Source organism: Tauraco erythrolophus, chromosome 22, assembly GCF_009769465.1.
Source record: "Tauraco erythrolophus isolate bTauEry1 chromosome 22, bTauEry1.pri, whole genome shotgun sequence".
In the NCBI taxonomy this organism is placed as follows: domain Eukaryota; kingdom Metazoa; phylum Chordata; class Aves; order Musophagiformes; family Musophagidae; genus Tauraco; species Tauraco erythrolophus.
Window position 1 is genome coordinate 1,973,380 of NC_141486.1, and position 69,487 is coordinate 2,042,866.

Here is a 69,487-nt window from a genome sequence, read left to right on the forward strand (position 1 = left end):
ATGCAGGAAGCTACTCCTGAGAATCCGTGTTGTTAGGATTAACCACGGGGCTCTCCAGTTGCAGTGCTTCCAGATAAAATCTGATAATTTCCCCAGTAAACCGATTTTTTCAGGTGCTGAGAACTTTCCAAAATAGCCGTGTTTCCACCGGAGCGTTCCAGGTTTGCTCGCTGCTCTGCAGGTATTTATTTAATAGGTTTGGCTGAAATTTCATCTGCCTTTTTTGTATCACAGAGGATAATCTCTGCTAAAAAAATAAAAATAAAAAGGTGGGTAGTGGTGTTTCTCTTTGAGAAGCTGCACAATAAGCTGATGAAACTGAAAGGCGATCCGAATCCACAACAGCAGAGCTTGCCAAACTGGATTAGATCACAGCCCACCTACTCGGGCACCCATTTTATCTGGGGCAGCAGCCGCTTGGCACGTTGCACAGGAACGCCTGAGAGCTGAATACAGACAAACGTGGAATAACCTGCCTCTGCAGGAGATAACTTTCCGGTCGTATTAATCCCTGGTTTTCTTATGCCTGACTGGATAGGAATTTATATCCAGTGTACTCTTTCTTTTACTCTGCTGATGGAGTCGCAGATGTTCTCATTATGTAGATCCACTTCCAATATTTTATTGAATTACTCCCACATTGCTCTGTGGCAGTATGTCCCGGAGGCTTAATGTGCATGGTATGCCGTGGAATTTCATTTCCTCAATTTTAATTTGTTGTTTTTTAATTTCAGTTCATTTTCAATATGGAAAAGATGTAAACGGGATCCTTTTTTTGGTCTAGACATCGTTATTTTACATATTTCTTTTCTTCCCCCTCATCTCTCCTGTTTCTCTTTTCTTTGCCTCAAACAATCCCAGGATTTTCCTACAGCTACCTGCCTTCTGTGTAATTGCTAAATCTTGTTACTTCTCTGTGGGCTCCTGTTTTCTGGTCTGTCTTGAGCAAATTTGATCAGAATCAGCCGTTCTGGCTTTCCGTAGCTGCGAAATGCTGCTAGAGCTTTTTCAGTGTTCTTGTCTTTTCCGTTGTTTATAAGCAAAACTTTTGGTTTGATCGCTTGAAATACATTGTGGTAAGCACAGATCTTCTCTGAAGTGTCGATAGTCATGCTAGGAATTTCGCTGGAACATTTAGTTGATTGAAATTTCATCTCTTTCATCTTCATCTAGAGATGAAGCTCATCATCTACATGAGAAGCTTACTTTTGTCTTGTGGAGTTGTACTAGTAAATAGCAAAGCCAGCAGAACATGGTTAGACCAGCTTGGAAATCCTTCCTGGAGTCTCCAGGCTTGATGCAGCAATTTCAGCTGATCTGTAAGGGTCACCACTCACCGCTCCCATCTTTGCCAGGCACTTCATGAATTAAACTTTGAAACCACTGTGCGTAGTAAACAGTTTGCTCAAGCAGGATGTAACAGCCGTGTTTATCCCGATTTTGCTGTCTCAGTTGTGTGCACGTTCTGCTCTGCCTCTGAAGAAACGATACCCACCGAGGACACAACCTACCGTGTCCTCTCTGCTTCAGGGCAGCAATGCTCTCCACTTGCTGCATTTTGGTATTTGGAGTTATTTTGTTCCGTGGAATGCAGTAAGTGATGGTAATTTTTGCTTCTTTCTGATATTGGAATATCTTCCTCTTGTTTGGTATTTTTTTGTAGGTGCACAGCATGGTTTTTCATGCTTATAAACTGTTTTTTTGGTAACGTTACAGCAGAGGCAGTAGTGCTCCTCGAGCGAAGGGCAAGGTCTGTGTTCCAGTAACAGGTGCACTGAATTTTTGTTTTATGAAGATGAAGAGACATTTTAGGGAACTCATAAAATGTAGCTTTTGGTAGTATCAGCATTTCTGCGGTGATTTGATGGAAACTAGATTACCAGCTAAATTAGTGGATGTTCCAGAATAGTGTTTCTGGTTTGATTTTTGCTGAACCATCTCTTAGATTTTGGCTTCCACCCTTGCAAAAACCAACAGCTTCTCAGCTTGGTGCTGGGTACGACGTGCTGCTCTACGCAACTTTGCTTCCCTCCTGGTTTTGCAAAGAGTCTGTCCCAGTAATCATGTTTTATCCTTTAAAAGATAAATCCTCTAGGACCATTTTGAAAAAAAAAAAAATTGTAGATAAGTAGCTGTTATTGTAAACTAGGTTTTCTAGAAGGTAGGCAATTTATAAGGAAAGCTAAAGATGGCTGAAAAAGCATAGCAAATATGCTATCTCACTGCACTCTCAGGGCAGTGAGAAATATTTTAGTATCTGTATAACAAAATAAGTTTCATCAATGGTTTATATTGTTGGGAATGGTTAACCAACTGATTGCTAATAACAATACTGAGAAGTGAAACATTTCCTGTGTTTGGGGAGAAGCTGGATGATGTGCTCTCCTTCATGAGGATATGGAAATACCTTCCGTTGCACTGGTAACGAGGGAGGGTGTTCAACACAAGATAACGTTTTAAAGTCTTTGAAACTTGAGCAAGGCTGGAACCTGTTTGTTTAAAACAAATTGGCAAAGCAGCTTTCTGAATCCTGGCTGCTGATGTGTAATAAATCTGGGAAGACCGAAGGGGTTCCAGAGGTTTGGGAAAACATCAATGTTGTGGCAATGTTTTAAAATAGAGTGGGAGCAGGTAACCAAGAGGCCATTGGGACTAACCTCCGTCCAGAGCGAGATCTGGCGAAGCTGGTGCATTAGTAAATGAATGTTGAATTAAAGAAGGAACATGCTCAGTGATCCATGTGCTCTGATGGAAAGCAGATAACGTCTGAAAAGTCTTCAGATTGTGGGTTTTAATGAGATTCCTGTACTGGTTGCCAAAAGTAACTGCATTGACATCATATACCTGGATTCCAATGGAGTTCCCTGCTGTTGACCAAACGCTCCAGCTCCCGGAGGCAGAAGAGGCTCTGCTTTGGGAGCAGGAGTGTGTTGGGTCCCCAGGGCAGAGTGGTGAAGGCAGGTGCCCCATGCCCTGGGCAGGGTCTGATCTCTGGCATGTCCTTCATGCTCTGTTAGGGTGCCTCACCACTGCTGCTAGCTGGTGGGCTCTGAGCTGAGAAACACCCTCCTGAGTGGTTCTGGTGGTACCTGGTCTTTATTTGCTGTTAATGTGACCAGTCCCTGCCCTCTCGCTGTGCTAAGGTGCAGTATCTCAGTTTCCATCTCGCCGGTCAGTCCTATGTTGAATAAGTTGATTTAGAAAGTGCCACCTGATACATCTCAAAAATAGTTACCAGTGGGAATATGATCCACAGAGGGCCGTGGAGTTGTGCTGCAGCCATGCTCTGGCATCAGTATGGGACAAACTCAGTTACTCCCTAGTTTGCCCATGAAGAAGCTGGTTGGAGTCATAGCAAAATCCAACCAGAGCCGTCCCGCTGCCTGGACGGAGCCTCATCTCACAAGTGGTGATGTGGGAGAAAATATTAAGTAACACTGAAATTTGGCTTCACTGGGGAGGCTGATGGAGCCAGGGTTGTTTAGATGGGACAAGAGAAGGTTTTGGGATACCTAAGAGCAGATTATCAAGGAGACAGAAACAGGGTCTTTACTGAAGTGCCTGGCAGGAGTGTTGACAGTGGTCATCGACTGAAATAACAGGAGGTTCTGCCTTGGCATAAGGAGGGGTGAAGTTTTCCCTCTGTGGACAGTCAAACAGTGGAAGAGGTTGTCCGGAGAGGTGGGAGAGCCTCCATCCTTGGAGATTTTTAAGACCCAGCTGGACAAAGTCCTGTGCAGGCTGCTCTGAAATTGATGCTAACCCTGCTTTGAGCAGGAGGTGGGATTAGATGCTCTCCTGAGGATCTCCTCCAGCCCAAATAATTCTGCGACTCAGTAACCTGATCTCCTTCTGAATGCAAGTTTGAGTACAGTTAAGTAAAAGGTTATGGTGGAGCCCCTTGAGAGCGGGGAGGGAGGAAGGTGGTTTAGATTGAGTGCTCTTAATACTCCATCTGTCATCTGTGTGGTTAACATGTCATATATATGGTTGCTATGTGAGAGTCTCGCAGTGGAAGATTGTAGGTCTTGAGAGGACTATTGCTAACTTGTAGTTGATATGTTTTAAGGATAGTTCAAAAAAAAAAGTAAGCAACCTCCTCAGGAAAAAAAAAAAAAGCTGGAGAGATGCCAGAGTAAGGAATAGTGTAAAATGTCACTGTGCCAGGTGCTTTCTGGTGCCCGTCCTGCGTGGGAAGGAAGCTCTGGTGAGGGACGGTGATCACTGCTGCTTGGGCAAGGAGAAAGGAGATAATCAGGGCTCTTCGTTTGTGCACATCGTTTGTTCCCCTGCCACCTCTGCCCTCCCTGCATCACCTGTCGTACACGAACAGCGAGACCGGAGCCTGGAGGCTGCTTTGAGGGGTCCTGTGCTTTGTAGGGCTTGCTGGAGTGCAGTGAGGCTCTCCCTGCCCCTGGGTTTCGGGTTCCTGGGGGATGGGGTGTGTTCATGTCCTGTCTAGAGTTGCGATGTGCCTGGCAGGTCTGCCTGGGTCATGGGGAGTTCCTCCAGGTTCCTCAGCTGAGACAGCACGGAGCCCCCTTGCCCCAGGGTGGGCGGGGAAGGGTAGCTGTGTTTTTGGATTAGCTCAGCTAAGCAGCCCTCCTTAGTACAATGAATCCCATTTCCTTATCTTTGGCTCTGCCTTTCTAATGGCTTCTAATTTGGGCCTGGTTACTTTGCTGGATTAAATTACGTTTGTTCATTTATCCCTAAGTCTGGTTTCGTGACGAAAGTGCTCTGTGCAGTTTCACAAACTGAGGACACCCCGCTCCTGTGGGACTGGCCAACAGGCAACGGGAAAATGCTGGAGGATTTGTGGGTCTCCAACTCCTTTGTAAAAAAACACCCGCGCCTCTCTGCGGGCTGTAGGTAAGGCACTCCTTCATGCTCGGGTCCAGGGCCCGGACCTTCTCCCAGTGTTAAATGGCTATGTCATGGATGACTGGAATACTGTTTTTCTCCTAAAATCTAGCTAAAGAGTGAGGTGTCACTTTTTTCATCATAGCCCTGTTAAATGTTTAGCTACAATGTGGAAAACGAGGTTCAAACCCTCCTCAGCCTCAGGGCAGTCCTGTCACCGACCCCTCAAGAGGGTGACCACAAAGAACATCCGGACCTCGATGTTCCTGTTGTTCTGCCACTGCCTCAGACCCAGCTCTGTGATGTCCCTGTCCCACCCTGTGTGCCACTCCCACATGTTGTGGTCCCTTTCTTAACCCCATATGTTCTTTTGTGTCTCTGGTGGTGACAGGTCTCCTAATACCACCTCAAAGATCATGCTGGAGCCTATTCCTGGCTCACTTTTCCCATTGCTGTGTCTTAGCTCTCATGCATCTTGATGAACCCAACCCTTTCACCTAAAATGTGGCTGCTTTCATCCATCCAAACGTGTTGCTGCTCTGCATGTTGCTTTGAGGTGTCACTGCAGCCTTCCATTACTTAAAGGGGGCCTACAGGAAAGCTGAAGAGGGACTTTTTACAAGGGCGTGTAGTGATAGGACAAGGGACAATGGATTTAAACTGAAAGAGGGGAGATTTAGATTAAATATAAGGGAGAAATCTTATATTTAAGAATTTAAGAAGATTTAAGAATCTTCCCTCTGAGGGTGGTGAGGCACTGGAACAGGTTGCCTAGAGAAGTTGTGGCTGCCCCATCCCTGGCAGTGTTCAAGGCCAGGTTGGATGAGGCTTTGAGCAACCCGGTGTAGTGGAAGGTGTCCCTGCCCATGGCAAGGGGGTTGGAACTAAATGATCTTTGAGGTCCCTTCCAACCTAAACCGTTCTATGATTCTACTGTTCCTGCCCTACTTCCCCTATTACATCTCTAACATGGCCATGGCTTTATGCTCTTTCTGGCCATCTCTGTTGGTGCCGACATTGAAGAACTCCTGTTGCAGCCTTGTGCTTCATGCCAGCGTCTTTCTGGGCCTGCCCAGCTCCCTGTTACACTCTATGTCGATTTTTGGTGTCACTGTTTGCAGTTGGTCCAGGTGCCACCCATGTGTCATGCAGAGACCTCTCCCCATGCTACCTGGTTGATTGAATCTAGGGATGGCCATAGAGACCACGCTCTGAGTTCATCTACGGGTAACCTTGTTGCCACCTTCTTGCAGGGCACCTGCCCACACGGCACGGCTGTCCTGATACTGGTCCCATGCATTCACCCCCCAGCAGCTTTGCTGGAGCAATTGGCCATCTTCTCAGGCCAGCAGCCCTGCTCTGCTTTTTCCAATCTGATGGCAGTTGGTTTCATTAGAAGGTGTTGCCTTTCCTCAAGATTGTTGTCCCTGCACACTCTTAGCATGGTGCTAGCTGAGTTGCAAAGATGGGATCTTTGTTAATGGTAAATAGGAATGTATAGGGAGGAGATGACTGGGGCTTAAAAGCCCTCTTAAAAGACCAAATTTGATACCAGCAGCAAGAAATATTTGAATTGTGAACTACGCAAAACGTTTTAAGAAGTGATCAGAATATTTTCTGTGTTTTCGTCAGTGAATTCTGTTTGGTCCAAATGAGCTGCGTGGGCTGTAAGTGTGTGCTCCAGAGGAAGACTGCTGGGTTTGGGGTGTCTCAGATTAATTCTGAGGCAAAGAGAAACGTTCCACCATCATTTTGGAGCCAGAAGAATGGAAATCACGCTTTGCAGCCTCCTATTTCTTCAGGCTTCAGATATTGTCCCAATTAGTAGCTTTGTTGTTTCCTCCTATAATTCCTTTAGGAATGCTAGGAGATACCACCCAGTCCTCCTGACTGTTCCTGAGCCTCCTCTGAGGATACTTTGATTTAGGATAGATCCTCTGTAATACTTAAGAGTGCATCATACACACAGCTGTGAGTCTTGATCGTGACTATGGAGTTTCTTGGCACAGTGCTGGGCATCTATAATGGGATTCCTGCAGCAAACTCTAAGGTCCCACTCCGAGGTAATGATCTGCAAAGGAACCAGTTGAAACAAATGCCTGTTTCAGTTGGGATCTAGAGAGGCTTGCGAACATGCCAGACCTCCATCAAGGATCTCCGGAGGGAGAACAGTCCCTGGAGGTGTTCCAAGTTCCACCTTCTTCATGCACATCACTAAAGAGGAGCTCCCTCCTGCGCCCATGGTGCCCAGCGCTTTGCTTGCAAGGCCCCATCCTGCGCTGGGGCCAGCGCTGGGTCACAGCGAGCTGTTGCTCTGCAGGGAGATGGAGTGGCTTTACACAGGGTATCTGCTGGGTATACTGGGAAAAACTGCCCTCTTTTGCAGTTCTCCTTGAGTTTTTCAGCAAGTAGATTTTTTTTCCACTCTCCCAATGATTGTAACAGGATTTTATTCTCCTGCAGCCAGCTGTTAGCAATTAGCAACTTGATCCATTCAGTCCCAAGAACAGAGTTTAACACTTTCTTGCCTCTGTGAGGATGTTGCTAATCCTGTTTTTGCTGGTTTGGGGCTTGTGCTGTAGCTTTGGCACTTTCTGTGTATGTGTAGGCAGGTCAGGAAGGAAGGCACGAGTACAGCAAGGGACTCTAATGCAGCTGAAAGAGCTGCAGAGAAAAATATCGAGTCCTCTACCCAGAAAAAAATCAGTAGGAAGATGATTTCCAAGCAGTTTGTATGGAGACTTGTACTTAGCAGTATATTCCAACATGTTCTAGCTCTCGGAAGTGTGCAGGTTGGGAATCCAATCTGCTACTAGCTGAGATTTGGACTCAGCAGAAATCAACATCAGTAGTTCTTCAAACAGCGATTTCCGGCAGCATGAGCTCCTGAGTGGGGCTGAGGCTCCTCTAAACTATGAGATGGGAGCGAAAAACACTCTTGGTGTCCTTGCTCAGGAGAACAGCAGCTGCTGGAGAGCACTAGAAGATGAGAAAGGACATTGTTTGCTCCCCGTGTGCAGCATCTCTCCTGGGAATCCCAAACATGCACTGTGGTGGTCCAGGACTGGGACCCAAGTGTGGTGGGAAGAGCAAACTCAGCACAGCCTGAACCCAGCTGCTGGGGTCCCTGCATGGGGCTGAACTGTTGGAAACAGTTCCTCACTGCCACATACAGAGGTGAGAATTTGTCTCACCAAACTGTAGCCACCTGGGAATAATGAGGCTAGTCCAGGCCAGCCATTTAGACTTCTTTTGTCATCGATGGAGGTAGAGACATCCTGAGAGGATTCATCCTGACCAATCTTTAGGCAAGGGTCAAATTCAAAGCCAGCTTTTGTAGGCACAGAGCTGCAGAGAGGTGAGCTCTAGAGCCTGCTCTGAAGGCTTCCTCTTCTCTCCTGGAGGCCAGGCTGGCCTCTACGGCCACATTGTCCACTTTTGGCTTGCAGTTCCCCAAGCCACGCTATTTTTGTGTGACGCGCTGAGCTCCAAGTACCCATCAAGTCCTGGGAAGCCCCCAGTTCATAAGGTGCCTGTGGGATGGACAACTGTCTGGGCTGCCCCAGCCCATAGCTTTCCTCCAGTGCTGGTTGCTGCTCCGTGGCAGGGGCTGATGTGGTCCTTGGGCACTTCGATGTGACTTTCCTTATCCACCCTCCACCCCATTCCTTCATCCCTCCTATTATCTTTTACATTCTGATCACCACATGCAAGCGGTTCAGCAATGTGACTGGCAATGCAGTAGGTGTGATCTAGAACATGGTATGAGCTTTGCATAAAGCAAGTGGGCACTTAAATGGTGGTGTTTGGTCTGTACCTGGTCACATGAGATGCTGCTGCTGTTTGTGTTACACAGCACGTTATTGTATTGCTGTGACATTGGCTGGTGTCACAACTTGCTCACGCATCATTTTGAGAGAAACTAGCACAACTACTTTATTGTCAAAAGCCAAAATCCTTATGTGAAGTTTCGGCTTAGTACCTTTCACTTGAGGTGGCAGCTGATCCCAGCCGGGCCGTGGGCTCAGTGCAGGTGGCATGGATGGGTGCTCCTTCGTCCGTGTGCTCCACTGCCAGCAGATGCCTGGGAATCTGCCTCCCGGCTGTTGATCCTTCTTTGATGAGCGTTTGGATCAAATGGGAAGCCAAGTCATCTGAACGCTTACAGTGATGTCTGGGGTTGCTCTCATTTCTTTTTCTTTGCTTCAACAGGAGGTTCTGGTCCTCACCGAGCCAAGTACGATGGCTGTTTCGGTGCTCTCTAGCCACGTGCAGAAGGAAAGGCCAGGGTGTTTCGGTGGGTGCCAGCCTGTGTCTTTACAGATGCCTGTTTGCCAGGCTCTGTTTCTAAGCACTGAAGGGGATGATGAGGGCATAGAAAGTATGTGTGCTCGTCCTCTGCCATCTGAGGGCTCCAGTACAGCTGGCAGCTTTCAAACCTCCTGCTGAGAAGTCACCTGGGAGGTATCTCCAAGCTGCTGTTCTTCTGCCAGGATCTCTTCAGCAACTCACAGCTCTGTTGAGTGGCTGGTCTGGCATGGAGACCCAGGGGAAGTTCTCTAGCCCCGGGTACATCCACCAGGTCTGTCTTCAAACTGCTGCAAAAACGTCTTTACAAAAATCTCCCTCTACATGACTGTGAGGAGTTTCTGCTCCATGATCCTTGCAGCCTGTCATGGGATGGTGGGAACTGATGTATTTGCATGTTTCCCCCACTTCCATTTCGGGGGGGAAGAGATGACCTTGGATGCACACACAGCTTGAGAGTGCTTTCTTGAAACCTCTTTTCTGATTGCCAGACCCTCCTGCTGAGACACGGGCTGCTTTTTCTCTCCAGTGCTTTGCTTTTGCACGCTCGCCACCCAGGATGCCACAAAATCACAGAACCTTGTGGTCACCCTCCTCCCAGCCTTGGCCGGGCTGCTCCCACGGAGCATGAGAGGTGGCTGAAGCAGGAGGGGTCCTGGCAATTTTAAGGTCTCGTTGGGGTTTGCTCGCATTGTCGCATGGCTGGGCACAGCACTGCCCGGCAGCATCCACCGATCATTAGTTTCCCCTCCTGCCTGAGCGTTTGGCTCTCTTCCCAAGAAGGCCCTTAGTTGTTTTTCAGGCTCAGAGCCGTCTTTTCTGATGGAATCCAGCAGGGACAATGGCCAGTAGCAAATCCTTAGGAAAGAGAATAAAAACAGGGCAAGCCTCAGTGATTCTAACCCTGATTTAGCTTCTGGGCGTCCAGCAATCTGCGGCTGGGGGATTTCCTGAGCCAAAGGTTTTACCTTCGGATTTAAGAAGCCGTGGTGTGTCTTTGTGAATATATCCAATTGTTTTGGTATCCATGGCAACTCACGACTGTGACTTGTATAGTTTAATTATGTTGGGTGGAAAAAAATACAGCCTTTTGTTACAAGTCTCTGAGCTAATGGCATCTCATGCTCTGTCGTTCTTGTATGCGTGTATGCACTGGCATAGTGATGGTCCCTATTTTATCTTCTCTTCCTTTACTAACAAATTCTAATGTTCCACTTTGCCTTTTTACTACCCTTATGAGGATTCCTGAGCAAACATCCTCTGGTCCTGGCAACTTTTCATTTATTGATTTGTTCTGTGTTCTTTTCACCTGACATGTCAATACGAGACAGAGCCTCTAACCTGCCTTCTGTAAAGCCATCTTCCAGGATGGGGACCTCCCGAGGCTCTGAGTGAATGTGGACACAAAGAATTCATACAGCTTTGCTGATAGGACCTTGTGTTCCTTTAGGTGTTATCATGGCTTTCCACTGAAATTGCCAGCGTTTAAGCCCTTTGCTATGTTCTTTGTTTCCAAACAGGAAATTAAGTGTGCTTGTGTGTGTGAGTGCACATGCTCTTTTGGCAGCAATGTGGACATGTAGGGAGAGCTTATTTTTGCCCTGTTTTTAGACATTTAGCTTAAGGTTGTATGGCAAGTTCCAGAGTGCCCACTTGGCTACTGGGAGTAGACAGCTGGTGGAGAGAGATGTGTGTTGGGTGGATAAGCCCCACTTGGGGAGCCTGGTTGGACTGTCCAGGTTCATTGTAGATGCAGCTTCAGTACTAGTTAATAAAATAAGGAAAGTGAAGAGTCAATAGAGGAGAGACCACTTTGCGTTGGACTTGTTTAAGAGCAGTTGAGAGTGTATCTATGTAGTAGTCATGGCAGCTGAGCTCCTAAAAGCTGAATTACATTAATAGCTTTAGAGGTGGTATAGGTAGACAGGCAATCGTTGGTTCTTCACTAAGCCTCTGATCAGGTGGTGGGTCAGAGTAGGGCTGAGGTCAAGATGCCCTTGATGACATGGAAGATTGCCCAGCCCATCATGAGGCAGTGACAGGGTAACAAGTCTGCAGCACAGAGAAGGAGGACTGTTGTTGGAGGAGGACTCTCATCTTCTCTCTCTTTGTCTTTCAGAAATGTAGATGGCAGCTGCTGTCTTTGAAGGACTTGCACCCATCTGACCCTGCGCAGCACCTCCGATTGCTACCATGATCTTCTGCATGCTACTGTTGGCATCACTGCCTGAGCCATCTGGCACCGAAGTCAACCCTGGTAGGGACCTGCCAGGCTGGGAGAGGACTCCAGTCTCCCACCTTTCCTATGGTTGTTTCTCGGTCTTTCTTTGCCCTTTCATGGTGAATGCATAAGATGTAATGAGTGCGTGTAAATATAATCACTAACATAGTTCCTGAATGTCTCCTCTGGGCTGAGTTGGCCAGTCTTACTCGACAGCTGTACTGGAGTGAAACATCTCTCCTGACAGTCTCAGGAGGGCTCAGGCACATGGATAATATTCCTTTCTCTGCCCACCCAGAGGGCCTGTGCTCTCAGCAGGCCTGTTTTGAGCTCTGATTATCTCTTCATCAATTTAATTATGTGACCTGCAGAACAAAATTGCCTCTAGACTGGCTCAGAGGTACTGTGCTCACTGTGGAAAGTAAATTACCAGTTAGCAAAGCATAAGCTACAGCTCTCCAGCCAGCGAGAGAGGGTCTGGAGAGAAAGGTGTGGAAGGAAAGGTAGAAAACCCTTCCTGGTAGGAGGTGGAGATAGGGATATGAGCCTGTGAGTCCCTGTGGAGAGCATGACCTCTTATCCTACAGCGTTTGGCAAGTTCCTAATCACGATGGAGATGAGTAAGATTATGGCCTGCAACATACATTGCAAAAATCCCCGAAATGAGGTGGTTTGAGCTGGAGACAGTCTGTGAAATAAATGAGTCCAATCCTTTTCCAGCTTGGCTGAAGGTGTGATGGGGCAGCAGTGCAGCCCTGAGGGCCTTTGTTTGCTCCGCTGGATCTGGCTCTGTTTGTCGGAGCCCTTTGGCTGTGTCTGGCTCTGACCCTGCTCTGGCCAGTGGACCTCTGCAGAGGTTTGAGGTTGTGCTGCAACCAGCCAGAAGTGAGGTGAAGCCTGTGGGGGAGCTCAGCGGGTGTCCTGTGCTCCCCGTTACACTGCCATGCCCTGCACTGTACAACTCCCACATGTCCAGCTTCGAACCGGGGTTGCCATCTGGATCTGATGGCTAAAACTAGTGGAAGAGGGGGAAGACAGCAGCTAGAGGGTCAGTCACATGTGGATCTCTTGATGGACGAGAAGCTCAATATGAGCCGGCAATGTGCTCTTGCGGCCCAGAAGGCCAACCGCGTCCCTGGCTGCATCAAGAGGAGCGTGGCCAGCAGGTCGAGGGAGGTGATTCTCCCCCTCTACTCTGCCCTTGTGAGACCTCACCTGGAGTACTGTGTCCAGTTCTGGAGTCCCCAACATAAGAAGGACATGGACCAGTTGGAGAGGGTCCAGAGGAGGGCCACGAAGATGATAAGAGGGCTGGAGCACCTTTCCTATGAGGACAGGCTGAAAGAGTTGGGGATGTTCAGCCTGGAGAAGAGGAGGCTCCGGGGTGACCTTATAGCGGTCTTCCAGTACCTCAAGGGGGCCTACAAGAAAGATGGGGAGAGGCTGTTCAGGAGGGCCTGTTGTGGTAGGACAAGGGGTAATGGTTTTAAAATAGAGGGAGGTAGATTCAGATTGGATATTAGAAAAAAATTTTTTACCGTGGGAGTTGTAGAACACTGGAACAGGTTGCCCAGAGAGGTGGTGGATGCTCCATCCCTGGAGACGTTCAAGGCCAGGTTGGACGAGGCCCTGAGCAACCTGATCTAGTTGGAGATATCCCTGTTCCTTGCAGGGGGGTTGGACTAGATGACCTTTGAAGGTCCCTTCCAGCCCTAACCATTCTATGATTCTATGAGTGGTAAGTACAGAAGCTAGCACACCTGCAGGGATGAGCACAGAGCTGTGGTCCCACCTTCCTGCAGTAATCTTTTCCAGCAAGAAATGAGCATGTAGCTTTGCTCACACTTCTCAGTTCTGCCTGTGACTTCCTCAAGCAGCTTTGTGTTCTCAGCTCCCACAGCTGCTCAGCTGCCTCTCTGTCCTGAGGGACTGTGTCCTGTTTTTCCCAGCCAGACTCCAGCACACCCATAGCCCAGCTGAAGCTCCTCGGTTGTGATGCTGGCAGGTGCCATTGATTATCTTGACCTCCTGATCTGCTCCAGGAGTGGTCCAGAGCACCTTCTGCATTGCCTTCTAAACCAAAGGGCCTGCTTTGTGGGTGATTGCAGAGCTGTGTAGGGAGGATCCTGTGTGGGAAGGATCCTGTGCAGACTTTTTGCCCAGCACTGATTGTTAGACCTCACTAATAGAGGTGACATTTTTCTGATCCTCCATGTATCCTGTCTGCATGGCAGGTGAGTGTGTCCCTGAGTGCATAGAAAAGGGTCAGGGATGTGTGAGCAGGAGTCCTGGTGGCACCTGAACAGAACCCAAGGATGGCTTTGCTTGACAGGATGTGCATTTTGGTGAAAGCCTCGCGCTGCCTGTTTTGGTGAGAGCCACAGGCACCTGCACAGTGTCCCTCGATGCCAGGGCCACTCTGGCTTCCATCTGCCAGCCCTGTGTTTGGGAACTAAGGAGTTGTTTTCAGGATTGCAGTAAGTCTCAGTCCCCTCGAGTCCTTCCCAGCTAGCTGACTCTGTCTGGCATTGCTGTAGGGTGTGCACTTGACCTTTAAGGTGTGAGCAGACAGGACTCCCACTGCAGGAACACAGAAACACTTTCTGCTTTCAGAGGATGACTCAACCCTTTTGGAAAATCTTCAGATACTTACCCATAGTTCAGCAATGTACCAGCTTTCCAGCCATAAATCAGGTCGTTCTGGTCTGTGGTGGGAGAGGTAAGAATGAAGACAGTGCTTTAGTTTACTAAACTTACTTTTCAATATCAGAGCAGGGTTAGAGCCCTCAGTTGGCTTTCAGCAGCCACAATCGTCATGCCTGATCCCAGCTAGACACCAGCTGCCTTCCAGGGAACTCTGTAAACAGACTCTTAAGAAACCTTAGACATAGGAATGGATGTTCTGGGTGAGACCAGGGGCCATGCAGCTTGGTGTCCTGACTCCAGCAGGGTCCCATCCGTGCCGGTTCTGGAAGAGTGTGTGGATGGGTAAGGACACAGCAGAGCTTTGCCCCAGGTGTGCTCTTGGCTCGCTGCAGTCTGCTGCTTAGGAGCTTTCTGAGCGTGTTTGCCTGCGGTAGCTGTGAGTTTAGCTGATTTTTGAACCCGTGGGAACCTTTGACAGTTGAAGTGTTTAATAGATTAAGGATGCACAGGTTGTTTTTTGGACTCTGCCACCTGATCTTTTGATGCCTCCTGATTCTGATATTTTGAGAGACAGTGAGTAATTGTTCAGAATATAAATGATCTTTGTCATACTTCAATTCAATGATCTTTTTTGTAATGATGAAGCTGCTAATTCCTTTTGCATCATCTGTGTTGCCTTCTCTACCTTTTGATGGGAGAAGGAAAACGTAAGAGCTCTATTCCCTATCCAGCTGGCATCTGACCATGAATACAGACTGTGGTGTAATGATGTTTTCATGTTTGTTGTGTACGTATTCCCATAATTTAGAATCATAGAATCATAGAATGGTTAGGGCTGGAAGGGACCTTCAGAGGTCATCTAGTCCAACCCCCCTGCAAGGAACAGGGATATCTCCAACTAGATCAGGTTGCTCAGGGCCTTGTCCAACCTGGCCTTGAACGTCTCCAGGGATGGAGCATCCACCACCTCTCTGGGCAACCTGTTCCAGTGTTCTACCACTCTCATAGTAAAAAATTTTTTCCTAATATCCAATCTGAACCTACCTCCCTCTATTTTAAAACCATTACCCCTTGTCCTATCATAACTGGCCCTCCTGAACAGCCTCTCCCCATCTTTCCTGTAGGCCCCCTTGAGGTACTGGAAGACCGCTATAAGGTCACCCCGGAGCCTCCTCTTCTCCAGGCTGAACAGCCCCAACTCTTTCAGCCTGTCCTCATAGGAAAGGTGCTCCAGCCCTCTTATCATCTTCGTGGCCCTCCTCTGGACCCTCTCCAACTGGTCCATGTCCTTCTTATGTTGGGGACTCCAGAACTGGACGCAGTACTCCAAGTGAGGTCTCACGAGGGCAGAGTAGAGGGGGAGAATCACCTCCCTCGACCTGCTGGCCACGCTCCTCTTGATGCAGCCCAGGACGCGGTTGGCCTTCTGGGCCGCAAGAGCACATTGCCGGCTCATATTGAGCTTCTCGTCCACCAGTACTCCCAAGTCCTTCTCCTCAGGGCTGCTCTCGATCCAATCACCACCCAGTCTGTATTTATGCCTGGGATTGCCACGACCCAGATGTAGGACCTTGCATTTGGCCTGGTTAAACTTCATGAGGTTGGTACGGGCCCACCTCTCCAGCCTGTCGAGGTCCCTCTGGATGGCATCCCTCCCTTCCAGCGTGTCGACGGCACCACACAGCTTGGTGTCATCGGCGAACTTGCTGAGGGTGCACTCCATGCCACTGTCCACGTCACCGACAAAGATGTTGAAGAGGGCCGGGCCCAACACGGACCCCTGAGGGACGCCACTTGTGACCGGTCTCCACTTGGACATTGAGCCGTTGACCACTACTCTCTGAGTGCGGCCATTGAGCCAATTCCTTATCCACCGAGTGGTCCATCCATCAAACCCATGACTCTCTAATTTAGAGAGAAGAATGTCGTGCGGGACAGTGTCAAAAGCTTTGCACAAGTCCAGGTAGATGACATCCATTGGTCGACCCTTGTCCACCGATGCTGTCACCCCATCGTAAAAGGCCACCAAGTTGGTCAGGCACGATCTGCCTTTGGTGAAGCCATGTTGGCTGTCACCCACCACCTCCTTGCTCTCCATGTGCCTTAGCATGGTTCCCAGGAGAATCTGCTCCATGACCTTGCCAGGCACAGAGGTGAGGCTGACCGGTCTGTAGTTGCCCGGGTCCTCCTTGTTCCCCTTTTTAAAAATGGGGGTTAAGTTCCCTCTCTTCCAGTCATCGGGGACCTCGCCAGACCGCCACGACTTCTCGAATACAATAGCCAGTGGCTTGGCAACTTCATCCGCCAGTTCCTTCAGGACCCGCGGATGGATCTCATCAGGTCCCATGGACTTGTGCACCCTCAAGTTCCTCAGATGTTCTCGAACCTGGTCTTCAAGTACAGTGGGCGGTGGTTCATCCTCACAGTCCCTGCTAAAATTGTTTCATTTGCTTTTTTCTATGTTAAATAATCTGGTATGATCAACAAACATTGTCACCTCATCACCCATCTCCTTTACAAGATTATTTAGGAATACCTAGAACATCACACTTTGTTGATCCTGTTTCTGGAAACAGCTGCAGCCAAGTTGCAAACATTTCCACGTTGAAATCTGTCAGGTAGTTATTCAGCCTGTGGTTATCTTGTATGGTGGTAGCAACAAGGTGGGTTTCATGCCCCTGTCTTGTAGCTTCTGAACCTGAGGAACATTTCTATCCAGGTTTGGTACGAGGGTAGCAGACCTGAGATACAGGAGTGAGGAGGACACCTGGGGCAGTGCCTGTGCAGAGGGAAGGGCAGGCAGAGCTGCTGATACGGCAGCAGGCAGCGAGGATGCCAATGCCAACCCACCTGCGTGTGCCACTCAGTGACTGCAGCATGTGCTGGTGATTGTCTGTGTTGCTGCAGGCAGGGCAGGAGCTGGGGCTGCTTTGAGCCCAGAGGACAAAGACCAAAAATCTATAGGAAAGTTCATTTCCTTTTTTTTCCTGGGGCTTGCCATTGACAATGTTTGGTCTTTTAATTGTTTCATGATTTGATCCCAGATAACTTTATTTTTAATCTGCTGGTGGTGTCAGTCTGACAAATATCTTGCTTTCCTGTTTTGAATACTGAGCCTTAATGAATACATTAAGACTTTGAGTTTTCTGAAACATCTCTAATATTCCAAGACATGTTTAAAAACTTGTGTCAGGGGAGAGGACTTGGCCAGCTTGGATTTGTAAGCAACATCTGCACTGTCTTTGGTATATTGAGCTTGTAGAGCTCCATGGCTTGAGCCAGTTGTGTCTCTACTCCCTGGAGGCACCAAGTCTGAGAGTCTTCTCAGGCCAGGGGAGAAATATTTGCTTCACTTGAGGCTAGAGGCAGGAACAGATGAGGAGGGTGAGGGGCTTGGGCAGATGTTTCCATAAAGTAGCCTAGTCATCTCTGTAACAGAAACTGTTTAACTTCTCACTTTTTACTGGACTGGTGAAATAATAATTGCTATTATTTGAATGCAAGTCAAGCATTCAGTTTATTACAGAAGAAGAAAAATCTTTAACAAGTTCTTCGTTTTTATATTTCATCATTATCGATAAATAATTTTTCACTGTAAAATAGGTCCATGCAACCATGAACACTAGTATGATTTTGGCTTTCATGTTCTTAAAATGTTTCGTGAAGTTTTTTGCCTTGCCAGGACTCTGCTGAATGATATTATCTGAGTGGTGTGTGTCATTACTTATTTCAGTTTATGGTAATTATTTCATCCTCTTTATTTGCATTCTCTATTTTATCATTACCACGTTTATTCTCTAGGCATTGATAGCTTTTTAATTAAACTTGTCTGGTGATTTGGAGAGAATTGGTACTGATTTGTAACTTGCTTTTGTTCCCTTTTTCAGCTATATGCCGTTACCCTTTGGGTATGCACGAAGGGACAATACGGGATGAAGACATCACTGCTTCCAGCCAGTGGTATGATTCCACAGGACCCCAGTATGCACGGTAGGTTAACATCTGGGAAAAAAAAAAAATCCTTTTTTCTTCTAGATATCTAGTATGTGATTGAGGAAGAAGTTCTGTCACCCTTAAAGCAACCTTTAGTTTGCTTAGCTTGTCCACTGCTTCCATATTAAGTCTAATGAGTGCGTAATGAAAGACCAAGAGGCAGTGGTCATGGTCACAAGCTGTAATACAGGAAATTCTGAATCAATATTAAAAAAAAATCCTTCTCCATGAGAATGAAGCAGTGGAGCTCTCAGACAGGTCCCCAGAGACATGGTGATGTCTCAGCGTTTGGAGGTTTTTCAGGATGTGGCTGTGTAAGTCCTTGAGCAATACACTACAGCTTTGAAGTTGGCCCTGCTGCGAGCCGGAGATTGGACTAGAGCCTTCCAGAAGTTGCTTCCAACTCTGGTCTTCCTATAGTTCTGTGAATAAATCTCTGATGGATTTATGACTTACAGGTCAGCTAGGGACAGTGCCCCTGGGATTCTTGTAGAATGCTTTAAACTAAATCGTAGGAAATCATTTACAAGGATGAAATTTTCAGCAGCATCATATTGAGGAAATGGGTTGTGTCCACTTTGACTCAAAAACCTGGAAACTGCGGAGTTAAGGAATTGTTAAAAAGCAGCTGGAGGGTTTTCTTCCAATGTCATGCTGTACTACAGTCTTTCTCATAAGCTTGGCTTTTCATTTCTGTCACTTACTTTAAAGCTACTAACTGAGGATGTGCAAAATACTTACATTTGTAAGTTTTCTTAGCGTTGTTTATAACGATGGTATGAAACATTCCTACAGTTCTGCTGCAAATCAGATAGGAATTTCAGGTTTAGATTGTTCTGGTGAATTTGGGCAGTCCAAAATCATAAAATTCTCCTAGTGCTTAATTATTTTTTTTTTCTTAGTCTGTGGTAGAGCAAAGATGCGAAGTGTCGTGTGTTTGTAATGGAGTTTGAACAAGCCTGTGAGTCTGAGAGCTGGGAGACTTGCTTTGTTCTCTGAGGTATGGCTTGTCTCCAGTTCTGCAAATACTTCAGGCATCACTTACCACCTGTTACCGTCATCTCTTTGCCAGGGCAGCTGGATGTCCACAGGGTGAAGACATAAAGGCACCTTGTAGCTGACTTCATGTTCTTAGAGGTCATGGTTGTCCTGTGCAGATGTCTGTCCCTGTCATTTCAGTCACCCTTCCTGCCTTTCTTACAGCTTCTTTTACTTGCCACTTCACTGTAAGAAAGTCTTGGACAAACAGCTGACCAGCCGGAGACAAAAATGTTCTCTAGCCTGTGCCTTGACCCTCGGTGTCTCCTTCTGGGTGCTGCCTTCCTTGGTACACGGGGGTTGGCACTCACCGATCCCATCAGTTAGGGATGGGATAACTGTTGGAAAGATGAGGGCGCTTCAAGGGCTTGCTGTTTGCTAAGAAATCCCTGTTGCTAAAAAGCCCACATGGTCTTTGTGTGGCTGGATATATTTTTTGTGTTTAAAACTCACCACCTTGCAGCTTGCACAGCTGAGCTAAGGGAAGCCTAGGTAAGGCCATGTCTCCTTCAGTGGCTCCACCTGCTGATGGCTGCAGTGCTCTGCTTGGCATGTGATCTCCAAGGATAAAGAAGCCTTAGTCTTTGCAGCCGGTGCCACAATGTTCAACTTTGAAGCAGAGACCTTCACATCATACACCTAGCAGTGTCCTGCACAAGCAGCTCTGCTAATGAGGGAAAGGTGGAAGATATTTTGGGATGAGCCAGAATAATTTGTAGATGGGCAGAGCTTTTCTTTCCAAAATGTATTTTTCAGATACATTTTTGTACTTGTTAGAGCTGTAGGAGGTGGTCAAGTAGAGGTTCAGGCCTTACTGTATGAGCTTTAGGAGAAGTGAGTATGTGCTTTACCAGCAAGGTGCTAAAAATGATGCAGTATGCCATTACCTACCGAGTAGCATAGTTGTTTCCAGTCAACATGAAAGTATGTGTTTGGGAAAGAAATTACTTCTAACAGTTAATGAAAGCTATCCAAAACCGTGGGAGTTGTTCTTAACAGGGAAAAACTGGCTACAGGGTGCTGATAAGTCTCAATCAACCATCACCCTAAGGGGAGAGGTATTTGGTAGCCAGCTGTCGGGTTTGAATTGCTGATTTGGTTTCTTCGTCCCAGTTCTCAAAGTTTCAAGGTGTTTCCTCAGTTACTGGGAAGGCGAGATCCTTGGACGTGACCTTTTTTTAATGTGTGTGGTTTTCCCCTCAGGTTACAAAGGGAAGAGGGGGATGGAGCCTGGTGCCCGGCTGGCCTGTTGCAACCAAAAGACGTACAGTTCCTTCAAATTGACCTGCACAAGCTCTTTTTCATCACCTTGATTGGGACTCAGGGACGGCATGCCCGTGCCACCGGCAAAGAATTTGCCCGTGCTTACCGAATCGACTACAGCCGCAATGGAGAGCGCTGGATCTCCTGGAAAGATCGTCAGGGCAGGAAGGTGAGTGTAATAGGAACTGAATCATGAAGCATGCAGAAGTCAAGTCATAGAGAACTAGACTGTAGAAGGCATGTCCTCTACGTACTGCCTAGTGCATTGTCCTTTATCCTGACTCTTCTCTGGCAGGCATTCAGTGTCCTGTGTGTGCTGTGGTGTTGGACTGTTATTCCCTGACCTGATCCCCCAAATCCAAGCCATTGCCATGACTGAAAACCGACTCTTCACTACCTTTCTGTCCATATACAGAACACAGAATGATAGAATGGTTAGGGTTGGAAGGGACCTCAAAGATCATCTAGTTCCGTCATGTGAATGTCCCTCTACCAGCCAGACATTTGCTTCTAAATTGGAAGCTGCAAAGCAGATGGCTGCTTGTGATTAACAAAAAAGGGAGGGAGTGGCAGGGAATGGAGATGAGTTTCTGGATGTCTGATAGTGGTGTTTAATGTAGGGAGCAATGAGAAGAGAGGAGTTTAGAGGGTAGGAAAACGTGCTGAGCAGACACACTCCAAGAGGCTTCCCCACTCACTACAGTTGTCTCCCGCTTTCTCCAGATTGGAGCGCGCAGCTCAGCGCTAGCTGTGCTCTGGTCGTGTTGATAAGCCTTTATTGAGCTCCCCCTGGGAAGGAACCCCCTCCTCTCATGTGCAGCTCAGCAGAGCTGATCCCCCTGCCTCAGGCTGCCTTGTGGAGTCTGAAGACCTAAGCCAGACTAGAAGAGGTACTGGGGGTGGTGGTGATTTCTAGCACTGGGGTGCTTTGGAAGTCACAGTGTTCAGTAACAGCTTCTAGCTTGTTAGTGAATTGTTGGCTCGCTCCGGCCTTTGATCAGCTGTTCGGCCGTTACCGTTGTCTTTCCCACCCCTCACGTTTTGGTGTGTGCTAGAAATGCCAGGTTTGCAGGATGAGGGGGAAGTTTAAGCTCCATGGGGGCTAACGATTCTTCATCAGTACTTTCTTAGGTGAAGTCTGTCCACATTTCAAGTTATGTCAGAATTCAACTGGTCACGCTGTCCACAAGCAGCTAAATACTTCTTGTCCCCCATGTCAGTCTGTGCAGAGCAGTGTTCTCAGGCACTCGTGACTGTGTTAGCATCAGGTGTTACGATTTAGGATGGGTTAATTTTTGCAAGATCTCCCTCTTGGGCCATAATAAGGTAATGAGCATGTGTTCAGCTGTGTATGATGCTGTAATTTGAGCCAAACTCTATTCTGCGTACGTGGAAGTTGACATATATTCTGTCAGTGTGTGTACTTGTTCCTCATTACGTGAGACCAGAAAGTTTTCCCTCCTGGTATCCCTGGAGAAGATGCTTCTGCTCCTCTGTTCCTGCTGTTCTGGACATGACATACACATTGGGGTGCAATTCCTGCCATTTCAGCTCCTCTGAAAAATGGCTTTCCATAAAACACATTTTACAAAATGCGTCACCAGTAAGGGGGTATATTCCATTAGTGAATTTGTATTTGACCAGACAGCAGTGCTTCTGAAATAATTTGGTAAAGGCATCCTGTAAAATCATTTGAGCCCTAGAAAGAAGTGCAGATGGAGGTTCAAGACCCTAATCTACTTATTCGTATGCATTAGGAAGGCCTCTTTGAGTCCTGCAGTTGATAGATGCTCAGTTACTGATATTTCGGAGTATGATTTTGTGAGCCCATCTTGGCATGTGTCTGTCCAAGGAGATCACACAAATCATTTCAATCGAAAAAAAAAAACCCAAAACCAGAACAAACCCCTTCACTGTGCTGCCAAGTTTCAGATCTCACAAGATGTTGAGTCGTCAGATACGTGGCACATGCTGCTCCTCACTAGGAAAGTCACCTTCAGCTTTAACTTGCTTGGTAAAGGCAAATGGTGAAGTTTCAGCCCTCTTGTCTCTGACACCAGTTAAGGACAGTGCTCTCCACTGGCACTAACATTGCATGGTGCAGCGCTGTTGAGTCCTGGTGCCTCGTCAGCTTCTGCTATCAACCACCTACAGTCGTTTGCCAGCAGCACCACTTCATTCTCGATGCTGGGAATGTTGTCATCAGTAGTAGCAGGGACTGGAAGCTGGTGGTGAGCTTGTTCTGCACACAGCTGATTCACTTTGGGTTTTTTAGCCCTGAGAAACTGTGCTCAGTAGCAGAAACCCCACGTTGTGGAGGTGCTACGCAGAGTGCATCTTCTCTTTTGCTTCTGTCAGAAGATGTCTGTACAGGACAGGCAGAAATGTCAGCTCTTCCAGTACAGAGCTGGTGCCAAGGCACCTGTTTCTGAGGGGGATGGCTGGAGCTTTCTTCCACTGTGTTCATCTAAGACTTTTTGGCTTGGCACACCTGCCACCTCAGAGATCTCTGACAAGCAGTCAACTCCAGAGGATCTGTCCAACTTCTGTGATGAAGACATGGGATATTCTGCTACATTCTGTCTCATCTTGGGTTTTGTGTCCTATCAGCAAGGTCTTGTGGAGTCAGCCTAGGTGGCTTCCAGGTCTCCTGTCTTTAGGCCATCTGACAGCTGCAAGGGTTAGTCACTGTCTAACTTGGTTAGACAACTCACTTGATTCCTGAAGAGAAAGATTACTTATGTGTCCCTACTTCACTGGAAGAAGCCATGAGTATTTTTTCTAGGAAGAGAGATATTAAGAGGCTGCAGATTAAAAGCCTGTTGAGTTGCTGAAGAGGACGGGGAAGTGAGCTTATTTTTTTGGCTTTCCTTCTGTTTTCTTTGGTCAGCTCCCGAGACTGTGCCGTTGTAGAGCTGTCCAACCTGGTGCAGGAAATTTTCACAGCTATCCTGGTGCAATCCAGTAGATCACCAGATGTGACTGGCTCTTCTTCAGGGAGATGCAGTCTTTGGAGTGACTTCCTGTTGTGTAAGGTCTTTCACTTCTCAATGGACTCTCCATCCACATTCACTCTCTGGAGATCTTCCCTTCTGCCATGAAGAGGAAGCCACCTTTCTGCTCTCTTGTTGATCTCGCTTTAAGAGAGATATTGAGCTCCTGGAGCGAGTCCAAAGAAGGGCAACTAAACTGGTCAAGGGGCTGGAAAATAAAACTTATGAGGAGCGGCTGAGGGAGTTGGGGCTGTTTAGCCTGGAGAAGAGGAGGCTGAGGGGAGACCTGATTACGGCCTACAAATACTTGAGAAAAGATGGTGGGGAGTTAGGGGAAGGGCTCTTTACATTAGTGATGGGAGATAGAACAAGAGGAAATGGGCATAAGCTTAGTCAGGGGAGATTCAGGTTGGATGTTAGGAAGTATTTCTTCTCTGAAAGGGTTGTCAGCCACTGGAATAGGCTGCCCAGGGAAGTGGTTGAGTCCCCATCCCTGGATGTGTTTAAGAATAGGGTGGATGAGCTACTTGAGGATATGGTTTAATGGGGATTAGGGATGGTTGGACTCGATGATCTATAAGGTCTTTTCCAACCTAGAAATCTATGAATCTATGAATCTATGAATCCTTTGTCTTTTAAATTGCTTGTACGTTAGCAATTGCAATCCACGTGGTCTTTTGAGTAACCTCAGCCTCTGATTCATCCTTCCCACCAATAGCATCTTTGAACAGGAGCCCTGACACTGATAATTCAGACTTTTTCTATCAAAAATGTTCTTTATTCTGTTTCCATCCTTTCAAAAAACACTCTTGGGCATTTTGTGCCCGCTGCTGGGGGATTGACAGCTTCAGCTGTTTCCACAAACTAGCTGTCAAAATAAATAGTGGACTGTTCCCAGAACAGTGGTGAAACTGAGGGGAAGGAGAGGGTGAAGGTTGCTGCCATATCAGACTGCATTTCAGCAGGATGGGGTGGCCATGCTGAGCACTTTGGTTCAAGACATCTGCCGTGCTGCTGCTTGCACCTTCATCCCTCAAATGCTATAGCACCTCTGGAGTTTTGCTGGCTTGTAGAAAAAGGGTATCAGGACCCTCCCCCAGGTACCTAGTGATGAGGGCAAGTGCTCAGTTACCCGCTGTTAGAGCGTGCGTGGAAACTCACTTGAAGAAAGAAGGTTACGTACTAGTAACTGGAGCTTTCTGCAATGTATGGTCCACACATACATTCATCTCCCACCTGCCTTTCTCCTTTCCCTCAGAATACAGCCTGGTATGGGTCTGTAGTGGACAGGAGGTGAAACGGCAGCACCCTTCACCCTGTAAGCCATGTACCAGGTAGGAGGACAGGAGCAGCAGCAGCTGATCCTCTGCAGATAGTCCATGGGAAAGCTCCCCAGTCTCAAAAGATAGGGTACAAGTACACCACTGTACAAATGAACAGCACGATAGCAAGAAGTTGCTGGTAAGGAACTCTCTTCTCCAGGTGATCCAAGGCAACATTGATACTTACGATGTGGTCTTGAAAGATCTTCGGCCTCCCATCATTGCACGTTTTATCCGGGTGATTCCTGTGACCGAGATGCCAATGACTGTCTGTATGAGGGTGGAGCTTTATGGCTGTGTCTGGTATGGTAAGTAGCAATTTCCATGCCTGTCACTGGAAAGTAGTCCTTTCACAACGCTGACTGGGACTCATCTGCGTCCCCACGTGTGCAGAGGGAATCCCAGGCCCACGGAACTGCTTCTGTTGGTCCACATCAAAAGTGAAAGGATCATATGGACAGAGGTGATGGAAGGCTGCTGCTGCTGTATTTCTGAGGTATATGGCCTTCTTTTTTAGATGGTTTGGCATCCTATAGCATCCCTGAAGGAGGGACAATAGCGGCTCCTGGCTTCCCCATCGTTTATCTGAATGACTCGACCTATGATGGCTACCAGGAGCGCAGGTGGGAGAAGTCGTCCCGTTCTCTCTCGGTCACTGTGCCAATTATCTCTTCTTTCCTACTTACCCTGTGACTGCTATCTCATGTCCCAAACGCTTCTTTGAGACCTCCAGAGCCTGCAGGCTAGCCTACTGGTTCTCCAAAGCTTCATGACTTTGTTATTCCAGGCCCTTTGACGTGTTGTTAGTTGCTCTTCTAAAGGAGGGCATGGGCTCAGGATCCATCGGATTCATTTCCCCCAGCTGACAGAGGCTGGCAGGAAAGAAATAATTTTTTTGTTATTTGAAGTTGTTGCTTCTCTTTAAAGAGAAGAATGTGTCCTCATACAGCTAAGTGCTGTCTTTGTTCGTAGCTTCTATCTTTGTGATGTGATGACACAGTCCTGATGTGTCTGATTGCCTTAAAGCCCTCGTGGCTTTTGGTCTCTAATTGTGACCATATTCATTGCACTGATTTCTTGGTTGGTTCAAGTATAGCCTTAAGCTGTCGTTGATACTGCAGATCATAAGGTGCTGCTACTCTTCTGTCGCCCCAGATTGGAGTGGGAGAGCTGGCTGGACCTTCTACCTGTGCAGTCCCAGTGGCCCTGGAGCAGATGAAGGTCCTTCCGCTCTTCGTCGCCTTTGGTTCTGCAGTTTGGTATCTGCAATGCATTCTCGAGCAGACTGCATCTTAAACTGTTGCAGGAGGTCTCCAGGGTAAACTGGGCATCTGAGAAAGTGCGCACCACCTGGACTCTAGGCCTGCGCTTGATACCTGTGAGCTTCTGGACAGAGTTGAGATACTGTTTTAGAAAACAAAGCTCTGATGGACTTGAAACAACTTGGAAAACTGCATCACTCCCTGTGAGAAGCTCCAGGTCAGCAGAGGCACCGCTGCCACTCTGGTGTGAGAGGAAGGTGGCTGATTACTCACTGTAGAGATTGTTTGGGTATGATGCTTTTCCAATTTGGAGTCTAAAAGCCTAAAGTAACTGGATTTTGGCAGCTCGTTACAAGGTCTGTTAATTTTTCACATCACTGAGGTTAGGTAGGGTGGCATGTTACTGACATACAGAGGTGTCTCTGGTTTACCCAATAGTTGACTGTCATGGAAGGAGAGTTCATTGAGAGTCTGTATCTGGAATGTTAAATAACTGGCTGAACCTCCAGACGTTTAGTGTGGCTGCTTTCTTTGCTGTAAGTACAGATTCGAGTGTGTTTGAACAGCTTGAAACCTCAGACAAACTTGGGCATGGGTTGTCCTCCTGAGGCAGCGTATCCCTGCCTGTGCAGGAACGTGCCTCAGAAATGACCTGACAGTCTCTTCAGTGACCTGGTGTCATCCGTTGACTTAAGGTGCTTGTATTATATGTCCTTTTTCAGTTGTCAGTAACTTCCTGAAAATTGTCACTGTTGCTTAAATTTTTTGGTGTTTAGAGGTGATTTTTTTTTTTAAACTTATTTGTGTTCTGTTGTGCTGGAGGTTAAAGTAATGGGGTGGAAAGTCCATTTTTCATGCTTGTAGGATGTTGCAAGATACTGGATAACAATGTCTTTATATGTTAATATCTGATGCTTTCAAGCTGCATTGACATAGTAGAGATTGCATATTAAAAAAAGAGGGGTTTTATGTGCAGAAAGATGTAGGTGTTGTGCTTAGCTGTCCAGCACTGAACTAGGAAGCTGAATTTGCTGGGGACCATCAGAGAGCTCTAGAGGTAGCACAAAACCTTCTGTGCTAAGCAAGGACTCTTTCAAACTACTTAACCTCTAGGTTGTGTGCCTGGCTGGCCTGGATGCAGGAGTCTGCCTCTTCCAACTGCTAATCCTGTTTTGGAGTTCAAAGGCACACACACCTGTGCAAATTCTAGTGATGGCAGAGCTCACCTGGAATGGACTTGCAGAGCTTCAGTGTATGTAGCAGCAGCCTGGCCTGGGTTGCAAAGCCTGTCCAGGGGCAGCTGAACGAAACGGGGAGCTTGCCAGGGAGAGAGTTCAGGCATGAAGACAGCTGAACCGTTTGCACTTTCCCTGCTACAGGACAAGGGACATGCCAGGGATGGCTCCTGGAAGGCAGGTGGGTCAGGAGCATACCACATCTGGCACCTTCTGCTCTGGGATCATGCTGGAAAACTGTATAGTGGGCTCTGCGCTCTCAGATAGGAGTGGAAAGAGGCAGGGTCTTGGGCAGATAGTCGGATCAGTCTTGGAAACAGAGCTGCCAACACTCTCCTCTTGCACAAGGCGCAGTGCCAGAAATGATCCCAGTTAGAACTGGCTGTGGCTGGGTGAGCTGCCCATGGTCTCACTGCTCTTTTTCCTGCTTTTCTGTGCCTGCCTGCAAAACTTTCCCTGCTGGTTCCCTCAGGACAGGATGGAGCAGTGTTCCTCCCATGGGCCCCATGGTGAAATGCAGTTCAGGCTGTTTGGAGAGCGCAGTGTCATTTGCTGCAGTCTCAGTTTTCATTCTCACGAGGCTCTGCTCGTAGCTTGGCTTGCTGTCGGTGCTTGATACCAACACAAAAATTTCTGCCTTTTCCCAAGCAGGGAAAGATTTTAAAAGCCCATCCTGAACAAAATAAAGGTGATGTTGCATAAGAACAGGGAATGAGTTCTTGTCCAGAGTGGGTTAAGAGTAAATAAACTTTTCCCAATACCAGTTGAAGGACCCCTGTGCTTTCACGTTTGAGCTCTCCTGGCTGTCTGCCTAACTGTTGGCTCTTCCTTGCTAGGCACCTGTACGGTGGTCTGGGCCAGCTGACGGACGGCGTGCTGGGACTGGATGACTTCACACAGAGCCACCAGTACCGTGTGTGGCCAGGCTACGACTACGTTGGCTGGAAGAACGAGAGCTTCAGCACAGGCTCTGTTGAAATGGAGTTCCAGTTTGATCGACCGCGGAACTTCACCTCCATGAAGGTAGTCAACGTTGTCCCTCTCCAGCAGCCTGGGGCAGGCTTTGGGTCTGGGTGCTTCCAGATTCCACTTTGGGTCCTCTTCCCAAAGCAGGAGGATACAAGGTGCCTGACAGCAGAGTCCACCATAGACAAAATTTGAGGAGGAGGTGTTCCAAATTTACCAGTGTAAAAAGGTGAAGCAGGGGAGCACTTGCCTCTGCAGAGCTCAGACAGTCTCCTTTCAGTATTTGACTTAAAGGACTGAAAAGCAGACACCTCTGAAGCAGCCGAGATGGATTTAGGATGGGTTTAGGATGCTGGCTGCTTGCTGTCTAGGGGCTGCCTGACCCTGGAGGTGAAGGAATGTGATTGTGCTTCTGTTTTGACCAGAAATTTCTCTGGATGCCTCATCTTTTCTTGTGCTGTGGGAAATCACTTAAACACACAGGAAAAGGATGAACTGAACTTCAAGTCTGTAGTAAACAGCAGAATCTTTTAAAAAGGATTGGTGGCTTTTCTTGTAGAGATTTCAAATGAAGGAGAACCCACCACATCCTTAAGTAAATTGTTTTGGTGGTTACTTACCCTAGTTTTATTTTGTCTATTTTTAACTTGCAACCATTGGCTCTTGGCCTGCTTTTGCTGGCAAAAATAAGAATCCTGCCTTCTCAGAAATTTTCCTGCTTCTACACTGTGATTAAGCCGCTCTCTTCATCTTTGCTTCAGTAAACTAAGTTGGCTGAACTTCTCAACACCTTCCCTGTGAGATCCAGAGTAATTTTTGTTGCTATCTTCCAATCCTTTCTAGTTTTGCCAGTACTCTTTTGGAGGTATAGAAACTGGAACTAGATGCAGGCTTTCCATCAAACTGCCTAAAAGAATGGTACCAATTTCCTGCTTTTGGACGATTCTTCTTTGTTTGTGAATCTTATGATCATATTAGTCCTCCTCGCCAAGGGATAGGGCGCCAGTGTTCACTGAGACTTTGGTACCATGCTAAAAGACAGTTCAAAGTTATTGGTGTCCAGGATAAAAGTCCGGTGTAAAAAGCATCACTTACATTTATTTTTTTTTTCCTCCCTCTCAGAGTTCACTACCCTGAAATGAGTCAGTCCTGAAAACTTCAAGATATTATAGGAAACTTTGATTTTTTTTTTTTCCCCCCCATTTAATTTATTTTATTGCTAGTGATTCTGCTGTCTCTTTCAGATCATAGAAAAAGGTAGCAAATAACCTTGAGCTAGGAATATATTCCTGCTGCTAGAAAAACACCTACAGAAGAATTTGTGCCTAAAATTTTAAGACTTACTAGTTGACAATTTTTAAGCAAATTAATATAATTCGTGAGTTCATACTATGATAATTGGAGTCTGATGTTAAAATGAGTAAATCAAACCCCTTATAAAAATCTGTCATGTGAACACAGCCATCCTCATCAAACACATAAGCTCATAAAATAGCTACTTCAGTCAGTATTTCATTATAAAGCTGTATTGATTAGCATAAATTATTCTTTGTTCTTTATTGAATGGTGCCTGTTTCAGCTTTGCATTTATTTTGTGCAGGCTAGGTGATCTGTAAATACTTTTTTGTATCTTCATACCTGTTAGCTTTATTCCGGTTTTCTGAGCATCCCCAGTATCCAAGAAGTATTAAAAATAAATGTTAGCAAATATTGCAACTGCATTGCAAATTACTTAGGCTTGCATGCTATAAAATTGGACATTAGTAGGCGGTGTCTGGAATAGAACGTGTCTCTGTATCAGTCCAAGATGCAAACATATCCAACTCCTGTCCAAATATGGCCCAAATGGTATATTGCAGGCGTCAGGCTCTCCTGCCTTGTTATGGATGGCTATTCCTCCTGATTGAATAGTGTTGTCTAAGCTTCATCTGTTCCTAATTACATGCAAATACCCTTCTTTTGTCTTTTTACTGCTCATCAGGCCTGTTGTCCTCATTACTGCTTTGCTGCTATTCACTGCAAGACCTCACAGAGGCCAAGCAATTAATAGGGCTCAAAGCTGCACTTAGTTTGGAAACTGCTGTTGTCCCGGTTGTTAATACTCCAGCGTCATTAGGAAATAATTTGTAGAGTCACTAGGGAGGGTCGGACCACTGTGGCTATGAAAACGGAGTAGACTGAGGGATACTGAAGACTTTGTCACCTTATTCCTTCTGGTTCCTAGTCACTGGCCACAGTGCCAAAATACTGTGGTCCAGATCTTCAGAACTGCGTGGCAGAATTCAAACCATCATGTTAGTTTGTTTAAAAAGGTGCAGGGCGAGATTGGCGTTGAAGACACAGTGGAACAGCGTGAAGGATCCTCCCAAGCCTTGTCCCTCTTTGCGAAGCCCGTTTCCTTGGAAGTGCTGGAGGCCTGGGAGGGTGCCAGGTGTCTGGTGTTGATGGGTCTGCAGTGCCCAACTCAGGGAGATGGAGGTATCGCTTTTATCCTGGAGCCTCTTGGTTTGGGTGCAACCCAAGAGCAGGAGGGAGAAAGTTGCTACCAGCTCTTGGGAGGGTGAAACCAACCTCCCAAATACAGAGGCGTGAAGTCAGCCTGAAAGCAGTTTTCACACCGCTTCGTCTGAAGTGGACTATGTAGAGCCCTAACTCAGAGGTGAGAGATGATGCTGTTGTTGTAGTGAGATGTTAGCTTGGCAGCATAGTGACTGGTGATTGCACTTAAATTCCAGCATCGTTAGCTACACCAGAGGTGCCGTTGCAGCAGGGACAACCTGATGATGCCCTGAGCCATCAGGAGAGGTTGGTGGATGCAGGCTTAAGTGGTGGTGTAAAGAAAACTTAGATCCTCAGTTGTCTTCAGGGAGCAACCACAGCAGAAGAGCTGCTGTATGTCAGGGGGATATCTTCTTCAGCTCATTTTCAGACTCTTTTTTTTTTTTTTTTTTTTTAAATTAGCTTAGACTGCAGATTCTGAAGGCTTTCTAAAAGAGGCTAGAGCCCAGGAGTGATTTTTTTCTTCCCCTCTTAGGGTGTATGTTCAAGGAGAATAGGCTTATGAGGCTTTAGATTAGTATAGGGTTTTTATATGGGCCTTTTGAAGAGCCTGCCAAAATTTGACCATTAATGTAGCTTTTGCCTGTAAAGAGTTACTTCAGAATGTCTTTTTGCACAAATGTTCTCATTGCACGCTACGAGTGGATGAAGCTACATTGGGACAAGCCCCTCGTTCTGGGTTGGGAGTATTCCTACAGGGAGATACTAGAAATAGAAACTCTTCATGAACAGAAAATCCCTGAGGCTTGACTTAGGTTTCAGTAAATCCTGCTCCCGTCTGACTGATCTGTTCTCTTCTTCCCAGGTGCATTGTAACAACATGTTTTCCAAGGGGGTGAAGATCTTCCAGAAGGTGGAGTGTCTGTTCAAACCACGCCTGATTGCAGACTGGGAGCCTGAACCTGTCGGAGTGGCAACTGTCTTAGATGACAAAAACCCCAGCGCTAGGTTTGTGACTGTCCCCCTCAACCAGCGTGTGGGTAAAGCCATACTTTGCCGCTTCTACTTTGCAGACACCTGGATGATGATGAGCGAGATTTCCTTCCAGTCAGGTGAGTATTCCTCCAAGGCAAGTAGATTTGGGGAAGCATAGAGAGCAAAAGGGATGTGTGGAGGTGCAGAACGCATGGGGTTAACATAAGTGTAGGGCACTATGGGGCTATATGGTGGGAAGGAGGAGACAGTAGAAGCACTGAGAGGTTTGAAAGGACAATGCAGGTCCAGTCTATGGTGGATGCTTTTCCAGCTGATACTGATGCACATGTGCAGAAGCACAACCAGGGCAACCAAAAATCAGACTGTGGAGCATTTGTTTTTGAGGCAGCTGCCTGCTGCTTATGGGCTTGATTTTTTACTTCTCTTTACTGAGTATTTTGTTATGAATAATTTAAGTATATCTACAGATGATGATCAAGTTACCAGGTTGTGAAAAATGAGGCTGACTTTTTTTTTTCCTCGAGTCTTAACTGTGACGCCAAAGTCAGTGCTGTGAAGTGCTTTAAAAGGCTCTAGAAGGGAATGGACAGAGTCTTGGAGAAAACTGCCAGCACTGACGGTGAAATGATCTGGCTGTAGCTTCCTACTTAGAAGGTCCCTAATCAGCTGTAGTGAGAGGACATCCTGGGGAAGGGGCACTCTGATCACAGCTTGCTGCTTATCTTGCTGATAGCAGCCCCTCCTGGCTACCCTTGCCCGTCATGCGTGGGACTGGGCAGGCTCTTGGGCTGGGCTGACGATTCTTATAGTGTGTTAAAATGGAAAAAAAAAAAACAAACCTTTGCTGCAGCTCCCTCTGGGTGAGCCTGGGGAAGGGTCCTGCATGCACTGGTGGTTTGCTGTGGTCAGGAAGTACAAGCTGTTCCATGGAGTGGGTTGTTATTCCCGTGGGTGTGCTGGGAAGCCCTGAGTGAGCAGGTATCTCTGTTCCTGACCTGCTGCGTGGGTCTCAGCCCATTCCTGCTTGGGAAGGCAGGGTTAGTGGTTGGGGTTCTGCTGACTGCTGGTAGGAACAGGGACGTTGTTGTACTGACTCCTTCTCTTCCCTTCTACAGACATGGAGAGCGTGAATCCTAATTTTGTTACGGTGGCCACAAGCACAACGGATCTCCTGGAAACAGAGTGCAACGTTACTGAGGGGACCTGGGGTAAGGACTTCTGTCACTCAGCCATGCCAAGGGCTCGAGTGTCAGGGCATTTTGCAGTAACATCCTAGTTATCCTAATTAATGTGGTCTCTCCTTCCATTTCTGGAGAACTGGGTATGGCCTGGTTACTGCCTTTGTGCACAGGGCTGCACCTTACAGCCCTCTGAGCCTCAGCTATTTCTTCTTCCCTTAGCTGGCTGGGCTGCCTCAGAGCAAGTGAGCTGAAGGCATATGTGCAGCCAGTGAAACTCTGAACTGCCAGCTTTATCATGGATCCATCGCAGGAATCTGTTCCAATGCGAAGAACAGTCTTTGCAGAAGTTCTCTGCACAGTTCATAGCTACGAGCCTCCAAAATGAGAATTTCTGATAAGAGCAAAATGTGAACATGGCTGATGTTAATGCTCAGGAAGCTGCCAAAGATCTTTACTGGCCCAGACTGTGGGAAAGGACATGCAGGAAGTTAGCCAGCACAGATAACCTGTGCTTTGTTAACTCCAGATTCTTCTTCATACCTCTATGATTGCAGAAACCACGTCTTCTGTAACCAGCACCTGGATAGGAGAGAAAGCAGATGACTCCAACACCTCTATCCTCGTGGGCTGCCTTGTGGCTATTATTCTTCTGCTCCTGATGATTATAATCATTATTCTTTGGAAGCAGTATGTTCAAAAAAGGTTGGAAAAGGTAATATGATGGGGCTATTTAACAAGCACAAGTTCAGTACTAACCCTAATGTTCTCAGAGTGGAAAGCACAGGGTTTCCCATCTTCGTAAGGCACCTAAAACTCCGTTCCCACAGCAGGGGAGGATGCCAGCCCTATCCAAGATGTTACTGGAAATTGCTGCAGTTGCAGCCAATACATTACTTAACAACTGAGCATCAGCTCAGCGTTTTTTTTTGGTCTCTTTACAGGCCCCACGTCGAATCCTGGAGGAGGATGCCACAGTTCGTCTCTCTTTCTACAGCTACACCATTGCCAACAACCAGACCCAGATCCACCAGTCAAATCCCACCTATGAACGTGCTTTTCCACTGGATTTGGAATATCACCAGCCAGCTACGCTGCTCCAAAAGCTTCCAGAGCTCTCCCAAAGTGCCGAGGATTCAGGTGATGTATTTCCCTCAGATTTTAAAGTGTGCTGCTTCTCAGTGTCTAAGTAATCTTCTCTGACTCTTACGCAATACAATACTAACCCAGGGACCTAAGACGATATTCTGAAGCCCTGAAACTTTTTTAGCACGTAACTATGGCAGATGGAGCAGCAGCCTCACTGGAGAGTGGTGGCCTTTTTTTTGTTCTCTTTGAAGACTGTGTTTATACGTTAGCCAGGTCGTCTTTCAGGAGCTGGTTTTGGCCATCACAGCAATCACACATGGGTGTTCTCATCAGCCCTTTGGCAGCGGAGTCGCTGCCTGCAGCAGTCCTGGGCTGCCCAGACTGGCTGGTGGAGAAGACCTTTAGCACCTCTTCCTGCAGCAAGGGCTCTTTGAAATTTGCTTAGGAAAAGCAGAGGGAAATACAGCAGAGAATCGTCAGTGGTGCACTGGCTTCCAGCCCTTGGGAGGCTTTTGGACGCATGGAGAAGGGAACGTTTCCAAAAGTGTTTTGTGCTCAGTGATGGCAGTGCTGGTTAGTGAATGGGAGGGTGGTGCTGCATTCCTCAAGCACTGACAAGTCGCTAAGATCCAGCATTATACTGCGCTGGGACCTCGATTTGGACTGAGTCAGGATGTGAATTTGAAGCAGAACAAACATTCTGTGTGGTACTGACCATACAGGGAGTTACTGGTAAAGACTTATCAGATGATAATTATGTGAATAAGCTGTAAGAGGTAGTGTAGCATGCTGAGAGGGGACGTGGAAAATGGAGACCTTGATCAGTTCTTGTTGCAGAATGAAATCCAGAGCAATTTTATGTTGCAGACAGTGTCCCTGTGTCAGGTAAGGGGAACAGATCATAGTCGGGATGATTCAGAACCAGGAAGTCACTGCAGACTCATGCCTCTGTGTCTGGGCAAGAACTCTTAGCTCTCCTAACTGGGCAGATTCACTGGCACCTCACGGGTATTCTGGTGCCTGCAGAAGTGCGGCTTGTTCTGGTTTAAGCCCTAGTTAAAATAAAGCAGAGCCTTCATCTGGGTGTACCGTGGCACAGGGTAGTGGGCGTGCAGCTAGGCTGAATTCCCAGAGGTCTGCAAGATTGGGAGGAGTGGAACCATCCTGTTTTTATGGGAGTGAGTGTGTCTGACTCCACCTGTCCTTGGTTTCCCCTTAGTGTGCAGTGGGGACTATGCTGAGCCTGACCTGACCAAGTCCACTCCCCACCAAGGCTTTCAGAACAACGTTCCTCACTATGCCGAAACGGATATCGTCCACTTGCAAGGTGTGACCGGCAACAACATGTATGCAGTCCCAGCCCTCACTGTGGATTCACTTACCAAGAAGGACATCTCGGTGGGTGAATTCCCACGGCATCAGCTACGACTCAAGGAGAAGCTGGGAGAAGGACAGTTTGGAGAGGTACAGCCATTGTCTTCAACGCTTCCTCCAACCGAAAGGAGTTGCCTGACACAGTGAAACCTCTGAGCTGCCTCTCTGGCCTTGCTTCATATCTGGGGACTGAGGGACCTGCATACCAGTATTTTATTTGATACATGTCTCTGCAATTGGGGAAAGCTGGTGTCCCTTAGGATAGGCTTCAGAGAGCTCCATTATGCACCTGTGAGGCTGCTGCTTGGCACCACATGATGATACATGCGTCTGTCATCTGCTGAGCTTTCTCTTTGCTCCTTCAGCTGCTTTTGATCTGTGAATGTTTTCACCTTGCTGCTGCTTCTCTCCCTGCTTTGTTTCCATGCCATCCCTAGTTCCATGCTGACCTGAGTCTTCCCCTCACCTGCTCTCCCTCTTCCACTGTCTCTTTCCTTCCCAGCTTTTGCTTATTCACAGCCTTAAATTCTACTGTCTGCTCTATTTTAGCAAAGCACAGCCCTCTACTGACTGCTTCCTTGTCTGTGATGGGCCCATCTTTATAATTCCTCCCTTCTGACAGCACTTTTCCTTCACTTCTTCCTGGATCGCTCAGTGTATCAGAAAAAGCACCGACATCCTCAGCCTCTTCGCCTGGCTGTCGGTGCAGTCCCTGCTGTTGTTGCCTGAATCCTGCTCCATCTTAGGCTGTGCTCCAAAAGTGAAACAGGCTTTTTTCTCATTGTTTTGCTTCTGATTTCTCGTTCCCTCTCATTCCTGTCCTTCTAATAACTGTCAAAGCTTTCTCCTCCTCCTCCTTTCTGTTGTCAAACAGCAGCAGCCAGGCTCTCCATCTCCACTTTCCTTGGAGATGGATTCAGAGCCCATTCCTTTCCTGGCACCACAGGCCAGGCCCTTTCCCTCACTTTTGCACATATGCCACATCATATTCTCTCTTTTCTCCTTCTCACCTCCTTAGTCTTTACCAAACTGGTCATCTGCTCCACTTCTCTGGCTTAGTGTGCAGTTTTGCTTCTAGCAACATGGCTCATTGTTTTTTTGGGTTTTTTTCACCTCTCTACTCAGAGCTTCTTTCCCTTTCAAGCTTTTTTTCCTTCCTTGCTTCTGACTACCCACTCCCTGGGCTCGGTGACACATTACCTGCACTTGTAATCTACGCACTTAGTACCCTGGTTCTCTTTGCTATTCCTAGTCTCATGACTGTACTTTCACCGCAGCAGATCTCATTCTCTGGTATCTGCAACAGCATCTTTGTACTTTTGTTTCTGTTCTGGGGGTTTGTCCCGTTTGTCTATGCCGTCTCCTGTTTCTCCTCACTGTGCCTGTCACGTAAGTTCTTGTGCTTTCTTCATATCAAATTCATGAAGCTCCCATTACATTCCCCTCTCTGCTGTGAGTCTTTGGCTGACACATCCGCTCTGCTCCCCTACTCCCATACTTTTTTTCCTATCCCGCTCACTCAGGTCTGTCTACTTTCCCCACCCCAGCATCTCTTGCCCAGTTCCCCAGCTGAATTTGCATTCTGATAACTTCTTAAGCAAATGTCTTGTCACTCCCTTTTTTACACAACCCTGGCAGTAATTTTGTCTTTATTCAGTTATTTATCTGAAGAAACTTGGCGTTCTGTGTACTCAGAGTATTCATCTCTGGGTATACTCATAGGTGAGCTGTTCACATCACATGTACACATACACTTTTCTCTTCACGCCCCCCCCACCCCAGAATTAGAGGACTTTGGATAGCTGTCTGATTCCTAGATGCTCCTTGGTTAAGTTGGAGCAGTGACTCATGCCAGGCTGCAGGACAGTTCAGTACGTGCGTGGCTGCTGTACATGCCAAGCCTGCTGCAGCCGTGCTGTCTGCATGCACATGCAGAGTAAAGCAGACAACTCCAGGCACTGTGACCTTCCTGAACGTCTCCAGTACTTGCTGGGCAAATTGAACTGCCCCAGTAATCTACTGCACCCATCTGTATGTGTGCAGTAGATTCAATGCATTGGAGACCTATCAGGCTGCAACCCATATCCACCCCTATGTATAGTGTATGTACACGTTATGTCCAGGATCTAGGACCAACCTATGGGCTATTTCTGATCGAAACGGTCACCTTAATTAGATCATTCTCTTGGTCATTGTGCCAGTGGTGACCAAACTGATGACCTCAATGTGACGTCGTTTTCCTCTGGTTTTTGACTTGTGCATACTCTCGTAGTCACCGCTGTCTTCTGCCCCACAGGTGCACCTCTGCGAAGCCGATGGCCTGCTGGAATTCCTGGGAGTCTCGTCTTCAGAATTCACTCACCAGCCGGTTCTCGTAGCGGTGAAAATGCTGAGATCAGATGTCAACAAAACAGCCAGGTAAGCGCATCCGCAGTGCCGACCATCCGCGAAAGAAAGGGAATACTCTGCAGGCAAGTTTCACATAGGTAACCCTGGTGACTTCTATAGGAGAGTGTCGTGTGTCTCTGGTGTATGTTCTGTGTGTCCGTGTAAGGAACGGGCCACGAGCAGGGAGTGGAGGACAGGAACACACGTCATGTCAAACTGAAGTGCTGAGTCAATCCTGGTTGCTGGGGAAGGGGTCAATGTTGAACACAAGCCCAGAAACAGCTTTCACACTTACTGTGTGCAGATGTGTAAATGTCTCTGAACAGAGACTTTCTTACATGCTACTTCTGCTTTCCTTAGACAAAGAAATAGTTTAGGATTCACACTTGTGTTTTCTACTTTACAAGAAATGATTTCCTGAAGGAGATCAAGATCATGTCCCGGCTGAAGAACCCGAACATCATCCGGCTCCTGGGGGTGTGTGTGCGTGACGACCCGCTGTGCATGATAACAGAGTACATGGAGAACGGAGACCTCAATCAGTTCCTGTCGCAGAGGGAGATCTACAGCAAATTTGCCATTTCAAACAATATTCCCTGTGTCAGGTAAGAGGAGCTGTGCCCGTCTTTGGGACGAATCAACCAGTACAGAGCTACCAGTTTCATCGGCTGTGCCTTCCAGGCAGTGACCTTCCTCCAGCCTGGCTATTGCCACGGCACGTACTGGGGACACTGGTCCTGCTTTGTGTGGGACTGGAGCCTGGAGATCTGTGTTCCCGGGAAGTGTCCCTGACTGTGGGCTGTTTTTCTGGTCACAGTGACTATCTTAGATGTATTGTTTACTCATGTGACCATCTGTTTACAGTAGTGGGCTTGCATCAACCATTTCATTAATCTGGGAAGCCAGTTGCATTGCAGCAAGAATTTTGGGATGAAAATCAAGAATGTCTCTTAGGCTTTTAAGGAGGTTCATATGTTCTCTGGATGTCTAAAAAAATATGACATGAGGGGAGTTGAGTGTGGAGCTTCACTAAGGAAAGATTTCATCAGCCAACAGAAGGAGAACATTTGGCAAAGAAAACCATTTTCTGTCAGCGGTGGCACTTTTCTCCCTCCTCTATGAGAGGATTAAATCTAAATAAAAGCATCTCTACTATTGCAGAAGTCCTTTCCACAGAGTTGGGTGTAGGACTAACACATTCTGCTCAAAGAAACCTGCACTGGTCAGAAGTTGCTGTGGTTTTTTAGCCCTTGGCATGCACCTCCCCAAAGGATTAGATTGATTTGTAGTTTGAGAGCCAGGCAGTTCGGCAGAACCACTTCTCTTGGTGAACTGGGCAGGGCATGGCTGAGTCTTACCATGTCGAGACACCACTGGCGTTTCTGCTGGTAGCTGGCAGTGGTCAGTAGTCCTGTTGAGGAGTGATGAACTGGCAGCCTGCAGTCATGACACAGCAGGAACTGTGGGATGGGAGAGGATTGTGTCTGAGTAGAAACATATTCCAGCTCTCTGCAGTCTCCTGCCCTTTCTGCACATCTGAAACAGCTTTCACGTCTACACCTGTAGATTTTTTCTGTGGCCAAAGCCTCAAACTGTTCTTTCTTCTTTATCTCCTCCTCCCCTCTCACTTGACTCTAGTGTTGTCACTCACATTCCTCCTTGGTTTCCATTTCTTGACTCTACCTCTAGTTTTTCTTTCTCTCCAGCTGATCCTTCAACCTCTCCTTTTGTCCCTTCCAGCCAGGTACAGTTTCATGTTAGAGGAGGCCATTATGACTAGCTCAGGTGTCTATGGAGTTGTTTACTGGAAGTGAAATGAATTCCTCTGCCAGAGAGTGCGGCTGGTCTCTGCCAGTGCCTGTGGGTGTCTGGTGTAGCAAGGTCTGGCTGTCCTGTCCTGCCGTGGCATGGCAAGGTCCCACCCTGGCATGGCAAGGTCCAGCTGTCCTGTCCTGGTCCGGCCATCGCATCCCGTCCCACCCTGGCATGGCAAGGTCCAGCCATCCTGTCCTGCCCCGGCATGGCAAGGTCCAGCCGTCCCACTCATCTCTTGAGCTCAGTTCTTGTCGCACTGAGTATGGTGACCAACCCTTTCCTGCAGAGAGGTCACACGTTTTTAAGTCCTTATGGCTCTTTGGTATTTGAAATACATCTCCCTACTGTCTCTGGCTATCTGGCAAATCATGAAGACAAGCCTGCTGAAAGGTGTCTCCCGTCCTGCCCCTCCATCTGCAGAGCTGCACACATGGAGCCCTGCGGAGCTCGTGGGGCAGAGGGGCAGGGAGCCACGGGCAGCTGCCCATGGGACCCTGCCAGGGTGCAGGTGGGACGCAGGGATGGGGCTTCTTGAGTCTGAAGAGCAACAGCTCCAGGCAGGGGCACAACTGCAGCTGAGCAGGGGGAAGGGAGAAGGTTGGGTCTGGAGGCTCTGCCTGCTCCTATGTGAAAAGCCAACAAAGGGGTTAACAAGGTACAAGTGGGCAGCCCAGTTCTTTCTCTGGGTGCCCAACAGGTCCATTCAGACCAGGAGAGGCATTGAGGTGACTATGGGACTGGGCCAAGTGTCCCCCAGCTAAGCTGAGGTGGTCACTGTGCTGAAAGGCTGGGAGGGAGGTGGTGCCCAGCGCTCTGCCGCGGCGAGGGGCTGCCTCCGAAGCGATGGCTTAGCTATGGATTAGAACATAGACTGGATCTGTTATCGTAGATGCATTATGTTGTAGCTCAGATAACATGGTAGAGCTTTTCTCACTGCCACCAGAACACAAAGAGGAGGAGACTGAGACTTTCTTTTTCTGAGCTTTATCAGAGAAATACTGACTGTGAGCAGTTTATTCGATTTGTTGTGACAAGTGCTTGATTATGTGAAGCATTTGAGCATGCACGGTGGGAAACAAGCCGAGCATCACAGAATAACAGTGTGTGAAGAATGCTCAGTCAGACGGTCCAAACTTTGTGTGTCTTGCAACTCATTAATATTATCTTCGTTTTCCTAATGGGGAAATTCAAATTGTGTTGGATGGAAAATGTATCTGTTTATGTTGTCAGTAATATAAAACACATTAAAATCAAGTAACTTCTCTTTAATGTTGAGGCAGATACTTGCATTAATGTGAGCATGCAGTAGTGGCAGTGTTTGAAATACCAAGCTAAGCAGTTTTTTAGATATGAGATTCTGAGATTGTACAGCTTAATTTTGCATGGCTCTCCACAAAAAGTCAGTGCTTTGATGCATAAACTCATGGAAAATCATGAGATTAATGCTTGATAATAAAAAAAAAATAAAATCTAAGTGATGTCTAATTCTAAGGGCCCTGAATTTCAGGGACAGCTTGTCTGGTTTTGCTTAGTCAGCTCAGGAACTTGGCTTAGCCTGGCAAGTGGGGGTGTTCATGCCCTGAAACTGGACAGTTTAGTTTCACTGTTATGGCAGAAAATAAAATGACAGTGGTGATACATGAAATGCAAGGGAGAGGTGAGTGGGGGGAACTCCATTGATTTTTCTTCCTTTTGTTTTCTTTTAATGCAGCTACTCTAACCTGCTGTACATGGCCACCCAGATTGCCTCTGGAATGAAATATTTAGCATCTCTGAATTTTGTGCACAGAGATCTGGCAACTCGCAACTGCCTGGTGGGCAACAACTACACCATCAAGATTGCGGACTTCGGCATGAGCAGGAATCTTTACAGCGGGGATTACTACCGGATCCAGGGAAGAGCCGTCCTGCCCATACGCTGGATGGCCTGGGAAAGCATCCTCCTGGTAGGGACTGCACAGAACCATTCTCTCTCCCTTCCTCCGATTATTTTTTTTTTTCCACTGTGCCCTTGAAATAGTAACACAGATATGTGTAACAGTCCTTATAGCATCAAAACATGTTACAGATGGCCCCAGGTGAGATGTCCACGAGGTCGTGTTGGACATAACTCAGATCCTGGAAAAGGATTTGCATGTCCTTGCAAATACACCACAGATCGTCTGGGGTGTAATTTCTTTTCTGGGCTTCTTTTCGCAGCCTTTCTGTGCTTATTTCCCCAGCTGTGAAGCCGAGAGTGACAGGGACAGACCTTCATGAGTTTCAAGTGCCAAGTCTGGTTTTGAGGTTGGGGTTTTGTTTTGTGTTAAGGGTCTTGCTGTCTCCCCTTAGGAGATTGTTCAACAGCCCAAACACACCCAGCTGGAGGCAGTTGCTTAATATTCAGCCCAATATTTCTTTCTCAAACTAGTTAGTGAGGTCACCTGTTGTACTTTCTTAAAACACCCCCTCCAAGTACCCAGGAAAAATTGTAATTACCTCTGCTATAAAGGCTGATGGGCCTACGCTTTTCTAAATTCGCCCTATTTTCCTGGTTACAGCTGCATCTAAACCATAACTCACTCCCATCTTCCTTGTGTGAACGTCTTCCAGACACTGACAGGCTGCTAGGGTTGCCAGATAAGCCTGGGCATTCTGGTTCTTGGATGTCTTCTGCCCAAACAGGCCCTCCAGCCCCAGTTGTTTTCTGTTATTTTCTGAGCAATCTTTAGCTGCTTTTTACTTCTTCAGAAACACATTGTTCCAAACACAGCTGGTTTGGGCACATTTTTCAAAGACAGAAAACAGGGAGAGCGAGCAGGCTGTCACCAACTTCTTACATGTGCAAAGATCAAAATTATTTTGGCCTTTCTCTAAGAGTCTGGAGTCTGCTTCGGCCATGCTTTCACCCTGAGGGCTTTGCTTCTTGTTCAAAGGCGTTTTGGTGCTGCACTGTTTTTGGTGGAGGTAGGCAGCAGCTGCCCACCCCCCTGCCACAGTCCATTTTCCTACTGCTGCAGACAAATACAGGTTTTCTCAGGAGGGACAGTGGTCTCTGGTTTTCTGAGACTTGCTCCCTGTTTCAGGAGGTTTGTCCCAGTGAAAGATGCTCCTTCTTTTCCCAGGTATGAATTCTTCATCCTCGTGTTCGGCTGTGGATGGTGTAGACCGAAATGTTTTTTGCTGAATGTGTGCTGTGAGCAACCTGGGCTTACCATGTGCTTTCTGTTTACAGGGCAAGTTCACCACAGCCAGTGATGTCTGGGCATTTGGGGTCACCCTCTGGGAGATGTTCGTACTGTGTAAGGAGCAACCGTACAGCCTCCTCTCCGATGAGCAAGTCATCGAGAACACAGGAGAATTCTTCCGGAGCCAGGGCAGGCAGGTAAGAAAGCAAATGTGACCTCTCCTTCCTTCACCTGACTTGGTCGCATCCAAGTTGATCTCCACAGGGACTCTCTGCTGGTCTTAAGTCATCTCCAGAAGTCTCTGCTGCTGTTACTCATCTTTTCAAGCGTGTCCTGCCTCTCTTTCCCCTCCTCCAGACTCATTGTGCTGGCTTTCCTCTCTTGGATCCCACTAAAAGAACCTCATGGCCCCATCAAATGCTTCTTCCTTATAAACCACTTCTTTTCCAATCTGCCTGGGATGCACTGTCCTCCTCAGCTTCTCTGGGCTCTCCTACAAAGTCCTTTTGCTCTTTCCCATTGTCAGATCTTGCTAGAACTAGTGTTTTCTCTGAAAGACAAGCACTTACTAAGATGTGGGGATGAAGGAGTTGTTAGTACCCAGGGGTTAGATACTCCCTGTAGTATCTCCACGTAGGCCAGAGAAGCCTTTGGTCATGTCTAGTTGCTTTTCTGTGTCACTGTCCTCTTACTAACTCCCAGGCAGGACTGTGCTCCCCACTGCTGCTTCCTTCAGCAGATACCAGTGGTGATGCAGGACAATCCAGCACCTCAGTACTGAGGATCTCTGTACCCCAACAAGTGGAGAGTCAGTTGTTTGCCATTGTCCCAAAATTCACCTTTAGCATCAAACAAGTTAAAGGATTAAGGGGAATAAAATAATGGAAGGTTTTACTCACTGTCTCCTGAATACTAATGATTTCGTGAAGAGCCTAAAAGATGTGTTTTGAAATGAGAGGGGGGAAGAAAAAATTCTGCTGAGCTGTGCTTTAGATAAGCTCTAAAAGGTGTTTTTTCTGTCCCTGCTAACAAGCTGTCACGATGCTTAGAAAGCCTCATGGGTTGTCTACGGTGAGTGAAAGTATTTGGATTTTGTTGTGGTAAATTTGGTTTTGGTTTGTGTTTTGCTGTCACTTGGAGGACAGATCTCTGAAGCATCCGTGTTTCCTGGGGGACAAAGGACTGTTTTGTGACCAGCTCATCAAACAACTTGGCAGAGTGTCCGCAGCGCCACTTGAGATGGCGTCAAAGCTCCATCCAGACTTCACTGCCAGATTCACGCTTGATGGATTTCAAACATTGCATGATGGCTGTGTCTTGTAAACCTGGAATGAAACTGTCCGTTTGGTTTTCATTTAGAGGAGGTTCAATTCTGGTATGCAAAGCCCACTGAAATAGCTCTATTTTTCTTCCTTTCAGATCTATCTCTCCCAGACTCCTCTGTGTCCTAACCCTGTGTTTGACCTGATGCTGAAATGTTGGAGCAGGGATATAAAAGATCGTCCCACTTTTGACATGATTCACCACTTCCTGCTAGAACAAATGGAATCAAACATTTGACTCCAGAGAAAGAGACAGACTGTTGAGAACAGAGTGACTTTGGTGTCTCTTTGCCTGTACCTCACGGGAAGATGGTCAGGCTACCTTGCTCTCCTCCCTTGACTGTTCCATATTTAAGTTGAGATGTCCATGGCAGCTGCTCATTCTATTGGCCATGGTCTGACACACAGGACCAGAGGATCTCATTTGGTTGAAAAATCATCTCCTCTTCGGAATCACTTCCTGGGAATACTGTGAGAGGGGTTTTATTACATACCCGTACACCTTTGGGCTAAACGACTAAGTACAACCTTACGAGGGACTCGGAGCTCTCTCCTGGGTGGAATAGGAAGCTCCCAGTCGGTGAGAGCGCTACTGCTCAAGAACAGATTTCTGGAAGTAAAGACTTCAGTCTTCTGAAACTATCCATTAAATCCAATGGAAGTCTTGTGCACATGAGCAAGTGTTTGTCTGCTCTTGCTACAGAGGAGACGTGTAGTGAGAGACTAGAAATGTCTGGAGCTAGGGAATGCTTTAACAGATGGAGAACTGGCGGAGCTGGATTTAGCAACCCTTTGGAAGTAACGCTACCAGGGTCTACGGAGGATGCTGATGCAAGAGTCCAAGATCATGTTCTTTTTTTCCTGTGGTTGTTAAGCACTGCTTTTGTTATATATGTGCGTTTTCCCCACACTGGATTTTTTTTTTTCTAGAAAAAAAATTTTGAAAATGAATGTTAAAGGTCATAGGAAGGTCGCTACAGTAGAAAATCTTCTTTTGACCTACAAATTAAGGCTAGGGTAGGGAGTTTGTATTGAAAAGTAGCTGATACTGTACTACTGTCACTATGTAGATTTATTAGCCTAATGAACTTGTAGCCACAATGGACTGATGTGCAATTAATCCTGTATAAGTACCCATTAATATGAGATCTCTACGTCAATGCTGTTTCGTGTGCAGAGGGAACTTAGGTTTGGTGAAACCGGACGGCTGCGAGCGGAACCCGCTGTGCCACTTGTCGTAGCTCACGTGGGAGGAGGAGGAGGAGCAGAGTATGGGTCATCCCCCTGGTGCTCAGATACGTCTTTCTGGCACCAGCAGTTCCTCTGCAGGTCTGCAGCAGGGTTGGTGCTGTCAGCCAGACCAGATGCACTTCAGCCCAGGCTCCTGTATTGCCCTGATCAAAGCTGGCATCGGGAGATGGGACCAGCCTCGCCCCTTAGTCTGGGTTTGCCTCTGATTTTGGATGCTCCCTGCACGACGTAAGACAATTTACTCATTGAACTTGGGATTGTTTTTTGTTTGTTGTGTCACAAACGGCTCATTCTCTGGAGGGTTTTAGAGGGCTCTGAAATCCTTTTGGAGTGAGTTGGAGAATTCAGCTTATTTCTACAATAAATCCATTGTGGATTTACCAGGTGCCTGGGGAATACTCTGCTATTCCCTCTCTAATCGTTTAGCAAGATACTTAGGACCAAACTAAATATTTCACGAGCTGGGAGAAGATGAAAGCTCAGCACTTGGCTTTTTTTTAAACAGCATCCAGCATTGCTTATATTTCCAGTAAAGGTTATAAAGATAATTTTTATCTTAGCCACAAGCAGAGTATGAAAGGCTCTGTGCTACGAGGGCACTGCTGAGAGAGGGAATGTCAAAACAGTTACAATATGACGAGGATAATTTATGTTGAAAGAAAAAATCTGCTTCTGCATGGGCAGATGCCAGGATGGAGCGTGGCATGGCCGTGTCCGCTCCCCGAGCGGAGCAAACTCTGTTGTGAAGTTTCCCAGTTGCAGCTCACTTGATAGGACCGTGCCCAGGTTGTCCTGCTGCAGACCTGGCGTGGGGTTCCCCTGCCTGCGGGCAGCTGTCTCCATCCGAGCTGGACCCCGCTTTACGTGATGAGGAGCTGGAGGGTCCAAGTCATCTCATCTCCCTGCTGAGGGCTACACGGGCTCAAGTGAATCTCACCCCTTTTTTTTTTTTGCCTTTTGACTAGAGGGACCCAGGGAGAGCTGCCGTTACACGTGGGCACTGTGTCTGGAGCTGGGGGACAGGAGTCAAAGCCAGCGTGGTCCCTGCTGCAGCCTGGTGGGTCACGTATCCCGTCAGGCACTAGTGGCTGGCAAACCATGCATCGATTGAATTTCTGGAGTATTTCCATCCTGTCCCAGAAAAGGTACCCAAGTAATACACAGCCATGTGCGTGATCGGTACTTCAGAGTTTAGAGGTACCAGAGCGCTGTAACGTCTCCTGGATGGGCTTTGTACTTCTGTTACGTCAGGACGTGCTGTTCCTCCGTTGACATGTTGACATACGAAGTTTCTCTCATATCAATAAATTCTAGTGATAACCTTGACAAAAGTGAATCTCTACTTTTTTACCCAGCCGTCTGCACTGAGGACAGATACTTCACTCTGATGATTTGGTAGCTCTTTGGTAAGTCTGTTGCCCCCAGGTTTGGAAGGAGGAGCTGCTGGCTGTGGCTATTTAAAACAGTGAGCGTTGAAGGGAGTTTCTGCAAATTCTGGGAAGATCTTTGGCCTGAGCCTCCTCAGGAGCTGAGGAGGCCAGTGGGACCTGGAACAGCCTGGGACTGTTGTTCCGTGCCGTTAATATAGTGCTGCATTTCGGTAAGCGATAATAAAATTGATTAAAATTTAAATTGATTCTGGTGGCCACGTGGCTGAACTCTTCAAGGACGCAGAGGGACTTTGGCAGTGAAGGGGGCTGCTGCTGGTGGTGTAGTTGGTGGAAATGATGTGGTGGTCTTTGACTTGAGGACAGACTGGCCATGGTGGCTGTTCAGTAAACAGGAGACTGGTGTCCTGGGCCTTCAGCTGGCGTGGGGTGAAACCCACCATGTGCAAAGACAACATGACCATATGATTTTGGGAATGGGAACAACCTTTATTCTGCGTGAAGCAGGGCAGCGAAGGATCGCAGCCTCAAATAGCCAGACCGGGAGGGCGACGGGGAGCAGGGGGAGGAGGGTCAAGCCGTCCACCACGATGTGGTGCATCCCTGAACCCTCTGCCTTGAGGTTTCCTTAACAGAAGCACACGGATGTGGCCCGGTGCGTGCAGACAGGACTGGTCTGGCCACGCGTGTGCAGCACCAGTGACGGGGACACACATGGCCAGGCTCTCCTGCATTGTGCATGTTGGATGTGAACCATGTCGTGAACACGTATTTCGGTGATCTTATAGCAGCTTTCCAATACCTAAAGGGGGCCTACAGGAAAGCTGGAGAGGGACTTTTTACAAGGGTGTGTAGTGACAGGACACGGGGCAATGGATTTAAACTGAAAGAGGGGAGATTTAGGTTAGATATAAGAAAGAAATTCTTTACATTGAGGGTGGTGAGGCACTGGCACAGGTTGCCCAGAGAAGTTGTGGATGCCCCATCCCTGGAGGTGTTCAAGGCCAGGTTGGATGAGGCTTTGAGCAACCTGGTGTAGTGGAAGGTGTCCCTGCCCATGGCAGGGGGGTTGGAACTAGATGATCTTTGAGGTCCCTTCCAACCCAAACCGTTCTGTGATTCTATGATTTGCGCTGGGGCTGCTTACAGGAAACATCTGGCCCTGCTGTCCTGAGGGCTACGAGCCTTCAGGAAACCTCATAAATGCACTAAAATCTCTGTGCTTATCCAAAATTTCCAGGTGGGGGGGGGGAAAAAGCCCCATCCAGAAAAACCTGACGAGCTGCGTGCGGCAGCTGGAAGCGCAGACAGGTACTGACATCACTCCCGGCAGCATCACAGAGGTTTCCCGGGCAACTGCACCGGGCTGCATCTCCTTCCTCCCACACTCATCGCTGAGAGCGGCTCCATTGCCATGGCAGCCCCCAAGGGAAGAAGCCTCTTCCCTCCCAATCCCTACTTTATCCCCGGGTAAGTTCTGAAGTTCAGCCAAAATGTCTGTTCATTTCCAATGCAAATAGCTCTGCTTGGGATCACGTAGTCCTTAGGATTTGCGATATTTGGGGTTTTTTTTTAAGACACTATTAAATATTCCATGTAACAGTGCTCCAAAGGAGACAGGGCTCCAGGATAAGACGCACCACCTTGTAACAGGGGTGTAATTAAAGACCATGCCATAACGCATCGAGGGTCAAGTCAAAATCATTCTCTTCTTTTCCCCCTTTTTTTTCATTTGTTTTAAGCTGCCAAACGTTACCAGGGCTGCTGTGCAGGGTTTGGCTTCCAAACTCTCATAACTTTTGCATCAAGGACGTTTGAAGATCTCCTTTGAATAACCAGTTGCATGGACATGTTACACTCTTGTCAAATTGGTTGGAGCACAGTCCTGCTGCTGGATCCCAGCTCCTCAAAGCAGTCAGTGACTCTCTGGATGCTGGTGATCTGGTTCATGTGCAGTTATGCTTTTTTCAAAGCTTTTTGCAACATCCTCCTCTAAAGGCTTGGAAAGAAGAAACCAAGCTGGCGTAGGCAAGAGGTAATGAGTTATTGGATGGAAGGTAAGATGTGAATGTCAGAAATAGGTAATAGGCTTCGTGGTGAGGTAGAGTCAGGTGTGTGGGTCTCCTGGTGGCCCGTGCTGGGAGATGTGGTCCCCGATGTAATTGGGCTAGAAGGGCTGGATGGCTACTGGGGGAAAACACGCTTCTGCTGGTGCACAACCGCTCAGATGAGCCCAGGCTGAGGCTGACTCTGAAGGGCATCAGGGTGACCTCCCAGGGCGGAGGGGCTGGTGACAGCCCAGGCTGCAAACCTCAGCACAGGGAACACCAGCGTGTCCCGCACAGGTCCCGGCAGGAGGGAGGCAGATCCCGAGCTGCAGGTAAGGGTGGAGCGTGATTCCATCCTTAACGCTGCTCCGGCTGTGACGATGGCACCAGTCCTTCCCCGTTAGAGCGGCATGTGGGATTTTTCCATTCCTCATCTCCATATCTTCCAACCTTACATAAGCTCTGGGCTTGGGGGTTTTTAACATGTTTTTGCGTCGCTGCGGTTGTCTGAGCGATGCGCTGTGTCACTCCTGGTGTGCTGTCACCCCGGCAAAGCCGAGCGCTGCCGGCAGCTTGGGGAAGACGAGTAACAGCAAGGAGGGAGCTGGGGTTGGGCTTGTACCTCCAAAAGCCTCGAAACCTCCCCTGGCTCCCTCCTGCCTGCAGACAGCCACCCCAGAAGCAGCTTTGAGCCCCAAATACCTGCACAGCAGCTGGGGCTGGGGCTTCGGCTGCCGAAGGCAGGAGCTGGAGGAGGAACTAAATTCTGCTGCTGCGTGTTGCAGGGCCGTGCAGGTGCATAGCATCACCCCAAGCCCCTGAGGAAGTCCCTGAGGGTGGTGAGGGTCCTGCTTGGCATCTGGTTTGGGTGGCTGAGCGCAAGGAGGAGCTGCCTGAAGGGCATTGCCAGAGCTTGGGCTCTGCTGCCAGCAGACGGTGTCCCGATCTGGGTGCTGGGAGGAGGAGGAAGATGCCGTGTTGCAGCGTCTCACCAGCTGTCCCATGTGCTGTACCCAGCTGTGCCAGTGAACCTGCAAATACAATGAGGGTGTCAAAACCGGTTGCTGTCACTCAGGTTGGGCAACAGTCATGGCCATGGCTTTGAAAAATGGCACTGCAGCGCTCAAGAGCATTGGGAAACCAAACCCAATGTGTGGGATGGTTTGGGAAGGACTTGGTGCATAGAGAAAGGGTAAATCCATGAATCCCAGAGACCGGGCACAGCCCTGCCCCCCCCATCCCGGCTTGGCGGAGCTGGGAAAGGCACGGAGCCGAGCGAGGACGGGCCCAGGGCCAAGGCTTTCCCTGGCGATGAGGAAGGCTCAGCAGGTTTAGGTGACGCAGCCCGGGGAGCGGCGATCGGAGAGATAGGGCTGAGCGAGAGAGAAGTGAAATCGGGGAAGCAGGTTCCCTCACCACGCGCCGACGAGGTTTGAGATCGGCATCTGCCGCGGCTCGGCGGGAGCTACCGACGGGGCCATCCCTCCGGTTCCCAAACCGAAACACCGGGCAGGGGATGGCCGAGCAGCCCAGCGGAGACTCCGGTCTCTTCCCTGAGCACTGCGGCTTTCACCAGCGGCACTCGTGATTCACTCCGCGGCAGATCCCTTTGCCGAGAACCCGGACTGACTCGCCCGAGCTCCTCGCGTTTGATTGCGTACGGATCGAACCCGTTCTCAGCCCTGCCATTGTCTTGTCCATGATCAAAATCCCTCTGGCCATCCTGTAATGATTCAGGCTGTGTCATTCGTGCTCTTGCTCAGCTTTATCGTCCTGGCACGGCCTCCCCGTCTCGCAAGACTCCTTGAAAATCAATGGGGCCGAGTCCCTGAGCTCCTTCAGCAGCTGCTGGTGAGGGATCCTGCAGGCAAAGTGGGAAAATTGCCGAGAGTCAACGCACGGCTCTGCTCGCTGCTGCTCGAAGTGTTTGGAAGGGAAAGCGACTTACTCACCATCTTACGATCCTCGTGCATCATCCGGCTTCATCCCCAGATTCATTGATTGAATGTTTCCGTCTGTACGTTGTAACTGGCAGCTCTACCTTTCCTCAGCAGTGGAATAACATCCCCATTAGGAATTTTGATACTGGGAACAGCTAAAGTTTCTGATCTGTACCGGTGCACTTGGGAGCGGAGCCAGAGCTCCAGCACCGGCCGTACCCTGAGCCACCAAATAGCCGAACTCCCCATCCCAGGCCGTGGGGAGCAGAGAAGCAGCGTGTGGCTACATCCTCCCCAGCAAAGTTCCCGAAAAAATTGAGTGATGGTTGTTACTGGGGCTGAGCCTGCCCATGCCCGCCGTGCCTGGGAGCGTTTGTGAGCCCGGTCTGCTCCCGGCTACCCGGGTACAGAGCAGAGAGCTTTGCGGGGCACAAGCGAGCCTTTTTGAGTTTCCTTATTGAACAAGGGACACTGGGAAATTCCCAGTAACTCACTGTGTTTTAGAACAGAGGGATTGCAAAATCTAAACCGGAGGTGTGTTTAACTGGAAATAACATTTTAACTGGGAGGCTGTCGATGTCCGCGCTGTCGGCGTGACCACAGCCCACGCTCTGCTCCCGCTGTCAGTTTTCCCACCCGCAGGGGCCGCTTTGGCCGTGGCGAAGCCCAGGCCTGTGCCTATGCACCCCTCTGAGCCTATGAGCCAGTTTTCCCACTGACACGTAAATCAGACGTGTGCCAACACACACGTGGACACACCCGGCTTCGTACGGAACCCCGCGCACCTTCCCCGTGCTCCCCTCGTGCACCGCGTGAGCTCATCCGGGCTCACGGGCACATCCCTGGGCTCACCTGCTCCGAGCCACGTGTCCTCCTGGCTGTGGCCTTTCCAGGGTCCAACAGCTCTATAGAGCAGGTGCTGCTGCCACTGGCCACCTTCCAGTGCCATCTCGGTGACTGCTCTTCTTTGGTTTCCTCCTCAGCTATGGGGGCTTCGTCCCTCAGTACAATTACCAGTTTGGAGAGACTTATGGCAAAACCACCGCCCGCCTACTGACGGATCCTCGGGTCAGGAAGAGTCGTCACTCCTTGCTGGCACCGCTGCACGAGGAAAAGTTTGTCGAGGACCTCAGTGGGACGAAGGACAATGGCCAGGGTTATCTCCATGGGTGTCCAGGTGAGCAGACTCCAGGTTTTGTCTCTTCGCCAGAATGGGCTCTGCTAACGAGCACGGGGTCAATCACAAGCAGCGGGGTCTGTGCCCGTCCTTGGTAGGCTCCTGGGGTGAAATGGGATGTTTTCCATGGAGCAATCAGAGCTCTGGTGTAGGGGCACGGATGCCTGGAGAGCAGCACTGGTGTGGAGTTGGAGCGCTCAGCCTCGCCTGAGTGGAGAAGAGAACTTTAGTTCCCAGATTATGTTCAATTAGATGAAGATAAAGGATTTTATTTGTTTATATTTATATATATGTATTATATTACGAACTCACTTCCCAATTCTTCCATGTTCCTGTCGTGGTTTAACCCCAGCTGGCAACTAAGCCCCACCCTGCCGCTCGCTCGCCCCGAGGGGGATGGAGGGTAGAGAATTGGAAGGGTAAAAGTGAGAAAACTCGTGGGCTGGGAGAAAAAGTTTATAATTAAAATAAAGTAATAAATTGTAATGAAAAGGAAAATAACAAAAAGAGAGAAATAAAACCCAAGGAAGGTAAGTGATGCAAACGGAAACAATTGCTCACCTCCAACAGACCGATGCCCAGCCCGTCGCTGAGCAGTGGCACCCCCCGTCCCCGCCAACCTCCCCCCTGGTTTTCTCTCCACCATCAGACACTGAGACGAGCTCCTGTAGATTCCCAGCGCTGGGCATTTGCAGGAGCCTCCTGCCGAGTCCCAGGGCTCCTGGGCACAGTGCCTGGTGCAGGAGCAGACCCCAAATCAGGCCACAGCATCAGCTACGCTGTGATCCCGGCCCGACCCCTGTTGGGGACGCGCCGTCCTTTGGAGACGCGTTTGCCATGTACCGTATTGCGCGTCTGAGCCGTAGCTGCTGCGGACACCCCGTTTGGTGGGAGCGAGTCCTCTGCCAGCTGAAGGTGGGGGCTGCATGCCTGGGTGGGATCTGAGTACTCATTTCCCCAGGGATGGCCACACCGAAGTGATGCTTTCCCATTTCAACGCTGGGAGTTTGTGCCACTTGGCTTCTTGCAAACTTTTGGCCTTTCCGTTCATCCTAGCCCTGTTTTCCAGGACCCAGGTCTCCATTATACAGGTGGTGTTTACAGGCGTCGTTCCTGGACGTTTAAATTTGCATTTCCTTGGACTAAAACATAGTTTGGATGGACCCAACTAACCAGTTGACCCAGTTACTCTCTCTCATTATCCTGTCCTCGCTCTTGCGCTCTCTTCACCAACCTTTACGTCACTCACCAACGTTTGCAGCTGGGAGCTCCCGTTGGCTGCCCGTCGGTGAAATGCCGAAGAACGTGGCCACAGGGAGCACCTCGCTGTGCTGGTAACGCTTCATCGACAGCTCGAGCTGTCGGTGAGCGATCCCTTGAACCTTCACTGCAAACGTCGTTCGTGCTGCCTGGCCTCCTCCTGGGCGTTTGACGTGATGGGGATCAAGGAGCTCATGGCAGCGCTGGGTCTGTGTGGTTGCCTTCAGCAAACTCAGTCTGAGCAACGTTGCTCAAGGTCTGGTTCCGATAAAGCTGGGTTGGTTGGCACAAAGTATTTTGCTGGTTTCTATCAGTTGCATCCCGTGTTGTTTTCTTGCTGGAAGTGAGGTCAGGCGCTGTTGGGTGGGGATATCAACCAGGGTTGTGCTGGGTCTCCAGGGGCGGCCGTGTTGGCATCGAGGGGTTTATGGCACAGGCCAAGCGTGCAGGGACCCACTCCCCAGGACTCTGGGCTGAAAACATGTAGATACTTACTCAAATCAAATGCACAGTGCTCTCCTGGCTTTTAATTTAGTGCCTGACTCTGCAACCTTTCTGAATCAATAAGTTTGCATAAAGCAGAGTAATTAAAAAAAAAAAGCAAATATGGATTTCTCAAGTACAAAACTACTTCGTTTTCCCTCTCTTTTGGTTTCTGGGATAAAAAGAAAAGAGTAGATGCAATATTTTCATTAATAATGAAGGAAATATTAAGACAAACCTGCTTTAAAATTTGCACAAGGGACTGAAAAATCACTTTCTTCAAGTATTTGTCTTTATCAACTGCTGTCCAGGCTAGTAAAAAAATAATACAGTTATATGGAGTATATATACTTTATAAAGTCATATACAGTATATATATTTTCTAATACAATTATAAGCAGATTACAAACCTAAACACTTCTTAGAAGTCTTACACTCTTGCAGAAAGGGGTAAATTTTTAAAAAATGATGTTTTTCTCGGCACTGTTTGAGCCAGGAAAGGTAGTTCTTCCCTAGGACTTTCTGCAGATGAAGCCTTCACTGCAAGACCGTGTCTTGTCCGTGGGGCTTGGCACTGGAACACAGATGTCCACGAAGCAGGAGGAGATTAGGGCCAGAGGGCTGTAAGAAAATGACCTATGAGAACAAAAATGGAAGGAATTTGGTTTGTTTAAAAAAAGACCAGACTGACATAGTAACGGTTTTCCAACAAGAAAAAGGTTGTTGCGGGGTGTCAGAGCAATCATCCTCCGTAACCACCGAGGAGGGAGAAATTGGCTTCGCTCCTGGCATAGAGCTCGAGGAAGCGCCGGGGCTGGAGGTGCCGTACGGGGCCGGGGCAGCCACATCACGGGATATTTTTGAGGAAAAGTCAGCCAAAAGTTGCCAAGCTCAGCCATCCCTGGGAGTCTCGAGCTGCAGGGCTTCGTCCTTAGTTCACAGCGGAGATATTTCGCACACACTGACCCTAAAATATTTCGTGTCACAGCAGACCCTTTCCTCCATGAGCAGCAACGAAGCCGGTGCAAGAATTCCCTGTAGGACACTGGGGAGGGGGGATCTGGGGTGTGCTGGGGCAGCCATGGGGAGGGAAGGATATGGATATTTTTTCTCCTTAATCTTTATAGCTTGGCTGATGGTATTTTACAGTTTAGGCATCACTTAGAACACATTGTAAGTTATTGAACTTATGTTTGTGCAGGTGAGTTCATTCATCAGACTCAGTGTTTCTCAAGGTCTGGTTTCCATGAAGCCTCGTTGATGGGCACAAAGTCTTGTTGATGGGCACGTGGGGGCTGATGGGCACAAAGTCTGTGGGATGCTTTTGACTTCCAGGCTCCTCTCCATCACTCCGGAGCGGAGTGTGGGGACTGAGGTCCAGCCGATGGGAATCCCCCATCGTCCTTCTGCCCCTCCTGTCCCTCAACTCAGTGTCTGCCCCGCAGGGTACTTTCCCTATGAGGAAGCTGAGACTGCAACGATCTTTCCTGAACCAGTCCTTGAGCCAAAACCTCTTCCACCAGGACCGGGGCCGGCAGAAGAGTTGATGATGACGCACACGGTCCCCGTGTCCCCGTACCACCCTGGCGAGTACATCCCGAGGACACAACTGCCACGTGGGTACCCATGGGAGACTTCACGTCATCCTGCCTCTGAGGAGCAAGACTTGCGGTTGCCCAAGCTAACCCCAGCCCATGGACAGGGAAGATGGGGTGGACCTGGCATGTTCAGCCGTGCCTGGGCACGAAGCAACATGGTAAGTGGTTCTGGCTGGAAAAGAAGCGTGGTAAGGGGTGCTGCTGGGGGGGTTGGGGACTGGTGGGCATGGAAGGGGGGGGTATCCATGGTCCATGAGTGTGAAGTGGGAATTTCATATGGCTGTGGAGGGTGAGGACAAAGTTTAGAGTGTCTCGTGCAGAAACATCAAACACACTGATGTTTCTAGAAGTAGCAAATCCACCACGTCTTCAGGGAACTGTTGCAATGATTAATTGCACTTCCGAATCAAAAAGTTTTAACTTCTCATTTGGTTGAGTTTTAGCTTCAAATCCCAGTTATTAGGTCGTGTTACGCTGCACTACACAGCTGGACTTGTGTTCCTTTCGGGTGAACTGGAAGCCCTGCTGCTGCCCTCCTCCCGGCACCTTCGGTTGCGTGCTGGGCATCTGACCCCTCAACTGCTCCCACCACTCACCTGAATTTCCCACCATCTCATTGAAAATGAGGTTATCCCTCGCTGGAACACAGGCTCTGGGGTTTGCCTATGGAGCTGGGTGCTGCTTTGCACGGCACAGCCGGTACCACTCGGGACCGACGTGTTTGAGCCCCTTATTTCTTCCGGAGCCAGAGACAGCGTTTGCCACGCTCCAGCCAGGAGGGCTCTGCAAATCCCCCGAAGGCAGAGATTAGAGATTGGACGTATCAAGTCAAAAACTGGCTTGGATATAAATCCCAAGAAACATTGTTCCTGCTCCTTGCTCTGAGAGACAGATTTACAGAGGAGCTCAGTGCCCAAAGCTGCCCTTGTTCTCTCCAGGGATTTTGCAAAACCTCTGCATGGAGAGAACTCATCCAGTAATTTGACTTTATCAGAAATTCTTGGGGTAGCTCTTAGCGTAAAGCTGGGAAGAAATGGAAATGGCAGCTGCTGTTCACAGGTGCTGGCAGTGATTTAAGCAACTGGGCCAAAGGAAGAAGTGGGTTTTACTGGTGTTTATTTTATTTCTACTTTTATTTTAAGCCTGTAACAATTGAAGATGTGACACTGCCAGGAGTGGCTGAAACCGTGGATGGGGAGCAAGATAATCGGTTCCCGAAACTGGCTGTACCAAGAGCCATCCAAGAGAAAGCCATGCCAGGTAACAGAGGGAGGTCACGTGCAGCACAAATCCGCCTCGGAAAAAATCATGTCATCCCTCTTCCCCCGGGGAAATCTCGGAAACGTTGGCCAGTTGCTCCAGCTAGTTTGAACACTTTGAGATGGAAAAAGCCCCTTTTCCTCTCCATGCAAGGGTGTTTCTTTGGGATGCTGTCACCCCCGGGGATCTCGCGCTGAGGGACACGTGCCCATGGGCAGGTGGGGGGATGCAGGGGGTCACCTCTGTTCCCCACAGCTGCAGGGCCAGGCTAGAACATGCTCCAGAAAGCAAGGAGAGATGGGTCACGGGCTCTGCACCAGCTCCAGCAGCTTGATAAGTATCTCTTAGCATCGAGGCAGCTATTGCTCTCCTAGAAATAAGATGTTTTTCTGAATTATCAAATGAACAAGTAGTGCTGTGTAGTGCTGTCAGAAGTGTATAAGACTCTGTCTTACACGCAGTTACACTCTGTGCCTTCTCCACTTGTGCTGGAAGAGTGTTCCTCTGCAAGCAGGAGAATGACAAAGGGCACTGAACTCCCCCAAAAGGGGACCAGACCAGCACGAGGGGCACGTCGCGGCAGATTACAGCAAAGATAGGGGTTGCAGGTCAAAATATTTCAGACTGAGTGAAAGAGCGTTGATGGTTTAGGATGCAGAAGACAAATTTTGCTCTCTCCAAAGCTTCCCTTTGGAAAGAGGGAATTCTGGCTGCTTTTAGGTTGTATCTCTCTCTGTTTTATGTAGTTTTAGACTTTATATAGTTTCTGTCGTATAATTAGTGAAAATTTGTTGGATGGAGAGGGAGGGCAAATGAGAAAGAAAGATTGGATGTCTGGTTTTTAGCCCCTGAGTGTGTATTAAACTGGGAGAGAACACGACAGAGCTGTTGGCTTAAAGAAAAGACTATAAGAAAATGAAATGTTTCTTCCATACCTCATGGAGACCAACAAAGATCAGTTCAACCCACTGAGTTTTCCTTGGCAATCGAAAAAGACTCTTTTAGAAAAGATATTTTCACATGCAAGAGTTAATTTTACAGTTTAAATGGATTAATTTTTCCTTCCTATGCTCTGCTGAGGTTGTATGTTTATCCCAGCCTCTTCCACTTCCAGACTGGTTGATCCTTTTATGACATGTATGTTCTCTCTTGTCTTCATCTGAAGGGTACACTGGATTCATCCCCCGCCTCGACTGGACTCATGGCGTGAACTACGTCCGTGCTGTGAAGGAAGCCATGGAAGAATTTGACCGACATCAGGTACATCATATCCACAAATCTCATTTCAAGAGTGTAAAGTTGAAATTGGTTAATCTGCAGCACCAGAAGTGGTTTCATTTACAGTAGTAGTATTAGAACCGGGGTTTTAAGTACAAACAAAAGAAAACGCTGTTAGGTAACATGTTGAAAAAATCATGAGCAATTAAATTCTGTAACTTGTTTCCTTGGGACATTAAGGGAGGATAAATGAGTTCATAAAAGGATTAAGCAAATCTATTGAGGGTTTGTTCCAGCGTGGCTATTAAAAATGTTGCTTTGAGTGCAGAAACACAGGATGCAACTATCCGTGCTTCCCTTATGCAATGTATCTTCTCTACCTGGATGGCAGTGCTGGGTGGCTTCCTGGGCTGCTTGGATGGATATTTCTCCCTTTTAAGTGGTTGTAAGGCTTTTTCTGTTACTAACATAATCTGTTTTTTAAAGGCACCTAGATCTTCTTTCTCCTCCTTTTGGGAAGGATGCAGAAATATCCCTACTGAAGAACTATTTTGTTGCCTTGCTCTAAGATCTCCCACGTAAAGCCATATAATCCTCCTACGCAGGAAAATGAGATCCCTCCCACAGTAAATAACTGGCATTCAAAGCTACACATTTCTTCCTGCTACCAGGATGGAGTGAGATCCCTGGGATGCAGCCATCTCACAGGTCCGGCGGTGGCGGGGGCTGATGGGCTCCGTGAAAGCAGGTTACAACATTTCCAACCCTTTCTGGTCACTGGGATTCACCACACTGCCTTCGTCCCAGAGCGTATGGGTCTGGTGTAGAGAAAATCCAAGGCTGAGGATCCTCAGCTCAGAGAAACTGAGCTGGGAAGCAATGACTCAGCAGGGCCGGCAGTGCTCATGGCAGATCGATGCTTCGGCTGAAACGTATTTCCCTGTGCTGCCGTCCTTATCCTTTCCTGCAGCCCTTACTACGAATCGAAATGAAGCGAACAGAACGAAAAACAGCCATTATCAAAAGCAAATGGTGCTGTTTGCAAAGCCTTTCTGCTCTTGGTTTCTTTAAGAAATATCTGCTGGGCAGTAAATGGGTGAGGGAGGTGTTTCTCCATCGCAGGGGTCAGCAGAATCCAGGCTCGCAGGGGTGAGCTGCAGCACATCAGGCACTGAAGGAATATAAGCACACTGAGGAAAAAAAAAAAAAATCATTCCACATTTCTGTCTAAGATGGCTTCTGACTTGAAGCCACTAATCTTCTGCCCTCAATCTCTGTTGCCCTAGGATACATCCCGGGATGTGCCACGGATCATTGCTTACTGTCCGCATCAGGCAAAATAATGCGATCCTCTCGCTTCAGCGCTGCGCTGGAGGGACGGCGGATTGCGGCGCTCGCTCCAGCGGGCACCAAAGGGTCCGACGGCCCCGCGGTGCGCTGGGCTCCGCCAACCCCGTCCCTTCACCGCCGGGCAGGGAGGGCGGCACGGCTGTAGTGGCACCGTTACGGGTTTTGCCGCTGCGGAGACGTACGGAGCTGCAATATCCTCCAGCACAGCCCCTTCTCTGGGTCCGACCTCGGAGGGCACGGGCAGATCCAGGAGATGATTTACACTCTCCCTTCAGTTAACGCTCCCTAAGCCTTCCTGGTCGTCCTAGCCTGGGAATTACTGGCTAATCACCGTCCGTGGGACTCGTGGGAAAACTAAACCTGTTGAAGGGGTCAAACCAAAACACAGATGTGCAGAGTCGTAGCACGGGAGCAGATGAGGCACGGCCCCAACTCCAGCAGGCACTGCTGGCTCACAGCGGAGCAAACAGGTTGCCCAGAGAAGTTGTGGATGCCCCATCCCTGGCAGTGTTCAAGGCCAGGTTGGATGAGGCTTTGGGCAACCTGGTGTAGTGGAGGTTGGAACTAGATGATCTTTGAGGTCCCTTCCAACCCAAACCATTCTATGATTCTATAAATGTCGGAGCACGAGGCGTTTGGGACTCGTGGGTGATGCCCAAAGGTGACGTGGTCCAGTCTGTAGACATCCTGAAGGACCACACCTGGGCCAGGAGCTGCTCGGTGCACTCGGGCTCCGAGCAAGCTGGGGCAGCGCTGTTGGCTGCTGCCAACGCCTCTCAGGTGGAAAAACTTAAAAAATGGAAAAAGGAAAGATTCAGTGTAGCTCCTAATTAGAAGAAAACAGAACTGGAAAGAGAATTGCTTTACATTGGCTTAAATGTTTTCTTTAATGCAGAGTCAAAGCATGTGACTTGGGTAAGAATAATAGTTTAAAATGAACCATACTTTGTTGGGTTTTTTTGTTTTGTTTTGTTTTTCAGGTTTTGCAGAGAAGCCCAGTTTCCAGCATTGGCAAAAGTTTTCACCAAACATACTGGCCTGACAACAAAATTTACACCAGTGCCGGACTGATACCTTTCTACACAGGCTTCGTACCACGTAAGTTTATCAGCTGAGTGAAAATGAAAGTCACTAATACTAATTACTGTCATTAAGTACTGCTGTTATTAGCTGTAGTGTTCCAGTAGCGAACACTTACTGACATGTTCCACATGGGTAGCAGATTTTTTTCCCAGTCTATGCCAAGGTGCTGGAGTTGTGCCATCCTCTGCCTTTCTGCAGGACAGCCCATCTTCCAGCCTGGACTTGAACAGAACGTTCCTCTGGTTTCCAGCCACCACCCAGTGCTAAAGCAGAGGAGGGTCAGTGACACCCCACCCGTTACATGGGTGCATTACAATTTCTTCATCAGGAAAGCGATTCTGTTCTGAAAAGCTTAAAGCCTGATAAAAAGCAAAAGGTAGATGATACAAAAGGATGAGAAGGCACAAAAAAGCAGGGAAATGGTATTAGCCATCAAGTCGGGTGGTGGTTACCCCATACTGTCTGCCTGGTCCTTGTCAGTTATCTGCGTTGCCTAAAAGGAGAAGTCTGGAGAAAGTAATTTTGTGTATGTTAAAGGAAAGGTCTGCCCGTGCAGAGCTTTAAGGTATTAAGCTAAAACGTCAACAAATCAGCAATTAATGTTGGTATTCTTGGGCCACAGCAAAGTCAAGAGCCCACAGCTCAGTAATGTGGGATGGGAAAGCACGGAGATGAGCTGGAAAGATCCAAACTCACAGCTTGTGCTTAATGCGATAAAGAGGAAGAAAATGGTAGAAGACATAAAACGTGGCAGAAATAAAAGCAAAGAGTAGGAAACTAACTCTGCTGGCACGGTTGGACGGTGGCTGGTACAGCGATTGTGTCTGAGCCCAGAGGGGAGAAGGTTGAGGCAGTGAAGGTGGCTCTGGCCAGACTTGGGAAAGCCATGCAGAAAAAGCCCAATGTAGCACACAGCCGGTCATCAGGCGCTCGAAGGATGGTCCAAGGGAAAGGACAGAAGCATCTTACACACTAGAGGCTGGACAGGTCTTCTGCTCAAAGATGAAGAGAAATATGTTTGGTTTGGCCTCTGTCACCACTCTGGGCCGGGTGGCAAGTGCAGCAGCTGCCGTCCCCGGGACGTCACACTCGCCTGTCCCCCTCCTTCCCGCGGCAGCTCCGGGGTGTCCCACAGCAAAGCCCTGACTGCTCCAGGTGCCCGTTTCCTCTGTGCTGGATCACCTGGGGAGGGCTGTGGTCACACTCCTCACAGCTGGAGCCCGCAAGCTCAACCCTCTGGAAAAGGCTGTTATGAACCAAAGGGTAAACTGGACTCCAGTGTTAATACTTTTCCAGGTGTTTTGTCCTCTCTCCTCAAGCCTGCAGAAAGTGGGGAGAGCAGCTGGAGCTCTGCAGGGGAGGGTGACTAAGGTAGCTCTGCCCAAATGGGTGCTGGGGGACAACACAGTCCTGCCCTGGGTAACTGGCAGGTCAGGGAACACACCAGCTTCAGGGTAATGAGGAGGAGGAAGAATAACCCACTCTAAAATCAGGGACCAAAAAATCAACTGCTTAGTGTTACCTCATGCTTTAAAAATCTGTTGTCACCTTTTCACCTCAAAAGGTGGAGGTTCTCCTGTGGAGGTTTGAAAGCCACCTGTTTGTTCTATAGCCACTGATTTCCACTGCCCCAAGAGCCACCAGAGCAATTTTAACTACTGCAACCAGTTTGACTCTGGAAGGAGAAACTTATTTTTAAGACAGAAAAAATTAACCCCACATCAGTTAAAAATCAAGGAAATGGAACAGAATTTCTTCAGCAGGAAAGCAGCCTGCTACCTCCCTATCTCCTGTCCAGCTATTCAGTGTAACAGGTTTGTCACTTTAGGTAACACTGAACATGCTGTTTCCGCAGTAAATATTTAGCCAATATTTGCTAATACAGGGTTTTAATGATAAAACAGTGTAATTTGGTATCAGATGTTCAGCTCACTTCCAAAGCAGAGGCTGCAGGAACACCTGATGGATTTAGTTCTAAAATCTCTACATACTGATTTAAAAAAAGACAGTGACTGCAGCAAAGCTGCATACACAGGAGCTCTTCAGTGTCACTTGTCCTCAGCAGGAGGCACAGCACAGCTGGTCACAGCTGTCCCCAAGGCTCCTGGGACAGGCCACGGCTACCTGCTGGGTTTACACCCCTGAGTAGCTGCAGTGGATCAGCCCGGCTCATCTGCCAGGAACACCCACCTGTATGAGAGAGGCAACTTGCCAGCACCATTTTGTTGCCTGGGCAGCTCGGGGTAAGCTACAGCTTACAGACACCTACATTCCAACCTACGCTTCCACTGGGGCCAGGAGAGCTGCTCAGCTCCTGCTGTGAAGCCTGGAACAGGAGGCCACACGCAGGTACCTAAATTTAGACACAGCTTAGAACTAAATTCCATCTCCATGCGAAGTGTATCCCCCTCCACCAGTGCCCTTGATTATAAAGCCATACCAGACTATTTCTTCACTGCCCACACCACCAGGAGCAAGAAGGGCTGCCACAGCATCTAGTGACACAAGCAAGTTGCCCACCTCGTTAGAAGCCAGGGAGAGAAGCATGGTTGCCTTGGGGGAGATGGCAGGGCTCACACCAAGTCCGTTATTTCTTTTCCAGATGTCCGACACACCTACGCGCTTACTTTTGGAAACAGCACCCGAAAAGCTTACCAAAAGGAACAAAGGAGACGAGCTCTTGCACTGTGAAAAATGCTTTAATGGTGCCTGTACAGCATTTGGAGTGACTTTGAAACAGGAAGAGGAACACAACACAGACAGAGAAGTTTTGAATGAAAGAGTTCATACAGCTTTAAACAAAATTTACAGGTGTTCTTCTGCATAGCTTTTACTCTGCCTCTTCCTCAGCCTCCTCCTCAAACTCCCCCTCCTCCTCAGCTGTAGCATCCTGGTACTGCTGATACTCAGACACCAGGTCGTTCATGTTGCTCTCAGCCTCTGTGAACTCCATCTCGTCCATGCCCTCGCCAGTGTACCAGTGCAGGAAAGCCTTTCGGCGGAACATGGCAGTGAACTGCTCAGAAATGCGTTTGAACAGCTCCTGGATGGCTGTGCTGTTACCAATGAAGGTGGCAGACATTTTCAGGCCACGAGGTGGAATGTCACAGACAGCTGTTTTAACGTTATTAGGGATCCATTCAACAAAATAGCTGCTGTTTTTGTTCTGAACGTTCAGCATTTGCTCATCAACCTCTTTCATCGACATACGGCCTCTAAAGACAGCAGCTACAGTCAGATAGCGGCCGTGACGTGGGTCACACGCAGCCATCATATTCTTTGCATCAAACATCTGCTGTGTTAGCTCTGGCACAGTTAAAGCACGATACTGCTGGCTCCCACGGCTTGTGAGCGGGGCAAAACCAGGCATGAAAAAGTGCAAACGAGGGAAGGGAACCATGTTGACTGCCAGCTTCCGCAGGTCAGCATTAAGCTGGCCTGGGAACCGCAGGCAGGTGGTAACACCGCTCATGGTCGCCGACACTAAATGGTTCAGATCACCGTACGTTGGAGTAGTTAACTTCAGTGTTCTGAAGCATATGTCGTAGAGTGCTTCGTTATCAATACAGTATGTTTCATCTGTGTTCTCCACGAGCTGGTGCACCGAGAGCGTGGCATTGTAGGGCTCTACTACAGTATCTGATACTTTAGGGGAGGGTACAACACTGAAAGTATTCATAATGCGGTCTGGGTACTCTTCACGGATTTTGCTGATGAGGAGGGTACCCATGCCAGAGCCTGTACCACCACCGAGAGAGTGAGTAAGCTGAAAGCCCTGGAGACAATCACAGCTTTCTGCCTCCTTTCTTACAACATCTAACACAGAATCAACTAATTCAGCACCTTCCGTATAATGGCCCTTTGCCCAGTTGTTTCCTGCTCCGCTCTGACCTGGAAGAGAGCCATTTTCGTATTAGATTACGGTCACTGCTTCCTGCTTATTGCTCGCAAGCAAAGCTTAGGAGCATCAGGCTACAGAAAAAAAAAAAAAAAAAAACAAAAAAAAACAGAAAAGCCTTCATTTTACCGAGCACAGGGCTGTGGTTTCACACAAGCACCTCTGAGACGGCTCGGCGGATACACCGAAAATTCATTATCAATGATACAGAAATGATTTAATTTCTCCTGATATCATGGAGGAGGTAATGACAATCGGAAGAGCAACGACCTCTGGTGCCTTCTGGGACCTGCTCTCCCAGCAGCTGCCATCACGCACCAGCCGCAGACCCCCCCGGTATTTCACGCCCGTCACGAAACGCCGGGATTAACCCCCCCACGCCGCGGCGGGGCCGCGCTCGCCCCAGGAGCGTGTGCGGCGGGGAACCCGCAGTGCAGCGGCCCTGCCCTGCCCTCCCCACCCCACCCCGAGCCGGTTACACGACAGGTCCCTCCCCCGCTCCCGGCGCACTCACCGAACACGAAGTTGTCCGGCCTGAATATCTGGCCGAAGGGCCCGGAGCGCACCGAGTCCATGGTGCCGGGCTCCAGGTCCACCAGGACGGCGCGGGGCACGTACTTGCCACCTGCAAAACAGGGAGAAGCCGTGACTGCGGCGCCGGGGGCGGCCCGGGGAGGGGGCGGGCGGCGCGCCGGGCCCTACCGGTGGCCTCGTTGTAGTAGACGTTAATACGCTCCAGCTGCAGGTCGCTGTCTCCGTGGTAGGTACCGGTGGGGTCGATGCCATGTTCGTCGCTGATCACCTCCCAGAACTGCCGGAGAAAATCGCGTCAGGGGCGGCCGGGCCGGGCGCGTCCCCCGCTCTCCCGCCTCCTCCCCCGCCGCCGCCCCCTGCCCACCGCCCGCACCTTGGCCCCGATCTGGTTTCCGCACTGCCCGGCCTGCAGGTGCACGATCTCCCTCATGATGGCGGCGGCACAGCTCTCTCTCTCCCAGCGCCACTCTTCCCCCAACCGACTCTGGCTGCGTGAGGCAACCGCCAAGCCTTATATAGCAGCGGAATGCGCGCGCAGCCTTCTTTTCCCCGCCCAGGCGGCCAGGCGCAGCAGCTATGGGCTACTCATAACGAGGCTCTAAAAATAAGGAAATCTGGTTGGCCGGAACGCTGTCATTCAAATCATTGGCTGCCGTTTGCTCCGCCTGCCTGTCTGTTGATTTTACTGTTAAGCAACCGGGGCCCACGAATGCCCGCCCTACTCGCTCAGGACACTCCCGATTGGCTTAATTGAATGATTGATGTCGAGCGTGATTGGCTGCCGGCCTCAGGGATGAGCTAACGTCATTTGATTGGATGAAAACAAAGTGTCCTAGTAACCGTCGCAATGACTCCGCAGCGGGCCCTGGGCGGTGGCTCGCGCAGCCGCCCATTCCCGAAGCCGTGTGCGCACTTTGCGCAGCGTAGGCGGCAGCTCCTCCTTACTGCGGGAGAGGGGGAGGGCGGGTCCCGCGGCGGGCCCCGGGCGCCCCCCTGCCTCTCGCCTCCGCTCCGCCGGGACGGCCTCCCGCCTCCCTCCTCCCTCCCCCGTGCCCGCCGCCGCCGCCCCCTTCCCCCGCCGTCCGCTGGCCCCGGGGCGCTGCAGCAGCGCCGTGTGGGCAGGGAGCCCGTGTGCGCAGGCGCGGGCTGCGGCGCCTTTCTAGCACTTTCTGGCGCGCAGCCGCCTGAGGCAGCGGGCCGGGCGGCCGTTGTTATGGCAACCGGGCGGCGGGAAGGGGTCGGGCCGTGCGGGGCCGCCGTGTGGAGGCGGTTCCTGGGCGGGAAGGTGCCGCGCTGCGAAGGCAGCGCCTGCCGGAGGGGGGATGTGCCTGGGATGGAGCCGGCGAGGCGGTGTCCTGCTCCGGGCAGAGCAGCGCTGTGCCCGGTGGCACCGCTGTTCCAGACTGGGTGTTCGTGGTGCAGCCCCGTCGTGAGGCAGCCAAGCATCCCGACCTGGATAAACGTCTCCCTTCCTTACGTTTTCCCTGCTTCTTATTCTGCTGCGCTGTTTGCCTCCTGCCATCATACTTCGTTAGCACGTTCTCGCATAGGCGGTTCATCAGTCACAGCTTCTACTGAGCACGTTTTCATTGTGGTTTTAGCAGAGCCTTTTTGTAATCACACACATTCATTAGCATGCCAGCAATGCCTACAAGTCCTGGCATCTCATTTCGTAGCTAAAACTTGAAAGAGGCTCCTAATAAGAGTTCTTCAAACCTAGGTAGTCTCAAACCAATGCCTTGATGTAGGGGTGGACTGAGGCAAAAGCAGCAGATGACCTCAATTCTGTCTATGCAAACAGCACATCGGGCTGGCACTCCGTGTCGTTCGGGCATTCACGTGAGACAGAGGTACGTTATGGCTTGTATACGTGTCGTGATCGGTGCTTGGGTAACAATAATCCGACTGCTGTTGTGACTGGCTCAGGTGGGGAGGTGGGCAGAAGAATAGCGCTGTGAAAACTTTGCTGGAGATCGAACAGCCTCTGGTAGTTGACTTAATACAAAGGTTATGGTGATTGATATTTCTGGCATGGAAACAACATATTCCCCCAGAGATGCTGGAAGGAGCCCAGGAGCACTGCAGCAGCCCCAGAGACCCTGGGAGGAGACCTGGAGATCCTGGGCAGCGCCAGGAGACCATGGGAAAGACCTTTATCAGCCCCAGAGGTGCCCAGACACAACGAAGAAGGCACAAATACAGCTCATCCTCCACGTTCGAAGCAAGAATGCAGGAGGCTTATGCAGTTTACTTGGAGATAGCTGAGTAATACAAAGGCATGAGGGTCTGGATTTATCTCACCTGATTATAGACGTTGATTTGAATAGCTAACTCTGGGCTGCATTCGCATGCAGTGGAACGGGATGGCTCAGCCCACTCCAGCTCTGAACAGCCCTCTGATGGCCCCTTTTCATTGTCTGTAAAGGTGTTTTGGGTGACCCAATCCAAAATCTCAGTATCATTTCAGTATTGAAGGCAGCTGGGATGAATCCAGATCAGACTTGCTCAAGATTTCATACAAGAGTGTAATAATCAGTAAAGACAGCTTTTCCTCCAGGATGTGATGCCATCTCTTCAGAGTAACGTAAAAAATTGAATACTGTCTTCTTGCTGATTAAAAACCAAGTAGGATGTCTTGCCTGTGTTCTGCTGTCTAGGAAAGTGCAGTCAGCATAAATTCTCATCGAGGTGTACTCAGAACAGCGATAGCAAGCTGACAGAAAGCAAGGATAGAAAACTATCCCTAAAATGGAGCAGGAGGAACCACTGCAGGGCTAGCGGGAGGTTTACTGGTACAAGTACTGCTGTATTTAATTGCAGATACGTTGGTTTTTTTTTTTAGCCAGGGACAGAAAGCAAAGGACTGCGCATCAGGGACAAAGGTCTATTTCCTTACTTTGTTAGAAATCAGCCTTTGTAGCCTGTGCTTCTCCCAGCTTGTGCTTATGCTTCAGCCCTCACTGCTTTTAATGTTTGGGAAGCTGTTCCGTAATGTGTAGAGTGAGAAATGGTTGCCACCCCCAGCATCTCCAGTGGCAGAAAAAAAGTGGAAATACTCTGCTTTGGTAAGATTTCCGATATTTGTCTTCAAAACACTAGCAGGATTGCACCCAGCAGAGCAGGGCGTAGCACCCCATGGGGTAGCTAAATCTTTGCTCCTCTGATTGAACCTCCGGAAGTTTCCCTGGGAGATTCAGCCACTTAAAGATCTATGGGTCAGGAAGCCTTTCAAATTATTTATGCAACATTTATTTTTGCTGTTTCCATCCATGTCAGCCAGTACTTCTGTTCTTAGCTACACGCAGATCCACAGGAAATGACAATTCTATTTTAAATATTTGCATTTTTAAAATGAAAGTAAAATGCCAGTATTTCTAAGCTCTCTGTGAGGAGGAACACAGCCAAGCTGCCAAGAATCTCTATGGAGAGCTGCTGACCATTTTAGCCCTGCAACTTCTAATGCTGTGGCAGCCCAGCAACCTAATTAGTGTGTACCAGAAGGTGAGCTGGCAGTAACGAGGCAGGTTTCTGCCAGAACCTTGTCTCACATGAAGCATTCCTTCAAAGGCAAACCGTCTGTCCGAAACACTGACAACTGGGCAAATTCTGGGAGGAAGGAATTGCACATTCCATGGTCCTGCCTGAGCAAAACGCTGAAGTGTGTTTCTCGTTGTCGTTGGTTTAGTGAACAGCCTGCACAGAGACGCTGCTGCAGATTCCCCGCGCAGGGCAGCGGTGGGCAGTTGGAAGGCAACTGGGATAGCTGAGAACAGAACAGCTCAACCAAGGTGGGGAGGAACGTGGCTCTCATACCATGTTTTCATCAAAGACGTCTGTTTTAGCTGGTATTTGATTTCTTTGAAAGCTCTCCTCAAAGCCTGCTGCAAGGGACAAGCAAGTAGGTTTCACCTCATTGAAGTGCTTCTAAATTTCCCATCTGTAAGTTTGCTGGATCAGTTAATGGCTGTAACAGGGACACTAGAAAATGCCAGAGCCACTACTACAGGGCCAAAGTCCCTGGGTATAATCCAAAGAAAGATGTGGTAATGAAGTTAAAACTAAGTTGGAAATTGCATTTCTGTTTTGTAGAACTATATATTAGTTATTTTTAAAGTTTTTATTGTAATTGTTTTGGGATTTTTTTAACTATCTGTACCGCTTTCGGCATGGAAACAGATTTTACTGTGAATACAGTTGGTTTGAACAGAGTGGGGAGATACTTTCTTTGAGTATTGCGTTCCCCTTTTACTGAACCAGCGTTCTTGGTGTCCTATGGGGTATACAGAGATGATCCCTCCCCTTGGCAGGCAGGCAGACAGTGGCTATAATTCTCTTCTTGATGAGTAACCTGCAAGATAGCCGTCTGTGTCTCTGAAATAGCATCCTGGTCTAAACTGAGCCTAGTACCTGGGGCTGGGATGATGTTGCAGCTGGCAAAAGCCCAGACAGAAATCACAGAACTGTTTCTGTTTATATAGGTAAAGATCTGAAGCCCTGAGTTCAAGAGAGGGGCAGTGCAGACTGAATGTGGGTGGAAGCCTGCCTCCAGAACTGAAGAGCTTTTGGTGTGGGGGTCGTTCCAGGTTTACAGTAACACTGAAGTATGACGTGGGTGTGTGCAGACCTTTTGTCATTTTCATCTTTCTGATTGTTACTTCTAAGGATAAACAATACTTTGTTTTCTAGAAATTACTACTCCTGAGAGACTGAAGTTATTGAAGATGAGGGGTTGCTTCCAGAGGCTGGTGAGCGAGATGTGCAGTTGTGGGATTCCTGCTTGAGAGAAATAGGAGCAGCTGAGTGGAGTCAAGCCACAGGTCCATGCAGGCCAGTATCTCGTCTCTAATGATCAGCAGCAGTTGCCAAAGAAGAACAGGGCAAACATAGACAGATGTGGCAGGTGGCTCAGGCAACTCTTTAGCCACAAAGCAACTTTTTGCTTAATAGTCCCAATGGATTATTATGAATTTATCTAATCACCTTTTGCAGCCATGCAAAATTCTGGCATAAACAACCTCCTGTCATGATGAGTCCCACAGCTTAACCTCAAGCTGTGTGGAA

At 48.6% G+C, this 69,487-nt stretch overlaps 3 protein-coding genes across 3 annotated transcripts; 2 read left to right on the plus strand and 1 right to left on the minus strand.

Moving 5' to 3' along the window:
• The first annotated feature begins 11,364 nt into the window (after positions 1-11,364).
• On the plus strand, positions 11,365-44,176 carry LOC104383644 (discoidin domain-containing receptor 2). The gene is made up of 16 exons (XM_009991850.2): positions 11,365-11,428; positions 17,926-18,028; positions 20,273-20,501; positions 24,808-24,955; positions 25,165-25,270; positions 27,981-28,167; positions 31,475-31,721; positions 32,721-32,813; positions 33,341-33,498; positions 33,728-33,923; positions 35,092-35,336; positions 37,543-37,664; positions 38,042-38,239; positions 41,161-41,395; positions 42,664-42,813; positions 44,036-44,176. The coding sequence occupies exons 1-16, from the start codon at positions 11,365-11,367 to the stop codon at positions 44,174-44,176; spliced, it is 2,622 nt and encodes an 873-aa protein (XP_009990152.1).
• A 3,815-nt stretch (positions 44,177-47,991) lies between these two features.
• On the plus strand, positions 47,992-62,685 carry CIMIP2A (ciliary microtubule inner protein 2A). Its single transcript, XM_086625443.1, has 7 exons — positions 47,992-48,047; positions 51,549-51,742; positions 54,931-55,241; positions 56,226-56,343; positions 57,509-57,603; positions 59,892-60,009; positions 62,597-62,685. Exons 1-7 carry the CDS (start codon positions 47,992-47,994, stop codon positions 62,683-62,685), a joined length of 981 nt encoding a protein of 326 aa, XP_086481569.1.
• A 7-nt stretch (positions 62,686-62,692) lies between these two features.
• TUBB4B (tubulin beta 4B class IVb) lies at positions 62,693-64,893 on the minus strand. Its single transcript, XM_086625359.1, has 4 exons — positions 64,800-64,893; positions 64,595-64,703; positions 64,407-64,517; positions 62,693-63,885 (listed from the first exon to the last, which is right to left on the minus strand). The coding sequence occupies exons 1-4, from the start codon at positions 64,854-64,856 to the stop codon at positions 62,825-62,827; spliced, it is 1,338 nt and encodes a 445-aa protein (XP_086481485.1). The 5' UTR covers positions 64,857-64,893; the 3' UTR covers positions 62,693-62,824.
• Between the last annotated feature and the right edge of the window lie 4,594 nt (positions 64,894-69,487).

Excerpts from the sequence above, each read along its gene's own strand:
- LOC104383644 (XM_009991850.2), top strand. The coding sequence starts at position 11,365 with ATGATCTTCTGCATGCTACTGTTGGCATCACTGCCTGAGCCATCTGGC. Across the intron at positions 38,240-41,160 it reads AACAATATTCCCTGTGTCAG|CTACTCTAACCTGCTGTACA; the intron begins GTAAGAGGAGCT and ends CTTTTAATGCAG. Across the intron at positions 41,396-42,663 it reads CCTGGGAAAGCATCCTCCTG|GGCAAGTTCACCACAGCCAG; the intron begins GTAGGGACTGCA and ends TTCTGTTTACAG.
- CIMIP2A (XM_086625443.1), top strand. The coding sequence starts at position 47,992 with ATGGCAGCCCCCAAGGGAAGAAGCCTCTTCCCTCCCAATCCCTACTTT. Across the intron at positions 55,242-56,225 it reads CCTGGGCACGAAGCAACATG|CCTGTAACAATTGAAGATGT; the intron begins GTAAGTGGTTCT and ends TTTTATTTTAAG. Across the intron at positions 56,344-57,508 it reads CCAAGAGAAAGCCATGCCAG|GGTACACTGGATTCATCCCC; the intron begins GTAACAGAGGGA and ends CTTCATCTGAAG.
- TUBB4B (XM_086625359.1), bottom strand. The coding sequence starts at position 64,856 with ATGAGGGAGATCGTGCACCTGCAGGCCGGGCAGTGCGGAAACCAGATC. Across the intron at positions 64,518-64,594 it reads CTACTACAACGAGGCCACCG|GTGGCAAGTACGTGCCCCGC; the intron begins GTAGGGCCCGGC and ends CCTGTTTTGCAG. Across the intron at positions 63,886-64,406 it reads GCCGGACAACTTCGTGTTCG|GTCAGAGCGGAGCAGGAAAC; the intron begins GTGAGTGCGCCG and ends GCTCTCTTCCAG.